This window comes from Miscanthus floridulus, chromosome 12 (assembly GCF_019320115.1).
Source record: "Miscanthus floridulus cultivar M001 chromosome 12, ASM1932011v1, whole genome shotgun sequence".
Taxonomy (NCBI): domain Eukaryota; kingdom Viridiplantae; phylum Streptophyta; class Magnoliopsida; order Poales; family Poaceae; genus Miscanthus; species Miscanthus floridulus.
The window spans coordinates 16,121,807-16,193,895 of NC_089591.1; the positions used below are offsets into that span (position 1 = coordinate 16,121,807).

The following is a 72,089-nucleotide window of genomic DNA, read 5'->3' on the forward strand; positions in this document are numbered from 1 at the left end:
AGCCCTGTGCCACAAAGGTTGGACAAGACAACACTACCCTGAGATGGTGACAACAGGCATGACAACCGCCAGCCAGATACGACCCCATAAGACACGTGTATGATCTCACCCACTATGGGATGGGATCCATGATAGGGGCTATGACTTAATGGCCACCCGAGCTAATGAGAGCCATGACCCCAATGATTGAGATCATGGCCCTTAGCTCCTCAGCGATGACCCGGTGATCAATGACTTAAGGGCAGCTACCAACTCTTGTACCGTGCCTCGAGAAACTAGGAGACAATGACGAGGACCACGACGGACACCATGTTGCATAGGATGGCTGACAAACCATCATTGAGACTATAGTGCCGCCATGGCTGGCATAGTAGCTCTAGGTAGGGGACAACCATGCACTATTGATCATAGAGAAGGAAGTGATGGCTCCCTGCACTTATGTCGGACTTGGTCTTGGCATGGCCCCTGGTGGCCGCATCTGCTTTAGAAGCCTCGAGTTCATCGACATCAATGGGCTAGCTTCTATGGATGGTCTTCTCCCTAGCCAAGCCTTGCGCTTCAGGGACTTGGACTTCATGGCCAACCGTCTAGGTTAGCTACGATTGAGTGAAGAGAATGGAGCTCCACCGCACATCTTGATGCCTGATCATGAATTGGCCTGAGCTGGTCCTGTGATCATCGACTCTAATGTGCTAGCATGCTAAGTCGACGCCTATCTCAGGGCAAACCCCAAGCCAGAGTTGAGCCGACTGCGTATTTTATGTGTTGGCAAACACTTTTGCCTAGCTCTCTAGAGGTGGGCCCCTACTGCTAGAGGCTAAATTCTAGGAATCCTAGCACTCCACAGCCCTCCAAAATGAGGGACGCAATCGAGCTTTTCAAGCAAGAGTTAGCAAGGCACAATGGCTGAATAATGATGCCAGATTCCCTTGGGTTTGTGGGGATGATGGAGAGGGATCTAGAGTCCCTCTATGACCTCCTACTGGCCACCTCTAAGAACATAGACTCTGAGTCTGATTCCAAGGGGAGTTGCTAATCATCGAGGGAGTGCAACATGTTGCATCTCTTGGAGGATGCCACAGCACTGGCAGAGGATGCAGAGGACAACACCTATCTGAGTCCATGCACCCCCAGAGAATAGGTGGAGTATGACCAAGAATTCTTGGAATGAGCTAGGTCCTAAGAAGCTAATCAGGCCAATGAATGCCATGATGATGGATGCCCTAGCCTGCAACACCTCGACGCCGAGGGCACGTGGGCATGTTGGCGATGCTTAACTTGTAATCCTAACGCCAATATTTAAATAAAAAATAAGCAAATTTAAAACACCAAAACTTAGAATTAGGGGTTTTTACTCACACTTTCCATGAGTTCTGGTACAAGCATGTTTTGTAGGTCACAAACATAAAATGCATAGAGAAATTCACCGAAAGGCATTTTTGACATTGAATTCCACAAAGGAATGACAAAGGCGCCTACCAACTCAACTCAAACTGGAGCAAAGCACCATCGGGAAGCAATCTAGGTCTAGCCCAAAGCCTACCACATGAAGGCAGTGGTCAATGGGTGGCCAACCCTAGGGGGCGAGCGACCCCTCTGGGCGCCTCCCTGCCTCTCCTCACTCTGGCAGTGGCATGGCACCATGCTAAGGCGGTGAAGCTCCTATTTTGCACCAAGAATAGCTTGAAGCATCACCATTCTCCTTGTATAAATAGAAGGGTAGGGCTCCCCTCTACAAGACAATAAACAGAGCAAGGAAGAGAGGGAGAGTTTCATTTTTGCTTAGCTTTAGCTAGAATAAGGGTGGAGTGGGTGAGGAAAGAGTTGGAGAAGTGCCGGGGCTATCGGTAACCTCCTTAGTGTACTCGCTACACTTAGCAGAAGCATGTTAGAGTTAGGTACTCCTCTACTTGTACCTCTATAAGCAACTTACTACTTGAAGTAAGAAGTTCGTGTTTAACTTTGGCATTGATATACTAAGAAAGCTACCTTTGTTCATTATAAACTTGTGGGTTCATTGTCCGTCCTTGTGGCGGATACTCTAGTAAAAGGGCCCTGATAGAGATGGATAACCCTTGCATGCACCCTAGAGTAATAGTCAATAGCGTAGACATGGTGTCTAAGCTAGAAGCTATCTTCGTTTATCTTGTTCCCCATGGTTGAGGGGTAGGCGGCAGGTGGTGATAGCCCTATCCGTCCCTCGTATTCCCCCATGTCTGGGTTCAACATAGGCTATAGGCTGACCTTGCCTGGTAGACCAGGTGTGATTTGGTGCCCAAAACAAGTCTATAGTGTTAGAATTATCTTTGCTTAGCATATCTATCCCTAGAAAAACCTCACTACCTAAGCTACATTTCTCTTGTTTTCTTTAGGTGAACTAGTTAAGAGACTCGCACATCCATTTCTTTGGGAAAATATGATATCCTAAATATCTCTAGGTGAAGTGCTACAACAGTGTATCCGTGCACTTGTGGATTTCTCTACTTACGCTAAGAAACACCAATAGGGCACGGGCAGGCTGTGTGTACGATCAAATCCAATAGGCAGGAGAGAGACACCTATCTTCCCTTCGAGCCAGCTAGAACATCGCAGTGGCCGCCATGATCATGCAGACGGCCCTTGAGCCCTCAACCGATGATGGAAAACGTGTCCATTAGGAACTACAAGACTTGCTAGAAATCGCAGCGATACAGTAGGCTCAAAGTTTTGTAGGGAGGCAACATCCCAAGGCTAGCCTCGTACACATCTCCTTAACACATGGCACCCCCAAAGGACACCATAGACCAAGCATGCTCTGACAAAACGATGGTGGCATGGCACACAACCTCATCTATCGAGCAGGCAGGTCTGACAATGACCTCTTCATCATCCAATACTTGTCGCTCTAGCTTGTGGAAAGTAGACGAGCATGGCTTGAGCATCTCCCCGCAAATAGCATCCACTAGTGGGTAGACTTAAAGTGGATTACGTGTGCCCTAGAAGTTCCTAGGACCTCAAAGCCAACAAACAAAAAGCGGGAGAGACTCTACGCGAGTACATCTGCCACTTTTCCAAGCAGTGGAACGAGCTTCCCAACAACATGGATGCGGATGTGATTGGAGCGTTCATCTCTGGTATGACCAACGAAGCACTTGTTCATGAGCTCGGACTCTACAAATCATGAACGATGCAGGAGTTGCTCAACCTCGCAACAAGGCATGCCTCTAGTGAGGCGGCCATCAGTGCAATCTTCTACAAACACAAGGGCAAGGCTCAAGAAGAACCCACAAATGAGGCTAGGGACCGCAATCGACGAATAAAGGGAAAGAAGGATAGCTGGAGGCAGTCACGATAGTGAGTTTATCATGGCCAATGATAGGGTCCACAAGCATAAAATGAGCAAGCTCAACTATGTCAGTTTCAATAAGATAGTCAATATGCCATGCCACAACCACGGCTATCCGGTTAAGCACACCCTCGAGGAGTGCAACCTTATCAAGCACTACTTCAGCGGTGACTACAAGATGACTAGCACTAGATACACTGTCTAGGGCCCACTAACAATGAAGAGAAGGGGGATGCATATCCTAACCCGAGAGGGTGCCTCAAGATTTTCAGCAGGGCCGATGGCATACGAGTCCAAACACCGATAGAAGCTCACGACTAGGAATGTAACACCCTAGTGTTAAGCATGCATTGGGAACTTGCATTCATGAGCATGAGCATCCATGAGCATAAGCATATGAAGTGTTATCTCAATCACCTTACTTTTGTTACATGTGATGATAGCTATATGCATGTATATGCTTGCCATTGTGTGTGACCAATGCATGAAATGCTTGTGGGGCCATAGAAACACCATAACATGTTTAGGATGGTACATGGAACAAGTTCAGGTATTCATGACATGGACCAAAACAGCCCCCAAGTCATAGTTATTCTAGAAACTCCAATTTTCAAGTTACTAGTTTGACCAAAGTTGAACTATACTTTAGAGTACTTGCATGGCAGTGCACCCATAAGCAAAGTTGTAGTACTTGACTAGAGTAACAACATTCATTTTTGGGCCAAGACCTAATTCAGTGCATAGCATGCTCAAAAATAGCTCACAAGTAGCAAGAAAATACTGTTTTGGACTTGAAAAAACTTTCCAAGTGTTGGAGCTGATTATAGTTTCAACGTACCTAACTTTGAGGTGATGTAACTTCCAAACCACTACGAATTAGAAGATGATTTCTAAAGCAATCTTGTAGCCCTTACATAGTTCTACAAGATTTGTTCACACACCTTGCACTGACTCACCATGGATTAGGAGTTACATGGTCACAAAGTTGCTCTGTCAGACATGCATGTCGGGCTCTGATGACCGCGAATGCATGGCATCACTGGCCGACCACACCAAGCCATGGCCACCACATGGTGGTTGTAAGCTAGTGATGGCTAGGCTGGTCGGGCTAGCGCGTGGACAAGAGGGTCGCGCCCCTACTGCTCCCTCCCACTCGCTCTCACTCGCTCTCTCTTTCTCGCCGCTCCTAGCTAGAGCGGAGCCAAGCTTGCTCACCGCCATTGAAGCTCCATCGATCGATTCCTCTTAGCCATAGCTGCTCCACCATCACCCCCACCACCTCTAGCCACCAGTGCCACCCTTCGAACTAAGGTAAAGCGGCTTTCTGCTTCATCATCACCACCATTGCCACCGGAGCACCGCCACACTCTCGGCTCCCTGTGGCCAAGCCGCTCCATTGCATCTCCTGCCTTCCTATCTTCCGGTCCATAGTTGCCATAGGTCACTGCTACTTAGGCTGAAGCTAGGGTAGATGCTATCATACCGTCACGTGGGAACACACCACCGCTCCCGCCGTGCCCGCCATGGTCGCGAGCTCAAGCTCGTCGTGGCCAAAAGCCCCTAGGTCTTGCCATATCCCGCTCGAAGATGTTTGTGCATGGCCACAAACCCTAGCTCCTACCGCGAAGATGGAGACCCACCTTTTGCCATTGGTTAGCTAGAATAGAGAGCCTTGCTGTGTGTGCTAGGCGTCGCCATGCCACCATGCACGCGGTCAGGCTCCCCCACTACTCCACTATGGCCAAATCTTATTCTAGAACTGTGCTAGGTCACCATAGAGGTAGGGCCATCCTCGCCGGAGCCTGCCATGGCTAGAGATGGCCGGCGCGCCACCACGCAACCATCGCCATCCACCATGCTCACCAGTGAGCTTTGCTCTAGTGAGTCGCCGACCCAACCTAGGGTACCCCTAGGTGTGGGTTGATGAGAGGAACACGATGGTGCCCAAGGTTTCGCTAGAGACCTCGCCATCGGTGAGTTCTCGCCGGTCAAATGCCGTGTCCTACGCTGGTCTCACTAACGAGCAGGGCCCCGTTGACCGCGGGCCTCATCTGTCAGTCTGTGTTTTTTTATTTTTCTTATTTATTTTATAGATTTGAATACATGTTTCAAAAAATCATATCTAGAGATAGGGTTATCCAATTTGAGTGATTACAATTTTGTTAGCTTCCTTAGGAAGTCTAGTATTTATTAAAAATATAAAATACATACTTTCTAGCATGTTTCTTGGGGAAATTAAATTGGGCAAATAAAGTGCTTTTCACTTAGTTTAAATCTTGTAAAATGCATATCTTGAGCTAGGGAAGTGATAAAAATATGATTCCAATTTTGTTGAGTTTGTATTAACATGCTCTAGCTATAAAAATGATAAACCCATAGTAAATCTATTTTGAATAGGGTCTTTCTATTTAACCCTAAATAAATGGTGATTTTTGGTGAAATTCATTAGAATAAAAATAGGTAACATATGGTCAAGCAAATTTTTTGTACAGTGTTATTGTACTAAGATGAGGTTAAGAAAAATATGAAATATGTTGTTTGACACTTCTCACTAGGATCAAACCATTTTCACTAAAATAAGCCTATGTACCTTGTAATTTTTATAGAGAATGATATACTTGTTCAGTGGGTAAGAAATTTATACAGTAGCTTATTGGGAGAATATATGAGCTACTATAATTTTCTCAGAATTTACTATACACTCTTGATATATGTTCTTTATTTCACCTTAGTGTCCAAATAAATTAATAAAGGCATTTAAATAATTTATTTGGGCATGACTATTATATTTTCTAAAGTGTATATGATGTCTATGAACTATTGGTACTATTAGTTGTGCCTAGATTTAATTGCTTGTATGCAGTGAAATATTAATTGCTCTATAATTCAATTATAGTGACTGTTTTGGACAGTTTCTGTTGTTAAGTAAATTGCATGGGGTAAAATTATGTTTGCTGTGAATCTTGTTAGCAACAAAGTTATAGATAACTTTCTTATCTTGCTTGTGTCAAATTTTTATGGCAATAGGCCAAATGGTTTGAGAGTTATGGCTGTTGGAAGTTGGTCTCTAGAAATGCTTATTCTCTGGAATTTCTGGATAGATCTAGGAAATGGCTTTGTTTGACCTTGATAGACATTGAATCATCTTGAGATGACTATAAGAAAGTTATAGGAAGTTTTATAATCTTTCCAGAAAGTCCAAGATCATAGTGTTTGGTTGAGTAGAACTCCAGATATGGCTAAAATAAGTAGCTGTTGTTTACAGTTTAGGAAATGACCAAGTCAAATTGTAATTGTTTGTCTTATGTGATGCTTGTGTAGATGCTTAGGCTAATTAAGATTAGTTGTTAGCTATAGGTTCTAAGCCTCTTACTGATGATGAACAACTTTACCTTAGGCTACTAGAACTTGGTAAGTGTATGTTTCTTGTACTATAGAAGAGATATGCACCTACTCAGTAAAGATCAACTAGAAGAAAGTTATTTACTTGGTCAATGAATATTAAACTTATCATACATCTTGTGGATAACCATTCTCATGCATATACACTTCATTAGGTCATCTCATCTTAATGAATTTATGATACTCATTTGTGCATATGCATGCAATAGGTTCCCCAGAAAGAGTGATGCTACTCGAGTTCGAAACCCGAGCGTCAGTAGGAGCAGCAGGCAATCCTAGGAGCAGGAGGTTCAGGCAGAAGGAGGAGTCAACATGGAGGATCTTCCTGAGTGTATTGATCACCAACCTTCATCATTTCTAAAAGGCAAGCCCTGGAGCTTTCTAAGCCTCCTATGTTTTCTAAATATCAACTCGAGTCCTTTTATGTTGATGCATTAAGTACTAAGGGTTGATTGGAACCACTTGCTGCATATACTTTCCTTGTCTAGACAAATATATCTTGCATCCTATGTAGGTCTAGGAATCGAATACATGCTTAGCCATGCTTAGTCTGGTAGAAGTCGGGTGATTTCCTGTCACCTGCAAGATATATGTAGATATCTAGTCAGGGTTGGCTATAATTGCTATGGTAGAAATAACTATGTGTTGATGAATAAAAGGAGATCGGGCAGAATTGTAATAGAGAAGCAACAAGGCGTGGAGGCCTTGGTGCCTATTTATCCTCGTCTATGTCGGTTAAGAAATGATTTGCTGTACATCCTCAAGTCATGTTGAACGCATGTCTAGCACTTAGTTAGCCAAATAAGCCGTTCCGACCACGAAGCCAAGTAGCTCAACTCCGGCTAGGGACCCAATAAGTGAAAGTGCACACACTAGAGGAAGTAAGGGTGTGCGAAGAGCCAGTGGTGTGAGTCCAAGGGTAGGTCAGGCCTGAACTTCCTGGCAGACTTGTAGTATCCCTGCGGGCGCGGTGCTGATCGAACCCGTGACTATACCTGAGTTGTACCAAAGGTGACCTGATGCGACCCTGACAGAGGAAGTATGGGTTTGTATTAGGAATAACTCCCTAGCTGGTTGGAATCGATTCGAGTCGCTATCTCTCCCGGATAGTGAGAACTTGACTGAGCAGTGGCAACATAGCATTAATTGATAGGAACTTGATGGTATGATGATGCTCAAATTAATACCATGGATATGGTTACTAATGCTTGTTAGCTTAATCACATGATTGCTCTAGTACAGGCGCTAATCTAGAGATGCTTAATTGAGTAGGTATTCAATTTGATGCTAAAGGTATTAAATCTCCAAGTTATGTTACTTAAGCTTTTATGCAAAATGTTGTCAAGCTAACTCCACCGATAAAGCCTTGCATACTCCTTGGTGTCCTATTATTTATAGTTTACAACGGGTAAGTCTAGCTGAGTATATTCTCATAGTTAGGGTTTATTCCCTCTTGTTGCAGATGATATGATGTATCATGGGTACTGTAAGAACTGCCTTCATCCTATTGTAGATGAGGATTAAACCATGGGGCATGGTACTTCTAAGTTATCCACTCTATTATGCTTTTGCTAGAATTGATTGTGGTACTGGCATGTATTTGAATGAAGTGTGATGTTGATGTCAAACTACTTTGCTTTTGTTGTTTTATCTTGGTTTGTAATAATTATGTGAACTCTGATGTATGTGAGATATTTGTGAACCATTTGTGAACTATGATGTAACATGTGACTTGTTATATTGAATCATGTACGATCTTAGCTTGTATGTTGGTAGGTTTGAGATCCTTCGTGATTTCATTGGACTACTGGGTTTATATGGGCTCAAGTATGATAGTTTGATTGCTTCGGTGATTGCTATTGTACTTGTGCTCTTATAAATTAGACGGTTTTGTTACAGCTAGTATCAGAGCAAGGTTCAACACTAAACATGTCATATAGGTATTTAAAACAAAGGTTTTGTTTTATAAAATCAGTTTGACAACTTATAGCTATATATATAGGTGTGTTAAAAATCTAAATTTTAAATTTAGAGTGTGCCAGTGGTCATATCCTTTATGTCCAGTTAAGGACTATCCCGCATAATCCAAGTCGGAGTACCCAACTAGCTCAAACTTTACTTCTTTGGGATACCATAAACCAATATTTTGTGTATGCTTCAAGTACCTTAATATTCTCTTTGTAGCCTTCAAATGACTTTCTCTTGGTGAGGCTTGAAATCTTGCACACATGCATACACTAAACATGACATCTGGCCTTGATGCTGTCACATAGAGTAGGCTTCCAATCATAGACTGATATAATTTTTGATCCACCATATTTCCACTTGCATCACTATCCAAGTTGTCATTTGTTCCCAATAGTGTGCTAATGGCTTTACTATCATTCATGCCAAACTTCTTGATCATGTCCTTGATATACTTGCCTTGACTCATAAATGTATCATTCTTCAATTGCTTAATTTGAAGACCAAGGAAGTAACTTAGCTCTCCAATCATGGATATCGCAAACTCATTAGCCATTATCTTTCCAAACTCATCACAAAAGTCTTGATTGGTTGATCCAAATATGATGTCATCAACATAGATTTGCAACACAAATTAATCTTTTCCAATCTTCTTAATGAAAAGAGTGGTGTCAACCTTGCCCTATCATGAACTCTTTAGAGAGTAGAAAGTCCCTCAATCTCTCATACCATGCTCTAGGTCCCTCAATCTCTCATACCATGCTCTAGGTGCTTGCTTCAAGCCATAAAATGCCTTCTTCAACTTATACACATGGTCGGGCTTCTTTTATCTTTAAAACTGGGAGGTTGCTCAACATATACTTCTTCATTGATGTAACCATTGAGAAATGCACTCTTAACATCCATTTGTTAGAGCTTGATGTTGTGGGCACAAGCATAGGCTAGCAAGATTCTAATTGCTTCTAATCTAGCAACTGGGGCATATGTTTCTCCAAGTCAAGACCTTCAACTTGTGTATAGCCTTGTGTTACCAATCTTGCTTTGTTCCTTACTACTATCCCATCTTGATCTTGCTTGTTTCTAAAGACCCATTTGGTTCCAATCACATTGTGTTCCTTTGGTCTTTCTACCAATTCTCATACTTGATTTCTTGTGAAGTTATTCAATTCTTCATGCATAGCATTCACCCAATCAATATCCTTCAATGCTTTATCAATCTTCTTTGGTTTAATGGATGACACAAATAAGAAGTGCTCACAAAATGAAGCCAATCTTGATCTTATTTGTACATCTCTAGAGATATCACCAATTATAGTGTCTAATGGATGATCCCTTGTAATATTGGTTGGTTGGAGCATTGGAGCTTGATTGCTTGCACTTGCTTGATCATTGGGTTGAGATGATGTACTAGCCACTTGATCTTGTTTATTATCATGAGAGCCATTTGTACTAGCTTGATTTGTATCATCTTGCATATTTGAGTTAGAGAGCACTTGCACTTGATCATCTTCATCATCATTCACTTGCCTAGGCCTCAATTCACCAACATCCATGTTCTTCACTGGCATTAGAAAGTTAAATGTCTTTAACATCTTCCAAGTTTTCATTTTCTTCTTGTGAACCCTTGTTTTCATCAAATTCAACATCATGAACTTCCTCAAGAGTACTACTATCTAAATTCCAAACTCTATATGCTTTGCCTGTAGTGGAGTAACCAAGTAGGAATCCTTCATTACATTTATTATCAAACTTATCCAATCTAGTGCCTTTCTTCAAGATATAGCATTTACAACCAAAGACCTGAAAATATGCAATGTTGGGCTTTCTACCATTCAAGAGCTCATATAGTGTCTTCTCTTTCAATGGGTGACAATAGAGACGGTTGCTACAATAGCAAGCCGTGTTGATAGCTTCGGCTCAAAAGGATTGACTCACATTGTACTCACTAAGCATAGACCTTGCCATATCAATAAGTGTCCTATTCTTCCTCTTAACAAGGCCATTTGATTAGTGGAGTGTACTTGGCCGAGAATTGATGTCTAATTCCAAATTCATCACAGAACTCATCAATTCTAGTGTTCTTGAACTCACTACTATTGTCACTTCTAACTCTCTTGATGGTTGTTTCAAACTCATTGTGAATGCCTTTGACAAATAATTTGAATAATGCAAACACATCATTTTTGTCCACTAGAAAGAATACCCATGTGTATCTAGTATAATTATCCACTATCACAAAGCCATATTTGTTTCCACCAATGCTAGTGTATCAAGTTGGCCCAAACAAATCCATGTGCAATAACTCAAATGCTTTACTAGTGCTCATCATGCTTTTCTTAGGATAGGGTGTTTCCAACTTGTTTGCCGGCTTGACAAGAGGCTACAAAGCTTATCCTTCTCAAACACAACATCTTTCAAGTCCTCTAATCAAGTCATGCTTAACCAATTTATTCAATTATTTCATTCCAACATGACTAAGCCTTCTATGCCATAACCAACTCATGCTAGACTTAGTGAACAAACATGTAGATAATTGAGCTTCACTAGTATTGAAATCAACCAAGTATAGATTCTCATATCTAAAGCCTTTGAAGATCAAATTAGAGCCATCTACACTTATGATCTCTACATCATCTACCTCAAATATAGCATTTAAATCCAAGATCACACAATTGAGCTATGGATAGCAAATTGAAGTTCAAGCTCTCTACTAGCAACACATTGGAAAATGCTTATGTCATTGGATATTGCAATCTTACCAAGCCCTTTGACCTTGCCTTTGCTATTGTCACCAAATATGATACTATCATAACCATTATTGCCATTGGTGTTGATTGAACTAAACATTCTTGCATCACCGGTCATGTGTTGAGTGCACCCACTATCAAGAACCCAATGCCTTCCTCCGGCTTTGTAATTAACCTACAAAAGAAGATAAATTCTTTTTAGGTACCCAAACTTGCTTGGGTCCTTAAAGATTAGTTACTAAGCTCTTTGGTACCCAAATGGATTTCTTCTTTAAGCCCATCCATGGTTTACCAATGAACTTAGCCTTTACACCAATTTGCACCCTTGGTAAGCATATAGAAAGAATCAAGCTTAATTGAGGATACATTAGTATTTTTACTCTTATTTTTGCATTCATGCTCTTTATGACCAACTTGCTTGCAACTAGTGCAAAACTGACCATTAGTTCTTCACAAAACTAGTCTTGTGAGGAGTAAAAGCCACCTTATCTTTCTTGAGGGTATAGTCCAATCTCTCTTTGTAGAGAGAAGCTCTTTGGCTACCCAAGCACATAAGCAAGCAGTCTTCACCACCATAGGCCTTAGCCAAGGTGTGAGTGAGCTTATTGACCTCCTTCTTGAGGTTCTCATTCTCAACCAGTAGTGAGGCATCACAAGTGAAACCATCACTACTAGATGAGGTGGAAGTAGAAGTACTACAAGAAGGGTTAGCGGGAGCAACAATGATAGGCATAGATAATGATTCATCAATTATATCACAAGTTAAGCCTACATCACAAGTCTCAACATGCTTCTTTTTATTTTATTCATTAAGCAAAGAGGAACAAGCCTTTTCAAGCTTTTTAGTGAGCCTTGCCAAGCTTCTCATGGGCTTCCTCTAGCCTCTAATGAGATGCATTGAGCTCATCAAAGGCTTGCTTATGGGCTTTTATTTCCTTATGTAAGTTTTTGCATTCACTTCTCTTAATACCAAAGTATTCTTTAGCATCTTCTAGCATGTCAAATAGTTCATCCTTAGTAGGTTCATCATTATCACTATCACTGTCATTTTCATTTTCATTATCATGTTTTTTATCACTTCCATCATTACAAATTTGTACCTTAGTGGCCTTATCCATGAAGCATGATGGAGTGTCGAAGAGAGAAGGCTTCTCATTGATAGCAATGCTTGCAAGTGCCTTCTTCTTGGTGGTCTTATCATCATCACCACTTGAGGAAGCATCACTCTCCCAAGTGACCACATATAAACCACCCTTCTTCTTTTTGAAGGTCATTTTATCCTTCTTCTCTTTCTTTTCCTTCTTGTTCTTCTTATCGTCATCTTTGTCACTATTGTATGGACATTGAGCAACAAGATGATCTTTGCTTCCACAATTGAAGCACCTTCTTGACTCTTCCTTGTTCTTGGATGAAGACTTCTTTCTTCTAGCACGGTATCCTTTATTCATCATGAACTTTCCAAATCTCTTGACAAAGAGAGCCATCTTCTCATCATCATCAGTATCCCATGAGCCATCATCTTCACTTGATGTATCTTGCTTTGCCTTGCCCTTAGATGATGTGGCCTTGAATGCCATGCTCTTCTTCTTCTTCTCATCCTTCTTCTCATCTTTCCTCCCCTTCTTTTCTTCCTTCACATCATCATCTCTATATGTATCATCGGCTAGTATATCCCCCAACACTTGGTTTGGTATCATGGTGTCCAAACCACTCATCACTAGAATAGTGACCAATGTGCTAAATCTTGAAGGCAAATATCTCAAGAACTTATGGGAGAAGTCCTTCTCCTTCACCTCTTCTCCAAGTGCTTTGAGATCATTGACAAGCACTTGAAGCCTATGGAACATCTCTGGCACACTCTCATCCTCCTTCATCTTGAAGCTTGCAAACTTCTCTTTGAGAATGTATGCCTTTGCACCCTTCATGGCTTGAGTGCCCTCAAATGATTCCTCCAATTTCTTTCATTCCTCATGAGCTCTCTCAATGTTTTTGATTTGCTCAAAAGTTTTCTCATTCAAAGCATCATGGATGGCACTAAGAGCAATGTCATTATTTTGGAGTAGCATTTCTTCAGCGGTGGTGGGAGCCTCTTTATCTTCAATCTCAATCTTTATCTCTACCACCTTCCAAACTTTCCTATTGATTGACTAGATATAAGTTGTCATCTTAGCTTTTCAATAGGGATAATTTGAGCCATCAAATTATGGTGGTTTCTTAGTGTTGCTGATTTGAGCCATTTTTACACCGAAGATTGTTAAGCCTCAAATCACGGTGACCTCAACTCTGATACCACTTGAAAGGTCCTAATGGCTAGAGGGGGGTGAATAGCCTATTAAAATTTCTATAACAACACTTAACAAACTGGTTAGACAATTATGAGACGAAACAAGTGTTGCGCTAGCCTACTAAAAATACAAGCCACCTACCATAATTCTAGTATATATAGTTTCTATCCACACAATAGCTATGTCACTACACTAAGTTAGTGTGCTCTCAAAGGCAAACTAAAGAGCCACACTAACCAAACTAACAAGCTCTCACAACTAGCTACACTAAAGAGCTTTACAACTAGTTTGTGGTAATGTAAAGAGAGTGAGCAATTTGTTTATACCGCCGTGTCGAGGAGTGAACCAATCAATTACAAGAATGAATACCAATGAAGACTAATCACCTCAGAATCAAATGATGAATACAATGATTTTTACCGAGGTTCACTTGCTTGCAGGTAAGCTAGTCCTCGTTGTGGCGATTCACTCACTTGGAGGTTCACGCGCCAATTGGCATCACACACCAAACCCTTAATAGGGTGCCGCACAACCAACATATGATGAGGATCACACAAGCCATGAGCAATTCACTAAAGTACCTTTTGGCTCTCCATTGGAGAAAGGTCAAGAACCCCTCACAATCATCACGATCGGAGCAGAAGACAATCACCAACCTCCACTCGACGATCCTCAGCTGCTCCAAGTCGTCTAGGTGGTGGCAACCACCAAGAGTAACAAGCGAATCCCGTAGCAAAACACAAACACCAAATGCCTCTAGATGCAAACACTCAAGCAATGCACTTGGATTCACTCCCAATCTCACAAAGATGATGAATCTATGATGGAGATGAGTGGAAGGGCTTTGGCTAAGCTCACAAGGTTGCTATGTCAATGCAAATGGCCAAGAGTATGAGCTTAAGTCAGCCATGGGGCTTAAATAGAGAGCCCCCATGAATAGAGACATTGGGATCCTCACTGCCCTGAGCACGGGGCGACCGGACACGCAGGTTAGATCGATCGAACGCTGAACCCCAGCGTCTGGTCACACGATGTGTCCTATGTGTCCCCTGCTTCAAATGCTGATCGTCCGATCTTAACGGTCACTAGTACATTTAAGTTGTGACCGGACGCGCTGCTTCGAAGTGACCAAACGCTAGACCTCAGCGTCCGATCGTTTCTAGTAAGCATCCAGAAGCGAGAAATCATGACCGAACGCATCCAAACATGCTCGACCAGACTCACCCAGCGTCTAGTCACTTGGTGTCTCCTTTGTACGCTGCCACGTTAGTAGGACTGGATGCAACCCTCCAGCGACTGGTCACTAAGTGACCTAGTGTCCGGTCAGAGACCAACGCCAGTGTCTTTGCTGCTTCTACAAACCGAACGTGCTGGTCCTTCCGAGACCAGCGTCCAGTCACTCACAGTGACCTTCATCTTTTCTGTATAGGGCGTCGGTGGCACCATCGGACTGTCCGCACTCTACGGGCAGACACTCCACCGGTGAAGTTCCTAACCCTTGCTCAAATGTGCCAACCACCAAGTGTATCACCTTGTGCACATCTGTTAGCATATTTTCACAAACATTTTCAAGGGTGTTAGCACTCCACTAGATCCTAAATGCATATGCAATGAGTTAGAGCATCTAGTAGCACTTTGATAACTGCATTTCGATATGAGTTTCACCCCTCTTAATAGTACGGCTATCAAACCAAAATATGATCACACTCTCTAAGTGTCTTGATCACCAAAACAAAATAGCTCATATCATTTATACCTTTGCCTTGAGCCTTTTGTTTTTCTCTTTCTTCTTTTCAAGTTCAAGCACTTGATCATCACTATAGCATCACCATCATCATGATCTTCACAATTGCTTCATCACTTGGAGTAGTGCCACCTATCTCATAATCACTTTGATAAACTAGGTTAGCACTTAGGATTTCATCAATTCACTAAAACCAAACTAGAGCTTTCAATGACATGAACCAATTTTGCTTCTAAGTGTTGGTTTACATTGAAATGCCATTTTTATGATGCTAGTTTGACCAAAGTGGAACAATAGCTTAGAGTGTTTGCATGGCTGTGTGACCTAAATAAAAGTTGTAGTTCACATCATGGGTAACAAACTTTATTTGAGGGTCATGAGCTAATTCAGTGTCTAACATGGTCAAATAGAGCTCACAAGTTCCAACAAAAATGTTGTTTTGTGACTTCAAATTTTTCTGTGTAGAATGTTGATTTCAGTTTCAAAGTAGCTCACTTTAGAGCTCTGTAGTTTGAAAACCATTGTGAATTAGACAAAACTCTTTTAATCAATCTTGTAGCTTTCACATAGCTCTATAATGTTTATTAAGGAAATTTTTGCTAAAGCGCCATGGATTAGGAGTAGTAATCGCTTAAAGATGCTCCGTCAGTTGGCCTGATGGCCAATTCAGAGTAGCGCCGCATCGACCGTCGTGGCCGATCGGTGCCAGGCCACGTCCGCCATGTGGAGGCTATCTGCTGACTGATGGTCTCACCAGTTAGGCCGACACGAGCAGTAAAATGGCAGCGACGCGCCCTCCCTCCTCACTCTCTCTTACTCGCCTTGCTCTGCCTCTCTCTCGCCCTCACTACGCCCGAGCAAAGCCGCAATGCGCCATGCCATCGCCTGTCGACCTCCGTCGCACTCGCTTGCTGCCACCGTAGCGCCATTGTCCGATTGCTCGTGCACATTGCTCTGCCACCACCGCTAGGCGTACCAATCATGCTTAGGTAAAGCCACTGTTTGAGTTCCCTACCGCACCGCCGAGCTCACATTCACTGTGGTCGTGCTCCATCATGCCATCTCACTCGCTTGTTTCTCTCGTTAGGGTTAGCCTAGGGTTAGGTCAAGGTCACACCACTAGCCATTGAGCCAACGCCGGCACACCAGCGCTGGAACATGGCTATGCACCACTATGCTTTCACCATGCCATGCACGCGGGCAAGCCTCACCACCGCTTCACAGTGTCTTGATCCACGCCTTAGAGCTTCGCTAGGGTTCATGGATGTTGTAGCCGCGCTCGCCTAGCCATGCCATCACCGGAGATGGCCGAAGCACCATCGCGTACCACCGCCGAGCCGCCATGCTCGTCGGTGAGGTAGCTCCGGTGATCCTTCGAGCAAACCTAGGTTACCAGTAGATGCGCGTGATGATGGGGAATACAACAACGGTGACCTCGTCGCCGATGACCTCACCGTTGACGAGTTCTCGCCTATCAGAGCGCCGCTACTGCTCTGTGTGTCTGTCATGTGGGGTTGGTTTGACTATGGGCCCCTGCTGTCAGTCGCAGCAGGTGTATAGACCGGGTGCACCTAACTGTAGCGCCCGAGTAAATTTGATTTTCTTTATTTATTTCACAGATTTTGTTGCTAACTTGCAAAAATTATATCTGGAGCTAGGAGTATCCAAATGAGGTGAACCAAATTTTGTTGGATTCATCATGAAGAGTACTATTTGATAAAAATATGAAATATACTTCTTAGGGTATTTTTCTAGGAGAATTAAATTGAGCAAGATAAGTGATTTTAAAGAAGTTTATATCTTGTAAAATGCATAACTTGAGCTAGGAAAGTGATAAATTAAGATTCTAATTTTGCTGGTCTTGTGTTGACATGCTATAGCTAGAAAAAATACTAAACCTATAGTAGACATACTTGTAATATGGTCTTTCTATTTAATCTTAATTAATTGCTAGATTCTAGTGAAATTTATTGGGGTAAAAATACATAACATATGATCATACAAATTTTTACACAGTATTCTCATGCTAGGAGGAAGGTTAGAAAAATATTAAATCTATTGCTTGACCCTTTTTACTATGTTAAACTATTTTTGCTTAAAATAAGCATATATAACTTGTCATTTTTGTAGAGGTAGGTATACTTATCCAAATGACTATGAAGTTTGTAAAGTAGACTATTAGGGTCATGTGTAGCCTACTATAATTTTCTCAGAATTTATTGAGCACTAGAAATATTTACTCTATAAATCACCTTATTATATAAGGAAATTAATAAATGAATATAAATAAATTAGTTAGGCTTAACCATGATGTTTTATGTGGTGTGTATGATGCATATAATCTATTTATACTGTTAGTGAGGCTTAGAAGTATTTGTTTATAGGCAACTAGTTAATTATTACTTTATAATTCAACTAGATGACTGCATTTGTAGTTTCTGTTGTGGTGATGATTTCATGATGATAATGATCTTTTCTGTAAAGATGGTTAATAACAAAGTTGTGGATAACTTACTTATCTACCTTGTGTTAAAGTTTTATAGTCATAGGCCTTATAGTTTGAGAATTATAGCTATTAGAAGTTTGCCGTCAGAAATAATTAGTTCTCTAGATAGATCTGAAAGATGGAATTATTTGGCCTAGATAACTACTGAATCACCTTAAGATGATTAAAAGAAAGTTGTAGGAAAATTTATAAGCTTTCTAAAAAGTCCACAACTATTATTTAGATGTGCATAACTCTAGTTATGGTAAAAAATAAGTGGCTGCTGTCTTGCAGTACAGATAATGATCTATATAAGTGTTTGTTTAGTTACTAGAGAAGAGATATGCACCTACTCAGTAAAAGAAAATATAACCTTGTTATCACTTTAAGGCAATGCTGTTAAGAACACTTAGGAGGATGCATTTCATCACACTATATCCTATGCTACTTGTCATTATATATGCATCCATGATATCTTATTCCGTGCTCATGCATATAGGATCAGTCCGAAGGGATAACTCTATTGGAGTGTGAAGAAGAGCTAAAGGAACAACAGGAGGCACCTCAGGCCATAGCTCTAGAAGGCAAGGAGCAAGCTCTTGAGGACCTACCTAAGTGCCTAGATCATAGGCCAACTTCCTTTATCAAAGGTAAGCCCTCGGAGTATTCTAAGTCTCCCATATTTTATAAAATATCACTTGAGTCTTTTATGTTTGATGCATTAGGTTATAAGAGTTGGTTGGAAACACTTGATGCATAGAACTACCTTGTCCAGATATATACATTTAACCCTGTGTAGGTCTAGGATTGAATATATGCTTAGCTATGCTTAGACAGGTAGAAGTCGGGTGATTTTCTATCACCTGTGAGATATAGGTGGGCACTGAACCACGGTTGGTTATATTTGCTATCATGTAAAAGAACCATGGATGTTGTAAATCGAGGCTGGATGGAGTCTATGTTGTAGGTTGACTCATGCGATTCCGTCTACGCCGATTAAGAACCGTACCATTGTTGGTTCCTCGGTCATTTTGAACACATGCCTCTCACTTAGTTGGCCAAATAACTCGTTCCAACCGCGAAGCCGAGTAGCTCAACTCAGGCTGGGCCCCAGTTCTATAAGAATGTACACTCTAGATGGTAGTAAGGATGTGCGGGGAGCCAGACATGAGCCCAAGGGTAGGACGGGCCTGAACGTCCTGGCAGCTGGTCGCCCCTGATTGTGCAGCGCTGATCAAACCCACGAAATATGGACCATGAGTTGTATCAAATGTGACCTAAAGTGATTGTTGATCTAGTCTGCCTAGATTTGTGTTAGGAATAAATTTTTAGCTAGTTGAAATCGATTCGAATCGTCGTCTCTCCCGGATAGTGAGAAACTTGATTGAGCTTCCTTCTATCGTAGTGTTAATGGCAAGTAGAATGGTTCTGAGAATGAAATATTAAATGGCTATAGTTATAATTGTGTTGTCATTAACAATATACTACATGTTTGACACAGGTTAGTCGCTAATCTAGAGATGAAAAGATATAATTAACTTGATGACCGAATTATAAAAGGTATAGTTGAATTAGTGGCTTTTTATACAAAATGTTGTCAAGCTAGCTCCACTTATAAAGCCTTGCATGATCCTTAGAGTCACTTTATTTTTGATTTATGACAGGGTAAGTCTAGTTGAGTACCTTCTTGTACTCATAGTTTATTTCCTATTGTTGCAGATAATACGATGTATCATGGTTACTGTAAGAACTGCTTCTGTCCCACCGTGGACGAGGAGTAGGGCCCTAGGAAAGGCATCTCTTGTTAATCCCTCTCTTATGCTTTTGTGGGATTATGATCATGAGCTGGCACAGTATTTGAACAACGATGGAGATGTTGGTTTCAAACTCTATTTGCTTCTGCTACTATTTTACCTGAACTTTGTTGGTAATAACTTTTAATCGTACTCTGATATATGGAACTGTATTTGTGAACTTTATGTAACGTGTGACATGTATGTTGAATCATGTACGATCTTGGTTGTATGTTGGTTGAATCGAGACCCTTCGTGGTACTCGATGGACTACCGGGTTCATATAGGCTCAAGTATGACAATGCGACCACTTGCGGGTTGCTATTATACTTGTGCTCTTATAAATTGGACGGTTCTGCTACATCGTGTATGTCGTTAGAATTTTAAATTTTCCCTAAGATTCGTGAGGACGTACAGAATGTGTGTGCATCATGTTCACTCATGCATTTACATTTTTGCATTCTTCCCTCCCTTATAATTGCTTACCCCATTCATTAAATTTTTTCTCACGTATGATATCCTCTCACAAGAGTTGCACACTTTGCTACAGATGATAGCAACATGAGCCCCGTCTCGTAGTGACACGTTCCTGGCTATGTTTGGCACTCCTACCTTGCTGTAGAGGGTGCTAAACTCAGTTGGGTACGCTGAGCCACCCCTATACTTCTGGAGGGAAGTGGCAGCTGAGGGGCAGCCGTGGTATGATGTGCGGGTGACCATTAAGAGGCCTCGCTATCGGTCCAACGGACGGTGGAAGCATAACATAGTCGCTTCTATTGCTACGACAGTGAAAATGACGATAGTAATAAGTCAATCTATAGTAGTGTATGCACCAGGCCGGGCCGCCCTGGGCCCGTGGAACACCGGGATGTTCCATGTTCGAGCCAGGCCAAAAAATCATGCTTCGTGCTAGGCCACTGGGCTGCGGGTTGCATGGTCATCGTTAGTTATAAGCTTACAACCGGTTTAGATACAAGAACTAAGAAACTTTGTGAGAGAAACAAGTTGGTTATATATTAATAGTGAAGAACTAACTATTATATGGGTGGGCTGAGAAATAGGCTGCAATGATCCTTACAGCCAGCAACTGACTGTATTATTAGCCTTGCTCTTAGGCCTTAGGTAAGTCGTATTATTAGCCTTGCTTTTAGGCCTTAGGTCAGTCTCAGTGGAGGAGTTTTATCACACAGTTATCAAGACTGCTATGTCATCTTTTATGTTGATAACTGTGACAACGAGTTTCATCTTACTATCTCTCTTCATAATTAACATGTCGACTCAATAAATTTGTTGACGTGTCACAGTATTAAATGAGAATGAAAATCTTTTAAAACTCTATTGGAATGGGCCAATTCAAATGGTTGCACTCACTTATTTGGAGATATAAATATAGTTAATATTATTTATAAATTTAGTCAAACTTAAGAAAATTTTATTAACACGACCGGTTAAAAATTGGATAGAGGTAGTAGATTTGATTGAACTTAAAAACGATTTAAGGTTTTGATAAGCAAGATATGTACAGTATTTATTTTGCTACGAGACAGAGCAGTGTGGAACCAAAGAAAGGAAGCGCCAACAGTTCTCCTGAACATACCAGAAGCTGCAGGTGGCAGTGCTACGATTACGACCAAACGTGGCAGGTGCCAGGTTGCCGGCCGGCGGACGGAGGCGTACCGAGTCAAGGCCACACGCCCACCATGTCAGAACCTTGGGTTTCAGTACGGCCATTTGGTCCACTTAGGGCAGTCCCAATGCAGACTCCACTCATAGAGTCTAAACTTCAAAGACTCCATCACTAGACTCTATGCTCCCCAATGCAAAGTTCATAATAGTAGTTTCTATAGACAAAAACATTTATTAGGCAGCACAAACCAAGATGATTAGCTATGGCATACTACATGTGATCCACCCTGTGGCATACAGCAGCCATGCTACATCCATATATCATATAACGATCACAGCAGCAATTGCCTTTCAAAAAAAAAAAAGGCCGGCAACTGAAGCTCCCAATTCAAGCACCGGCAAATGAACACAACACATATAGATATAGTACTGTATATTCGATCAACCAGCAACCATGAAGTTTAGATAATAGCTAGGATCGGTCCATTACTGCAAGAATATAAATATAGATAGTAACACTAAAATATATAGATAATCTTGAGTTGTTGCTTCAGACGTCTTCCATCCTTCAGAAAACAGTCCAGCATCCTCCATTTTTAGTGTTAATGGAGATAGCTTCCTCCATCCTTCAGAAAAAAGGCAACTGTTAGTCTTCTAGTGTGAATGGAGATAGCTTGGTTTCAACCTACCAATCTTATGTCATCAGGGACCTTCCAATTCAGACGCTTCTCGGTTCTAGAATCATCATCGACGTTAATTGTTTCATCTTCTTGCACATCTAAATCATCACCTTGTTCATGAGTTTGCTCTGCTGGAGAGGGAGTTCTTGTACTACCTAGGTCAATTGGTGAAGACTGACTCATTCCAGCACCAACAAAGTGAAAATTTTTATTTCCATTTGGATGGTTAGCAAATGTGTTGGACTGCAGAAAATTTGAGAACCCTCCTAGTGGGTATAACCTGCAACAGTATGCCATGATCAGCTTAATTAACCCTCCTATGTACTCTCGAGGGAAATTTTTGCTTTACCATTCAGTATCCACCGCAGCACCCGCTCTTGCAACGCCGCCAGTGGCATGGCTCCGAGTTGCAGAACCACCTGCAACCGGAACAGAGGGAGATCGGGTTCCACGGACACCACTACCTCGCCGGGAATTGGACTTCGTTAGTTTGTTCATCCTGAATCGAGATTTGGGTATGGATTTGGGATTTCGCTGTTGGGAGGAGAGGGATGCTAGGTCATGGGCAACTGGGCGAGGGATGCCTACCGGTGTGGTGTGGAGTTTGGGGGCGCTCGATTTGTCTTCCCTTGAGCTCGCGGGATGGAGATTTGGCGCGGAAGATGGTGGGCGGCGATGGCGATTTGGCGCGCTGCGATGTTGGCGCGCACGAGAAAACTTGAGGAGCTCGCGGGCGGGAGAGGGCTGGCGCGCGGGAGAGGCCTTGGCACGCGCGGGAGAGGCCTTGCGCGCGGGATGACTGCGTTGGCGGCGGCATGCGCGTACGGGATCTGTGGACTCGATCCTCCTCCACCCATCGCGAGGTCGAAGCGGAGTCCACCGCCTCGATGCGGACGACGACTCGAAGTCGAAATTAGACTTCGTTTCTTGTTTTTTTACTCTCTTTCTTCATTAAATTACTTGTCATGTCAGCAAAATGCTTACGTGGCACTGCAATTAATTGAGATAGACTCCATGGTGAAGTCTGCATTGGGACTGCCCTTAGCAGTATGGCACTTTTACCGTGTGCAACTGCATTAATGTCCACTCTGAGGGCAGCCATTTGGTTTATCATTGATCCATTTTGTAAGTCAAAACAAAGAAGAAAGAGAACGAAGGCGATCACAAGGCACAACAAGTAGAGGGGGAATATTGACGATGAACAAATTGATTGACGGATGTTCTTCTTACGAACCAACATCTCTTCTTACATATATTTAATAATTATACTCATTTCGTCCACAAATGAAGCATTTTTCACATTTAAAATTTACTACCCATCCCCTCACTCCAAGTAATAATTAAGCCGCTAGTGGTTTTTTTTATTATTTTGGCGGCAAGCATATTTTGCATCAATATAATCCTTGTGTTTAAGAATTCAATTAGCACATGCCATTTTACAACATTGGTGAAAAAGGAGTAAGTGCTAATTATCTTTCTGTAACCTTGGTTATTAATTGGTGCCATCGTTATCATTTTTCTTTCTCTTATACTAAAAACATAAAATTGATTGAGTCAGAGAACCTAACAACATGGATACGTGACTAGAATATTGAACGTGCTCTTATGTTTTATAGTTACGTGGAGGAGTATCTTTTATTTTTGTTGGATGAAGTGACTCATTTATCTATACATAAATAAATACATTGAGGAACAGGATTTAGACCATAGCAAGTGAAGAAACCATGTCACCAAGTCATAGCATTCATGTTGATAACAAAGTCCTAGCATTCATGTTTCCAGTTACATTGGCAACCACAACTAGCCCACTCATCCACCTTCGCTTATGGTAGTGTGACCATCCTTCCATTCCTTTGAACTTAAGTTCGGGTGAACCCTAGATCATAAATAGCATACTAAGTCGGTGCTAGAACTAGTACGAACATGGCAAGGGCCAAGCCTCTTGTCTTTCCAATTTATTTGATGAGTCAAATGAAGCTACAACAAAACTCATTGCAACTTATACGAGTTCAATGTAAAGAAAAGGAATATATGGACATAGCCCTCGGTAGTACCATCCTAGTTATATCCTAACACCGATAGTTGATACATTGTACTCTTAGAAACAATAGACACATATTTAGAGGTAGAAGTCTCAACAAGACCCCCTAAATATATACTTTTAATCAAATTTTGGTAGTTCAATGAAGAATACAAAAAGCGACATATAGTTTGCTAGGTCTGAATTGTAGTGTACCTAAAGGTTACTACTAATACATCTCTTTGTATTCATCAAGACCCAAGACCTGAGCACACAAGGTCTAATCATATTATTCCCGACACAAAGTGTTCGTAGGAAAGATGACATCTTGTAATCAGTACGAACATTTATTGAGTGGGCAAGACTAGGCAACCTGGCATGGACTTCATTGGTCTTTACCCCAAATAGTAAAAAAAGAACATGTTTTTTTTTCTATTTTCGCAACAATAGGTAAGCACACTTTTCATTAAAAAGGAAAGGCGATTTACAGCACATAATCCTACTTATCAGAACCAACACGATCTTTGCAAGACAAGCCTTAGAAGAATAACCAATAAAGTTCACAAAGAGTTAATTACATAGGAAATAATTTGCGACCCGACAAAACTCAACACTAAGAGAAGCAACAAAGACAATAACACGACTTTACATACGAGAGGTAACACTGCTAAGCAGTGAAGACCTTAGTAAAAAAACAACATGTTTATTTGAACAGGAGCATAAATGTTAGCAACGGTTGAATTGAAATTCTAGTCATCAACTAAGGCGACAACATGCCACACCGTCACTTACCATTTACACGCTCATAGATTCTTCAGCAGTGCATAATTGACTTTGTCATTCATTATTCGATGACCAACGTACCACCATATGTGTCTATATCAAAACCAGCCTCTGCTAGGGCCTAAGGGGCCACAATCTGTACAAGGGGCAGTTTGATGCTGATGCACTATTTTTTTTGGTGGATTTCGGTTTGTCACATAAACTGCTAATTTTAGTAGGGCTATTGTTGCTAGTTAAATTAGTTTATCTATTCTAACAGAGTTAATAGTAAGTTGCTTCATACATTATAATAAATAAACAAGTGCATTGAAGGATCCGTATAATGTCAGTCGAGGTCAAAGTACCCATTGTACATCGACGCTGTTGCTACATAACTTTGTTTCATTTTTTTTTCCTGATTTGACAACTTTGTATTATTGCCAACTTGTGAAGCGGTAAGAGCTAAAAGCTCCTGAAATTATTTTTACCACATGGCCTCTTCCAAAACCGACCATCAATCTGTTCGCTTGATCGTATTCGGCTTATAAGTCATGGCTTATCAGTCAATAAACAATATTTTCTCTCACACCAAATCAACCAATAGTACTTTTAGTCATGACTTATAAGCCAAACAAACTCAAACGAACATGGCACATATTAATCGCCACCTGCATAGATTGGTTGCATATATAATAACAGGTCCAGGTCAGAATGACTAGCCCAATAATCTCAGAAAGGGAGAGGCCAAAAACCGGGTCACGATCAGGGCAAGTGCGGTCAGCTCAACCACACAGCTTAGGTCTTGTTTAGTTCATCCCCTAAAGTTTACTCCCTATCTCATCGAATGTTTAGACACATGCATGGAGTATTAAATATAGACTAAAAAAACTAATTGCACAGTTTGTGACTAATTTACGAGACAAATTTTTAAGCCTAATTAGTCCACGATTTGACAACGTGGTGCTATAGTAACACATGTGCTAATGATGGATTAATTAGGCTTAATAAATTAGTTTCGCGGATTACTGACGGATTCCTGTAATTTGTTTTTTATTAGTATCCGAACACTCATGCCACCTTCATTAGACACCCGATGTGACACTCTAAAACTTTATCCCGGAATTTAGACAGGCCTTAATACAAAATGGGTTGGCAACTTAAGGGGTGTTTGGTTCTTTAGTCACTCCTAAAATTTATGTCACATCAAATATTTAGATATTAATAAAGATCATTAAATATAGATTAATTACAAAACCAATTACATAGATGGAGGCTATGGCCTTGTTTAGTTCCAAAAAGTTTTTTCAAAAAGTGCTACAGTAGTCATCACATCGAATCTTGTGATATATGCATGGAGCATTAAATGTAGACGAAAAAAACTAATTGCACAGTTTGGTTAGAAATCGCGAGACGAACGTTTTGAGCCTAATTAGTCCATGATTGAATACTAATTACCAAATAAAACGCAAAAGTGCTACAGTAGCAAAAATCCCAAACTTCACCCAACTAAATAAGGCCTAATTTACGAGACGATTTTTTAAAGCCTAATTAATATGTCATTAACACATGTTTACTGTAGCACCACGTTGTCAAATCATAGGCTAATTAGACTTAAAAGATTCGTCTCGTAAATTAATCACTAAGTTATATAATTAATTTCATAATTAGTCTATATTTAATACTCCATATATATATATATGACAGAAATTTTAGACGTCCGTGCAGAAACCAAACACCCCTTAAATTCGCGTTACCCCGATGCAGCCGTCAAAGTGTCAAACCGTCCAAACAGCAGAGCACAGAAACCAAACACAGCAGAGCACAGAAACCAAACACCCCCTTAGGGCCTGTTTAGATTCCAAAAAATTTTGCGCAGTACCCGTCACATCGAATCTTGCGGCACATGCATGGAGTACTAAATGTAGACGAAAAAAAAACTAATTACACAGTTGGTCGAGAAATCGCGAGACGAAACTTTGAACCTAATTAGTCCATAATTAGATACTAATTACCAAATACAAACAAAATGCTACAGTGAGCCAAAATCCAAATTTTTTTTTTTTGATCTAAACGGGGTCGCGTTACCCCGGGTGCAGCCGTCAAAGTGTCAAACCGTCCAAACAGCAGAGCAGAAGAGCCCTCCAGCAACCTATCGGAGAAATGGAAAGGGACAGGGGAGAAAATCCCCTCCCCACCCAGGCGGCCAAGCCAGGCCCCGTCATCACATCACGGACAGACAGAAACCACGCGCGTCCCGTCCGATCTCCCCCACCCTATCCACCCAGCGGCATCCGGGCCCTCCACTTGTCCCCACCGTTATCTCCATCACCCCTCCCTCTCCCTCTGTCACGTGCCGCTGCTGCGCAGCTCCACCGCGGCGGAGTACCCAATGCCGATGCGGGCCGCGAAATTATTTATCATAGGCCGCACACCCCATCTCTCCGCCCTCCTGCCTGGCTCGCCCAGTCGCCCTCAGCACCCCACCCCTCGGGATATCCGCCCTCCGCCTCTGCTCCGCCCGGCGCCTCCCTCGGCCTCCTCCTCTGCTCCCTCCGCCGCAAGGATCCAACTCCCGCGCGTCGCCTTCTCCGCCCCGCCGCCTTTCTTCCCGAGGTACCAGCTCGCCCCCTGCTATTTATTCCGCCGGCTCTTCGCCAGCGCCGCTCGCTCCCTCTGTCGCGGCCCAGCGGAGCTCGTCAGATCCGCGCGCGGCACTCCGATCCGCGCCACCGCCGGTGAGACTGCGCGCCGCCATTGCTCTCTCTCCTGGTTGCTGCCGGGTTCCCGGGGACCTATGTACATACATACAGGGTTTAAGCTTGGGATGGGTTCGCCAGCGCCAGCCGCGGGGGTTTTTTCATGCGCTGCCTGACCGGAAGAGCGGAATTCTGTGAGCCCTGTGCGGCAATGGCAATGGCAATGGCAATGGCAGGGTTACTGGGGTGGGTGAATGGTTTCAGGTTACACGAATTGTTGTTTGTGCCAGCTGCGCGGGGGAAATGTAGGTTGTCTCTTGTTGCATTGCAGGATGGATGGGAGAGCCTCTGGGTGTCTCTGCTAGTGTCTAGCGTTGCTGGCTATGGTCTATTCAGGGATGCCCATGCCCATGCTGGATTGCTAGGTGGTGTAGTTCTGTCGGTACATGGTAGGTGGCGGGTCTGCGTCTTTGCTGTCACTGGGTTTAAGGTTTATTAAGGTGTATTATCATTGGGTACCCTCATGAATTAAGGTTTAAGCCCACTGTTCCTTTGTGGATACGTAAGGAATGCACTTGGCTTTGTGCCCTGTTAGTTTTTGCTTATGTGTCATTCTACCAAGTGGGTTACTGTAACATATGGTTGGTGGTTCTGCATCTTTTCACTTCCCCTGGTTATCTAATACCTGCATGTAGCTGACGACCTACTTTTGTGTATCATATAGTTTACATCTTTTTGTGGTACATATCAAATCTGAAAAATAGTGTTTTGCATTCTTAGTATGTTGTGCACAAAAAAGGTGGTTTTTCCTTGCAACTTTTGAGGAAAAAAAAACGTTTCTGAAAGGGAATGATCATTTAGTATGAAGAAAATTTGATTTACTTTCTTCAGAGCGAATATTTCAAACCAACAGTTATCTTACTGTCCGAGCCACTGAAATTTTATCCTGATCTTACTTGCACAAGTGACAAGCCACATGAAACCTTATCACCCCCCTTATAAAAAAGAAAATACCAATTTGGTGATTCATAGAATGGGGAAAAACAACCTGTTGCCATTTGGGGAGCTTGTTGTATACTCGTTATTCCCCCCTGCTCAGGTTGAGGCCCTTGTCCCTGCCCCCCTCCTATACAACCATCTCCATTGAAAAGATTTTGCACTACATTTGGGCTTCGTATGATAAAAAAGTAAACAAAACTATACAGCAGAAACATAGTAGAACTGCAGAAAAAAAGGTGCTGGCAAGTTTTAGTGGCAGAGATATTTGTACATTTGGACATAGTTTACTAGTAAATAGTAATCTTCATGAAAGGTGGCCAATAAACTTGCTAAGATCTCAACATGGTAGTTCCTTCAAAATGAGAGGAAAACTGGAAATATCACAAATATTTTTCTAGCGAGTGGCCTATAAACCATAATGTTGCTTTTCATTTCTTTGATATTCAAAACTTCCTAAGAGTATTCTGCTAGAGCCCTGATGGTGTTATTCTGCTCTAGCCTACTCCAACTTGCTTGGGACTGAAAGGCTATGTTGTTGTTGTTGTTGTCAGATTTTTCAGGAGTTTTCCTCTCTTTTTATGGCACTGTGCTTTTGAGAAGGTCTTTAATTGTGCTGCCTGGGCCACGGAACGACAATGTCACATCTTGGATTAGCTGCAGCTGCCTCAAAGGCCCTGCCACTACTCCCTAATCGCCAGAGAAGTCCAGCTGGGACTACATTCCCATCATCTGCATTGTCGAGGCCCTCAAACCGAAGGAAAAGCCGTACTCGTTCACTCCGTGATGGTGGAGATGGGGTATCAGATGCCAAAAAGCACAGCCAGTCTGTTCGTCAAGGTATTGTGAATATCTTTGGATACAAGCTAAAATTTTTCTTCAAAATATATATGAAGGAATTCTTTCTTGTCTGGTATTGTTTATTTGTTTTAACATCGTAATGTTTGATGCCTCATTCTAGGTATCAATGTAGATGTGCTCACTGCTCAGTTTCAAATGTTTGTCTGCATGTAGGTCTTGCTGGCATTATCGACCTGCCAAGTGAGGCAGCTTTGGAAGTGGATATTTCACAGTAAGCACTATAGTATTTTGCGTATTATATGTTTGTTTTGGAAAAAGAAAATATTCTGCAGCTTATTTATACTAGTTTCCCTAATACTGAAATGCTGTCTTAATGTCCTAGTGCTATATACTCAATATTTCATAGTAAATGCTGCAAAATATGTGATGTAACTGTTGCAACACGGCCAGGGACCTGCTTCTGTACCTGCTATTTAGATCATAATTAATACTTTGCTCACTTATATGATGTGGTTATAGCTCATGTGGAAGAATTAGTTGCAGTATTGCTGGACAATGGTCACTTATTATGAAATCATGTCTGCATACATATTTTCTGATTTCTATTGCTGTAAATGCCTGCCTTTTTTTTTTGGAAAAATTTAAATGTTTGACCTAAATTGGACATATATGATAGTCGCAAAGCTCATTTGAACTTTGTTGATTTATGACAACCATGCATATTGTTAGTGTTGTGAACACAGTGGTAATCCTTTCCTTTTGTATTTTTCCAGTGGATCTGAGGATCCTAGGGGTCCAACAGATTCCTATCAGATGAATGGGATTATCAATGAAAAACATAATGGAAGACATGCCTCAGTGTCCAAGGTTGTTGAATTTTGTGCGGCACTAGGTGGCAAAACACCAATTCACAGTATATTAGTGGCCAACAATGGAATGGCAGCAGCAAAGTTCATTAGGAGTGTCCGGACATGGGCTAATGATACTTTTGGATCTGAGAAGGCAATTCAGCTCATAGCTATGGCAACTCCAGAAGACATGAGGATAAATGCAGAACACATTAGAATTGCTGATCAATTCGTAGAGGTGCCTGGTGGAACAAACAATAATAACTACGCCAACGTTCAACTCATAGTGGAGGTTAGCACTGCTAATCTGTTAGTTTACTACTGATCGGCTGTTTCCTTTGTTTCTTCTATAATCAGTGTCATATTTAAAAATCAGTGTCATATTTAAGTAGAGAAGTTTATATTTCTCCTCAGCTGTTGTGGAAGTCTAACTGTCACCATTAACTATGAAATATTGCAGATAGCAGAAAGAGTAGGTGTTTCTGCTGTTTGGCCTGGTTGGGGTCATGCTTCTGAGAATCCTGAACTGCCGGATGCATTGACCGCAAAAGGAATCATTTTTCTTGGGCCACCTGCATCATCAATGAATGCATTGGGAGATAAGGTCGGCTCAGCTCTCATTGCTCAAGCAGCCGGGGTCCCAACTCTTGCTTGGAGTGGATCACATGTGAGTCTCGCTCTCTCTTTGATTACTATCTGCCGGTCTCATTGCTCTATCTTTCATATTATAATGACACTACATTTAGGTTGAAGTTCCATTAGAGTGCTGCTTAGACGCTATACCTGAGGAGATGTATAGAAAAGCTTGTGTTACTACCACAGAGGAAGCAGTTGCAAGTTGTCAAGTGGTTGGTTATCCTGCCATGATTAAGGCATCCTGGGGAGGTGGTGGTAAAGGAATAAGAAAGGTGTGTTTTATTTATGTGACTAAACTATCTGTGAAGAACTGTGCACATTGTGGAGTTTGGTGTAGGGAGCTACCCCCCCTGCCCCCCTCTGATATGATTAAATCAATTTCCCTGGCAGGTTCATAATGATGATGAGGTTAGAGCTCTGTTTAAGCAAGTACAAGGTGAAGTCCCTGGCTCCCCAATATTTATCATGAGGCTTGCAGCCCAGGTTAGTTTTTTTCTTTCTGAAATTTATATTCCATCCCTTTTTGTTCTTTTAAAGTTATCCTTGTATTTTCTGGAAGCTTCATCTGATGCATTATTGACAAATGCACTAATGATCATCATATTTGGAGATTAACATATTTATGAAAGGTTAATTGATGGGAACTCTTGAAAGAGATAATGGTTGAGCAGATACCATTCTATTTTTAGAATCTAGAAATCGCTGTTTTTGTATAAAAAATTGCATTTCCAGGAACTGGACTAAGCTTTTCTTAGTATTGAGTGGCACGTTATACATGGACCATTTTTGTCAACTTACAGTCGGTATCATGGAAAGATTGTCATAATGGCTGGAGAGAAACAACACATCTTGTTTCTCAACACTTATGTGGAGAAGATGTTTTACCCTTTTTCTAAAATTACTTTTTGGACTAAATTGTATAAGTTTTCAATATTCTCACTATTATTGAACTGTGCTGTGTCGAACAACCAAAACATGTTTCATTCTTTACACCTTTATTTTCAAGATGGAAGCCTGGAATTGTGCTCTGTTATCTGTAGTCATACATTATATTTGATTTTGTTAGACTGCTATATTATGGGATGTAGCTTGGGCTATTAGCATTACTGTATGGGCTGTTACGCCCTGGGCTTGGGGCTGTAGGCGCCCCTTGGGGTTTTATGGTAGATGATCTTGTTTAGGCAAGGATCACCGTTGATTGGGTGTTTCTATAAACCCTTAATCCTTGCCTATATATTGTACTCATTTGGTACCTCCATAATCAATCTACTAAGTTTTTCTTGAGCCATCTCTTCTTTCATGGTATCAGAGCAAATTTATTGGACGCTCGAGAAGTTGACAAATGAAATGGAAGACGCACATGACGACCTAATTGACATGCATGACAGACAGTAGTAGTATCATGACAACAAGTAGGAAGACTCGACGCAAGCTTGGAGAGGGCCTCGTGTCCAGGATGACCGAGGCGGCGATGCCAAAGTGAAGACTCGGAGGCGGCGACCAAGGATTGAGCAGCTGGCAGCCGGAGAGGGTACAACGGTCCAGAGCTATTGCACCTGACGATCACGTTCCGAGACAGAAGATCCTTCACAGAACACCCAGTCGGATCAAACTCAACAGAACAATTGTTATCAATAGTGAACTGGCGAACATAAATTAGGTTCTTAATAAGTTGTGGGGAAACCAGCACATTATTAAGACGTAAAAGATGGTGGAATAACTGTAGAGCCAGTGGATGTAACGGGGAGTAAGGATCCTGTTACCGACAATAATGGACGATGGAGTAGGATACCGCGAGGAAGTAGTATGTGAAAGCGAATTGGAATGTGATGACATGTGAGAGGTTGCACCTGAATCGAAGTACCAGTCATTGTTGTTTTGTGGTTGCTGCAGCGTCATGGTGCTGAATGTCGATGCCTAGAGATTGCTGATCCCATGTAGGAAGTCCAGCGTGTGGCTGGTAGTAGCCGGGGGGTGGTGTAGTCCAAGACCTGGCATTCTCCAGGACCGGGGGAGGCACAGCATGCTGTTGAAGAGGCTGCTAGGCCAGCAGAGCGTGCTGAGGGGTGCCAGGCAGTGGCTCAAGTGGAGGCCGCTGCCCAGGCTGTGGTCCAGGCCACATTTGGATGGCCCCGGCCCACGGGCGGTAGAAGGAGGGCCATGGCGCGCCCTGTCCACAAAAGGGCGCGCTGGACTGGGCACCTGGCTGCGTGCCAGTGGGTGTCGGTTTGCCACCAGCACCGTCGCGCCGGTCGCCGCGTTTTCCGCGGCGGTTCTTGGAGGGAGCAGGGCCACCCCTGGAGCCTGCGCTGGAGGCTGCAGGCTGCTTAACAACAGGAGGACGCGACGGGGCTGACGTAGTGGTGGAGGCGGTGAGTGCTGTCGATTGAGACGACGACGTGTTCTTCATCGTCAGCTCCTCCAGGAGGAGGTCAGCCTTCGCGTCCATGAACGTGGGGAAGGGGCGCCCTCGCCGGAGATGCATGCCGACGGTCTTGAAGCGCTCATTCAGACCGCGAATGAGGTTGAGGACGAGGGTGCGGTCGGTGACGACTTCACCTAAGTCACCAAGCGTGTCCGCCATGCGCTTGAGCTCCTTGCAGTAATTGGTGATGGACATATCACCTTGAACGAAGTTGCGGAGCTTGGCGTCGAGGAGGAGGGCGCGTGTCTTGCGGTTATTGAAGAACTGGGACTCCACGGCGCACCAAGTGTCGCGGGCAGTGGAGTTGCACGCTGAGATCGTCGCAGCGAGGTCGTCGGAGATGGTGCAGAGGATCCATGACTTGACAACGCAATCCATGCGTTGCCAGTCAGGGAAACCAGGCGCCGGTAAGTCCTGTAGGACATGGTGTTGAAGGGAATACTTCCCAACGATGAGGAGGAACTGATCGCGCCACCGATTGAAATTGCCGGCATTGAGGTCGAGAACAACCGTGACAAGATTGCGGATGTTCTGGACCGCAACAGCCCGGGAGTGGATTTCTCAGACTTTCAGTCCAGTTGTGAAGCCTGCAACAGTTCGCACCGTGCTTTCTCTGGCTCTGTCTCACCAGTGGCCCGTGCACCAGCTCGATGTGAAGAATGCCTTCCTACATGGCAATTTGTCAGAGACAGTGTATTGTGTACAGCCGTCTGGTTTTGAGGATCCTACCCACCCGGATTTCGTGTGTCAGCTCAACAAGTTCTTGTATGGGTTGAAGCAGGCTCCTCGCGCTTGGTACAGTCGGTTCGCCACTTTTCTGTTGTCTCTCGGGTTTGTCGAAGCCAAGTCAGACACCTTGCTCTTCATCTACAGGCGCGGCTCAGATATTGCTTATCTCCTCTTGTATGTGGATGACATCGTCCTCACAGCCTCCTCCTCGGGTCTCCTTCGACGGATCATTTCGGCCCTCCAATAGGAGTTCTCAATGAAGGATCTTGGCAAACTGCATCACTTTCTCGGTATGCATGTTCAGCAGTGTGGTGACGGTCTCTTCCTTTCGCAGCGGCAGTATATCTTGGACCGTGCCGGGATGGCTGAGTGTAAGCCGTGTTCTACTCTAGTCGACACAAACCCCAAGGTTGCAGCTGCTGATGGCCCTCCTGTGGCTGATGCAACAGATTATAGAAGTCTTGCTGGCGCATTACAGTATCTGACCTTCACACGGCCTGACATCGCCTATGCTGTCCAGCAAGTCTGCCTTCACATGCATGACCCACGGGAACCACACTTGGCAGCACTCAAGCGCATCCTTCACTATGTTCGGGGCACTCTCCACTTGGGTCTACTGTTGCGGCCATCTCCTGCCACTGATCTTGTGGTCTACACTGACGCTGATTGGGCTGGTTGCCCTGACATGCGCAAGTCCACCTCGGGCTACGCTGTGTTTCTCGGTGATAATCTCGTCTCCTAGGTCATCCAAGCGTTAGAATACAGTCTCCAGATCCAGTGCTAAAGCTGAGTACCGCGCGGTGGCCAACGGTGTTGCTGAGGCCTCTTGGCTGCGTCAGCTCTTGCTCGAGCTCCATGCCCCCCCTTCGGCGTGCTACTTTGGTCTATTGTGACAACATTAGCGCCGTCTACATGTCCTCCAACCCGGTTTAGCATCAGCGCACCAAGCACATCGAGATTGACCTCCATTTCGTTCGGGAGAAGGTTGCTGCTGGTAATGTTCATGTCCTGCATGTGCCAACCTCATCCCAATATGCGGACATCTTCACCAAAGGTCTTCCATCTTCGGTCTTAGAGTTCAGGTCCAGCCTGAACGTGCGCGGTGGCGACGATCAGACTGCGGGGGCGTGTTAGACTGCTATATTATGGGCTGTAGCTTGGGCTATTAGCATTACTGTATGGGCTGTTACGCCCTGGGCTTGGGGCTGTAGGCGCCCCTTGGGGTTTTATGGTAGATGATCTTGGTTTAGGCAAGGATCACCGTTGATTGGGTGTTTCTATAAACCCTTGACAATCCTTGCCTATATATTGTACTCATTTGGTACCTCCATAATCAATCTACTAAGTTTTTCCCGAGCCATCTCTTCTTTCAGATTTTAAATCTTTTTCTCTATTGTAGAGTCGGCATCTTGAAGTTCAGTTGCTTTGTGATCAATATGGCAATGTAGCAGCACTTCACAGTCGTGATTGCAGTGTGCAACGGCGACACCAGAAGGTCTGCCCTCCACCCACTCAGCCATAAACACCAAATTATAGAACCATGCATTTTGTTATGCGATCTATTTCTCAATTGTAGTTCCATTCACATTTTTCTACAACAGATTATTGAAGAAGGCCCAGTTACTGTTGCGCCTCGTGAGACAGTTAAAGCACTTGAGCAGGCAGCAAGGAGGCTTGCTAAGGCTGTGGGTTATGTTGGTGCTGCTACTGTTGAGTATCTTTACAGCATGGAAACTGGAGAATACTATTTTCTGGAGCTTAATCCCCGACTACAGGTTTGCTACTTGAACATCATTTGACTAATTAACCTGTCGGGGAATCCTTTACAATTTTAAATTATCTCCATGCAGGTCGAGCATCCAGTCACCGAGTGGATAGCTGAAGTAAATCTGCCTGCAGCTCAAGTTGCTGTTGGAATGGGCATACCTCTTTGGCAGATTCCAGGTAATTACCAATTCACCAACTTATTTAGTTCCTTATTAGTTTATTCTCTAATCTGTCTACTTATGTAGAAATCAGACGTTTCTATGGAATGGACTATGGAGGAGGGTATGATATTTGGAGGAAAACAGCAGCTCTTGCTACACCATTTAATTTTGATGAAGTAGATTCTCAATGGCCAAAGGGCCATTGTGTAGCAGTTAGAATTACTAGTGAGGACCCAGATGACGGTTTCAAACCTACTGGCGGGAAAGTGAAGGTAAGATTTCGAGATGACAGATGTATTATATATAGTTCAAACAGATTCAGTTTGGTTAAGTGACCAGGTCTTGATATTTTGTCTTTCAGGAGATAAGTTTTAAAGCGAAGCCTAATGTTTGGGCCTACTTCTCAGTAAAGGTAACTTGTTAACTTTGTTACACTGTCACATTATTCTTCATTGTGCTGATAGTTTGGATGGGACTCTTCGTACTTTAACCATTCATCGTCTCATTTAGCTGAGCAAATATTTGCACTGACTCCCCTTTTTATCTGCTTTCAGTCTGGTGGAGGCATTCATGAATTTGCTGATTCTCAGTTTGGTATGTGTAAATCAAGAATATTCTTCTTTGTAATCTGTATTGGTCCTCATTTTTTAAATATTGCTCTTTCCGTTACAGGACATGTTTTTGCATATGGACTCTCTAGATCAGCAGCAATAACAAACATGGCTCTTGCATTAAAAGAGATTCAAATTCGTGGAGAAATTCATTCAAATGTTGATTACACTGTTGACCTCTTAAATGTAAGAAATATTAACCACCTTCTGAATCCCCGTTTTCATTATGCTGATTCGTATCACTATGTTTGATTTTCCATTATGGCTAAACCTGTGGTGCTATTTCCCTATTATTCCAGGCTTCAGACTTCAGAGAAAACAAGATTCACACTGGTTGGCTGGATACCAGAATAGCTATGCGTGTTCAAGCTGAGAGGCCCCCATGGTATATTTCAGTGGTTGGAGGTGCTTTATATGTAAGATAAAGAAATTATGCTAACATATTTTGTCAGGCTACTGTGAAAAACATACCAATGTAAGGTCTAATTTAAATAATTGTCGCATGCTACAGAAAACAGTAACCACCAATGCAGCCACTGTTTCTGAATATGTTAGTTATCTCACCAAGGGCCAGATTCCACCAAAGGTATGTTTTGTAGGATTAACTCTGGATATTTTTTAAGGTGGAAAATGGTTGACGAATAATATTTATATGCAGCATATATCCCTTGTCAATTCTACAGTTAGTTTGAATATAGAAGGGAGCAAATACACAGTAAGTTTGACATTCCATAATGGAACTTATTTTAGTTGTAACATAATTTAGACATCATTCTGAGTTTCGTCTGCATTGTGTTGTAGATTGAAACTGTAAGGACTGGACATGGTAGCTACAGGTTGCGAATGAATGATTCAACAGTTGAAGCGAATGTACAATCTTTATGTGATGGTGGCCTCTTAATGCAGGTAACCTGTTCTATCTTTTATGCTTTATTATTAATTAGTTGGATAAATGGTTTCAATTTCATGGCGATTCTGATTGTTGAACTGCAATGGCTCCAGTTGGATGGAAACAGCCATGTAATTTATGCAGAAGAAGAAGCTGGTGGTACAAGGCTTCAGATTGATGGAAAGACATGCTTGTTGCAGGTAAATACTCCCTTCCTCCTTTATATTCTTGGTGTCTGATTGGGCAACTTCTGCTAGATTTATCTGTATCATATCATTTATTATTGCATTTCACTCCACTACCTTATCTTTAAAAGATGGGTTCTGTTGTTTGCTTCTGCAGGAGACATCACATAAGAAAATTGTGACTAATCCTTGTTTTCTTGCAGAATGACCATGATCCATCAAAGTTATTAGCTGAGACACCCTGCAAACTTCTTCGTTTCTTGGTTGCTGATGGTGCTCATGTTGATGCGGATGTACCATATGCCGAAGTTGAGGTTATGAAGATGTGCATGCCTCTCCTGTCACCTGCTTCTGGTGTCGTTCATTGTATGATGTCTGAGGGCCAGGCGTTGCAGGTTATATTCTTACATGTCCATTCCTTGCATTGTGCTTTCATCACATAATATTTCATGTAACATTTGTCAAATTACATTTGTTTTAGGCTGGTGATCTTATAGCAAGGCTGGATCTTGATGACCCTTCTGCTGTGAAAAGGGCTGAACCATTTGATGGAGTATTTCCACAAATGGCGTTCCCTGTTGCTGCCTCTAGTCAAGTACACAAAAGATATGCTGCAAGTTTGAATGCTGCTCGAATGGTCCTTGCAGGATATGAGCACAATATCAATGAAGTAAACATTCCATCTTATTGTCACCACATTCCGTTTATTTTCTTTGTTTTTCTTGTGTTTCCTTTACTTATAATTAAAATATGTTTTGTGTATGTTTATATGAGTTATGGGTTAGATTGGGTGCCTTTTTTTTCCCTGTACTGATAACTTTTGGTTCCAAATGTTCTACCATAGTGTATGCTTTATCTTCTAGTTTCACAATTTCCAATGTACTTCTTTGATTTGAAGTTATTGCACTTTGGTGTCTATCTCATTAACTCCTTAGCACTTAGTTATCCATTATCAACTGATTCTTGTTAAGCTTTTATTCTTTTCAGGTCGTTCAAGATTTGGTATGCTGCCTGGACAACCCTGAGCTTCCTTTCCTACAGTGGGATGAACTTATGTCTGTTCTAGCAACGAGGCTTCCAAGAAATCTCAAGAGTGAGGTATGAGACAGTTGGCAAGATATAGCCAATCTGAATTGAAGGAAAGATGATTCATTTTAGTAGATATATTATCTTAATTTTACATGTTGGCTTACGTTGATGGCAGAAAAAGCCATCAGAGAAACTGTGATATTTTATAACATTAGTTTGCACCGTGTTATGCTCATAAATGAACCTGACAATGGTTTGGGCCGGAACCAGTTTCCATGGTTTGGTTTCCTTGTTGGTCCAATTCGATTGGGGTGAAAACGGGCTGAGCAAGCTGGTGGGCTGGTTCGGTCTGAGTTATTACTTAGAGTAGTTCGCGTGCCCTTGAACCCGGCTTGATCCGCTTGTTTTTTCATCCGGAACAGTGTTTTCTCTCACAACATTTCATCCTAGAACAGTGTTTTTCATCCACTTTCCTCCAAAAACCCTCCAGCCGAACGGGGCCGAAGGGCTTTTGGAGGAAAGTGGATGAAAATCACTGTTCTGGATGAAATGTTGTGAGAGAAAAGTTTGGTTTTGGACTGAGTGTTTTGGCTTGCTAACGGGCTGAAGCCATGGTTCCAACCAAGCATCACACCACGGTCCAGCTGCAGCCCCATCTGTGTCCACTAGCATTCCTATTGTATTACTAGATTTGTTTTTGTATAGGAAAACGGCCATAAAGCGTAGCATGACGTCATGCTGATGTCGACAAGCTAGGAACGAAGCAGAGCACACAGCACTCAGCCGGCTGCTTGCTCCGCACCGTGCAGCAGCGCATGTCGCACGCGCGCACATGTGGGAGAACGCGCACGGATGTCCGCGCTCGGCTCGGCCACGCCCGGGGCCCCGCGGTCGCCGGAGCTGCTGGCAGCGGCGTAAATGGCGGCGCATGGCCGGACAGAGGAGAGGCTCGTGCTGCACTGCTTGGGCTTCGCTAGCCTCAAGACCTCCGGGGCCGTCAAGCTCGAGGACGCCGCGGCGCTTGCGTGCTCTCTGCCCAGGCTCCGCTCTCTCCTACCTGCTCGCCATCCTCTCTGCCTTCAGTGACCTGCGGGAGTTCATCAGTTCAGCGCCCGGAGCTGCGTCGGCTTTGATGACAAGGACGAGGAGTGCTCAGGCAAGGGGCCAGGATCCAGCGGTTCGACGTCGGAGAGTCCAAGTTGTGGACGAGCTAGAGAACGAGTTCGCTGGCGGTGGTGGTTTCTGTGACTCGACCTACGTTGACGTGATGTGATCTCTGTCTGAACCATTCCACGATGACAGTTTGAAGTCGGTTTCGAATCCCGGTTTTAAGCTGTGGATTGGCCTTGTTTGGATTTAAGAACACTATAGTTCGGCGTGGACTGGTTTTGGAGGGGGAACGAGTGGGGTGGGGTGGATTGGGGATTTGAAGGCAGATGTGAACGTGATTAGTTTGGTTTGGTTATGGTCTGAATCACGGTAGCAGGTTTACTCATAAACCCTGTAGTTTGCTGCAGTTTGTTTTGTAAAATTTGAAATTGTATTGATTGTTAAATTGAAAACTGAGAATTTTTCACTCTACCATTTTACCAGAAGGTGAATCTTTCACTAAGTTTGTTTTGATTCTGTGATTGTAGTTCTTCTGGTATGTTGCATAATCCTTTTTTATTCTAGTTCTGATGTTTTTATCTTTTATGCATGCAGTTAGAGGATAAATACAAGGAATACAAGTTGAATTTTTACCGTGGGAAAAACGTGGACTTCCCATCCAAGTTGCTAAGAGACATCATTGAGGTCGGTTATGTTTCTTTTGTGGTATCTCTTAAACTGTTTGCTATTGTCTTAACTAGTGTTTTCTCTGTAGGAAAATCTTGCATATGGTTCAGAGAAGGAAAAGGCTACAAATGAGAGGCTTGTTGAGCCTCTTACGAACCTACTGAAGTCATATGAGGGTGGGAGAGAAAGTCATGCACATTTTATTGCCAAGTCCCTTTTCGAGGAGTATCTTACGGTGGAAGAACTTTTCAGTGATGGCATTCAGGTTATTGTACACGACAAGACTGAACAGATCAGTATTATTAGAAAAAGCACAAAAAATGTTCACTCCTTTCCATTCTCTTAGTTAGGAGAAACTTTTTGCATGACTAGCTGGAATTTACTCGAACAATCTGACTTGTTTTTTTTTCTCTAATTTTGTCATGGCAGTCTGATGTGATTGAAACCTTGCGTCATCAGCACAGTAAAGACCTGCAGAAGGTTGTAGACATTGTGTTGTCTCACCAGGTAAATTTCTTTATGGCTGATGACTTTTATGCAAATGATTAGTGAAACAATCTTTGTTATTGATAGTGTGATTTTATTCACAGGGTGTGAGAAACAAAGCTAAGCTTGTAACAGCACTTATGGAAAAGCTGGTTTATCCAAATCCTGTTGCTTACAGGGATCTGTTGGTTCGCTTTTCTTCCCTCAATCATAAAAGATATTATAAGGTGCAGTGATTAGAAATAACCTAGACATTCCCCTTATAATTTATTTTGATGTTTTATCTAATGAATTCCATGCATCTTAATAAACACAGTTGGCCCTTAAAGCAAGTGAACTTCTTGAACAAACCAAACTAAGTGAACTCCGTGCAAGCATTGCAAGAAGCCTTTCAGATCTGGGGATGCATAAGGGAGACATGACTATTAAGGATAGCATGGAAGATTTAGTCTCTGCCCCATTGCCTGTTGAAGATGCTCTTATTTCTTTGTTTGATTACAGTGATCCAACTGTTCAGCAGAAAGTGATTGAGACATACATATCACGATTGTACCAGGTATTATATCAACTAACTTGATGTTTTTCATAGTCCCACTAAGCATATCTGATATGTTAGATGCCCTAATGACATGGAATGCTCATCTCTTCATTTCACATGAAGTAATATTGAGAAATGAGATGCTGATGATTGACTGAATTAACTGGGTGTGAAAAATTGTGATCTCCCAACTTGTTAATGCACAATGTTCTGGCTAACTTGCCAATATATATTTTTTTTCAGCCTCATCTTGTGAAGGATAGTATCCAAATGAAATTCAAGGAATCTGGTGCTATTGCTTTTTGGGAATTTTCTGAAGGGCATGTTGATACTAGAAATGGACATGGGGCTATTCTTGGTGGGAAGAGATGGGGTGCCATGGTCGTCCTCAAATCACTTGAATCTGCATCAACAGCCATTGTGGCTGCATTGAAGGATTCAGCACAGTACAACAGCTCTGAGGGCAACACGATGCACATTGCATTATTGAGTGCTGAAAATGAAAGTAATATGAGTGGAATAAGGTTTGTTCATGTGCAATATTAGGTCGAAAGGAGTTTTTGTTTAAGTTGTGTAACTCTTTTTTAATTGAGTCCATTTGTTTCAGCAGTGATGATCAAGCTCAACATAGGATGGAAAAGCTTACCAAGATACTGAAGGATACTAGTGTTGCAAGTGATCTCCGAGCTGCTGGTTTGAAGGTTATAAGTTGCATTGTTCAAAGAGATGAAGCTCGCATGCCAATGCGCCACACATTCCTCTGGTTGGATGAAAAGAGTTGTTATGAAGAAGAGCAAATTCTCCGGCATGTGGAGCCTCCCCTCTCTGCACTGCTTGAATTGGTCTGTTTATCAAAATAACTGCATGCTTGTTTGCTACATTCTGTTATTATGCTTTGCTTATTTTCTTCACTATACTTATTTTGCCTATTATGAATACAGGATAAGTTGAAAGTGAAAGGATACAATGAAATGAAGTATACTCCGTCACGTGATCGTCAATGGCATATCTACACACTAAGAAATACTGAAAACCCCAAAATGATTGCATAGGGTATTTTTCCGAACTATTGTCAGGCAACCCAATGCAGGCAACAAGTTTACATCGGCTCAGGTCAGCGATACTGAAGTAGGAGGTCCCAAAGATTCTCTGTCATTCACATCGAATAGCATCTTAAGATCATTGATGACTGCTATAGAAGAATTAGAGCTTCATGCGATTAGGACAGGTCATTCTCACATGTATTTGTGCATACTGAAAGAGCAAAAGCTTCTTGATCTCATTCCATTTTCAGGGTAAGTGTGCACATAATCCTATTCAGGAAATGTTTATGCGTTGACTATTATATCGGTCTCCTTAACAAGCTTTTCATATTACTCAGGAGTACAATTGTTGATGTTGGCCAAGATGAAGCTACTGCTTGTTCACTTTTAAAATCAATGGCTTTGAAGACTACATGACCTTGTTGGTGCAAGGATGCATCATCTGTCCTGTATGCCAGTGGGAGGTGAAACTCAAGTTGGATTGTGATGGGCCTGCAAGTGGTACCTGGAGAGTTGTAACTACAAATGTTACTAGTCGCACCTGCACCATTGATGTAAGTTGTCCCTACTGTTTTAGTATTCTGTATATCACACACATGAAAATATAAGTCAATGTGTGGTTCTTATATTCCGAACTGCCATCCATGTCATTATGTTCTGAAGCACATAGTACTTCTAATGGTTTTAGATCTACCGAGAAGTGGAAGATACAGAATCGCAGAAGTTAGTATACCATTCAACCACTTCGGCAGCTGGTCCTGGTCCGTTGCATGGTGTTGCACTGAATAATCCATATCAACCTTTAAGTGTGATTGATCTAAAGCGCTGCTCTGCTAGGAACAACAGAACAACATATTGCTACGATTTTCCGCTGGTGAGTTGACCGCCCACCCCTTCAGTGAATACACATCTGTAGTTATTTTGAACCTAAGCTGATAATGACGGAAAAAAATGTAGGCATTTGAAACTGCACTGCAGAAGTCATGGCAGTCCAACGGCTCTAGTGTTTCTGAAGGCAGTGAAAATAGTAAATCCTACGTGAAGGCAACTGAGCTGGTGTTTGCTGAAAAACATGGGTCCTGGGGCACTCCTATAATTCCCATGGAACGTCCTGCTGGGCTCAATGACATTGGTATGGTCGCTTGGATCTTGGAGATGTCAACACCTGAATTTCCCAATGGCAGGCAGATTATTGTTGTAGCAAATGATATTACTTTCAGAGCTGGATCATTCGGCCCAAGGGAAGATGCATTTTTTGAAGCTGTCACCAACCTGTCTTGCGAAAGGAAACTTCCCCTTATATACTTGGCAGCAAACTCTGGTGCTAGGATTGGCATAGCTGATGAAGTAAAATCTTGCTTCCGTGTTGGGTGGTCTGACGAAGGCAGCCCTGAACGAGGGTTTCAGTACATCTATCTGACTGAAGAAGACTATGCTCGTATTAGCTCTTCTGTTATAGCACATAAGCTGCAGCTAGATAGCGGTGAAATTAGGTGGATTATTGACTCTGTTGTGGGCAAGGAGGATGGGCTTGGTGTTGAGAACATACATGGAAGTGCTGCTATCGCCAGTGCTTATTCTAGGGCATATGAGGAGACATTTACACTTACATTTGTGACTGGACGGACTGTAGGAATAGGAGCTTATCTTGCTCGACTTGGTATACGGTGCATACAGCGTCTTGACCAGCCTATTATTTTAACAGGGTTTTCTGCCCTGAACAAGCTCCTTGGGCGGGAAGTGTACAGCTCCCACATGCAGCTTGGTGGTCCTAAGATCATGGCGACCAATGGTGTTGTCCACCTGACTGTTCCAGATGACCTTGAAGGTGTTTCCAATATATTGAGGTGGCTCAGCTATGTTCCTGCAAACATTGGTGGACCTCTTCCTATTACCAAACCTTTGGACCCTCCAGACAGACCTGTTGCATACATCCCTGAGAACACATGCGATCCACGTGCAGCCATCCGTGGTGTAGATGACAGCCAAGGGAAATGGTTGGGTGGTATGTTTGACAAAGACAGCTTTGTGGAGACATTTGAAGGATGGGCAAAAACAGTGGTTACTGGCAGAGCAAAGCTTGGAGGAATTCCTGTGGGTGTCATTAGCTGTGGAGACACAGACCATGATGCAGCTCGTCCCTGCTGATCCAGGTCAGCTTGATTCCCATGAGCGATCCTGTTCCTCGGGCTGGACAAGTGTGGTTCCCAGATTCTGCAACCAAGACAGCTCAGGCATTATTAGACTTCAACCGTGAAGGATTGCCTCTGTTTATCCTGGCTAACTGGAGAGGCTTCTCTGGTGGACAGAGAGATCTCTTTGAAGGAATTCTTCAGGCTGGGTCAACAATTGTCGAGAACCTTAGGACATATAATCAGCCTGCGTTTGTCTACATTCCTATGGCTGGAGAGCTTCGTGGAGGAGCTTGGGTTGTGGTCGATAGCAAAATAAATCCAGACCGCATCGAGTGTTATGCTGAGAGGACTGCCAAAGGTAATGTTCTCGAACCTCAAGGGTTAATTGAAATCAAGTTCAGGTCAGAGGAACTCCAAGACTGTATGGGTAGGCTTGACCCGGAGTTGATAAATCTGAAAGCAAAACTCCAAGATGTAAAGCATGGAAATGGAAGTCTACCAGACATAGAATCCCTTCAGAATAGTATAGAAGCACGTACCAAACAGTTGCTGCCTTTATATACCCAGATTGCAATACGGTTTGCTGAATTGCATGATACTTCCCTAAGAATGGCAGCTAAAGGCGTGATTAAGAAAGTTGTAGACTGGGAAGAATCACGCTCTTTCTTCTATAAAAGGCTACGGAGGAGGATCTCCGAAGATGTTCTTGCAAAAGAAATAAGACAAATAGTTGGTGACAACTTTACTCACCAATCAGCAATGGAGCTCATCAAGGAATGGTACCTGGCTTCTCCTGGCCACAACAGGAAGCACTGGATGGGATGACGATGATGCTTTTGTTGCCTGGAAGGACAGTCCTGAAAACTACAAGGGATATATCCAAGAGCTAAGGGCTCAAAAGGTGTCTGAGTCGCTCTCTGATCTTGCTTACTCCAGTTCTGATCTACAAGCATTCTCACAGGGTCTTTCTACACTATTAGATAAGGTAAATTTGCTTACAGTTTCACCTTATTTTTTATTTGCAATTAACCTGTGGACTGATTGTATCTGTTGCATCTCACTTTTTAAGAGCTCCTATTTCAATTGCATGCTGCTGGACACCTAATTGCATATATACATGGCATCTTATCAATTCATGATTCTAATACATACCCATTGCCTTCTCACGTATTCCTGTCTTTGGATGCTGATTCAGATGGATCCCTCTCAGAGAGCGAAGTTTGTTCAGGAAGTCAAGAAGGTCCTTGGTTGATGATATGATACCAACACATCCAACACAATATGTGCATGCTACATGTTTTTGTTCAAGTACATACATAGAAGGATATTGCTTGGCCTTGTTTGATCATGTCTGATCTAGTCGACCATTATTTCTTGAAACTTCCTTTTGGACCTGGTGCTATGGTTGATGAATGTATATTGGATGTGTGCGACTCTGCGTTCTGCCAGGTGTAAGCCCAAATGTTTAGACAGACCGAGTTATGGATTAGGAAGAGCACGAGTGAACTTGTTCTGGTTTTGCAGTGGTTCAGGAAGGCAGAAAGTTGTTTCACTGTAGTTCTGAGATGTATTACCAGTGGCCCCTGCTGTAATTTTAGGGTGTATAATGCGGATACTAGTAAACAATTGAGTGGTTCATTAAATTTTGAACTTGAATAATGTCTTTGTAGGCATATGTACCTTACCCCTACGTGAAATAAATGTTGAATTAGCATTCGACATCAGAGTTTGTTAGGACTAAGGTTTTGTTTGGTTTTGGGACAAGTTGTAAGAGCATCTCTAGCAGTCCCCTCATATGTCCCGCATTAAAGTTCTAATGGGGCTGCTCCAATACTCCTAATATACAGCTTAACTTATGGACCCAATATGTCAGTAGTTAATTATTTTCTTCAACTATCCTCCGTCGGACCTCCGTCACTTCGCCAATCTCTCTTTCTTCCTTCTCCGTTGTGTGCCAGCCATACCTATTACTACTACACGCATGCCACTTCATAAGTGAGCTAAAATGTTTTTAAGTTTAATTAACTTCGTGTGTCTGCCATACCTACTGCCCGCCATACCATTTCTTCATCGTGTGCCAGCCATACCTACTACTACCACTACCCGTCGTGCCATTTCATATTGAAAGCATAACTTGGGTTTAGGTAATTAATGACAATATAAGATTACTATAACTAACGTGTGTTTTGCAGAGGCAATTAAGTTAGGTCATGATAATGGAGATCGATTGTGCAATCAAGATGGTCATGCCCCTATGATAGAAATCGTTTTGGTTTTCAAAGGATGGACGACAAGGTTAAGGATGACTAGTTCTAAGTGTCGATTGGAGTTGGAGAGACACTTAGAGTAGTTTAGGACTTTGTTTTTTCTTTGACCATACTATTAAGGGGGTATGGCCGGGTAGTTTGACCTAGATGAGTCTAGTGAGTTAGGTGTGGTGCACACTTATTAAAACTAGCACTAGGTAGCTCCACAACAGCCCTATGATCCTATGGAGCAAACTTTATTCACATATGTTCGAAAATTGGAAGTGAATGGAGGGTCAAATGCTGAACGGACGCTGGCTCCGGTGCGATCGGACGCTGACCGCAGGGTCCGGTCAGTTCATTTGACTAAGGTGATTGCGTTCGGTGCGATCGGACGCTGAGTGGTCGAGTGACCAGACGCTGAGGATCAGTGTCCGGTCGACTCCAGTAAGGTTCCAGAAGAGTGAATCTGCGACCGGACGTGTCCGGTCAATACTGACCGGACCCTGAGGATCCAGCGTCCGGTCGAGTATAGTAAAGTTCCAGTGAGGGTTTAATGCGACCAGACGCGTCCGGTCAGTGGTGATCGGATCCTGCCAGCGTCCGGTCAACACTTAAACACTGGTGTGCGGGTTGAACTGACCGGAGCGTCCGGTCACCCCGCAGAGGCACATAACGGTTCGTTTTTCAGGCTACCTTATAAATAGAAGCTACACTCGTGTGTGGAGTCACTTTTGCTCATTCCAACAATTGAGAAACACGTTTATGAGTGCCAAGAAGAGCAAGGTCCTAGTGAGATGATTGAGATTTGAGAATCAAAGAGCGTAGCCTCATTAGTGAATCAAGAGTAGCAAAGTGTGCATCCACCATTCTCATTAGGCTTCGCGTGGTCAAGTGAGAGTTCGTGCTTGTTACTCTTGGTGATCGCCATCACCTATACGGCTTGGTGGTGATTGGGAGCTTGGTGATCACCCGGCGGAGCTTGTGGGTGACCCAACTCAAGTTGTGAGCGGTTTTGGGTGATTCACCGCGACGAAGTGTCGAAGAATCAACCCGTAGAGAGCACTTGATCCTTGCGCGGATCAAGGGGGAGCTACATCCTTGCGCGGGTGCTCCAACGAGGACTAGTGGAGAGTGGCGACTCTCCGATACCTCCGCAAAACATCGCCGCGTTCCTCTCTACCTATTTACTTTGAGCATTTACTTTAAGCAATTTAATACTTATTTTTACATTCATAGAATTGCCATGCTAGAGTAAGTTTGGAACATAGGTTGTAAGTCCTTTGTGCGTTAGATTGATAGAAACACTTTTCTAGGCACAAGGGGTTAATTGGGCTAACCGAATGATTTACTTATTGCAAGAAAATTTAGAATTAGCCCAATTCACCCCCCCTTCTTGGGCATCTTGATCCTTTCAATTGGTATCAGAGCCTCGTGCTCACGTTTTTTAAGCTTAATCGCTTAGAGCAAGATGTCTTACGGGGATGGACCTCCTCCTATCTTTGAGGGAGATGACTTTCCATATTGGAAAATCCGCATGGAGGTGTACTTAGAAGCTCTAGACGTTGGTATACTTAGAGCCGCCACACAAGGCTTCCCAAAACCTCGGGATGCTACACACTTACAAGGCAATGAGGTTAATTATGAAAAGTGGAATGCAAAGGCTCGAAACACCATCTTTAGAGGCCTTTGCAAAGATGTGTTCAACCGCGTAAGGAACCACAAAGACGCCCATGCACTATGGTCAGACGTTTGTGCGCTCCATGAGGGAACCAAGAGTGAGCGTGAGGAACGCTATCATCTTGTGATTAAAAAGCTAAATTCATTTGAGATGCTTCCCAAAGAATGTGCTAATGAGATGTATTCATGTTTGAATGTTCTTGTAGAGGAAGTCAATGGGCTTGGACTTACTCAAATATCACCATCCGACGTTGTGAGAAAGATATTGAGTGTCCTCCCCATTGACAAATATGAGCATATTGTGACCGTGCTACACCAAGGTGATCTTTCCACCGCTACACCGACACAAATCTTGGGAAAGATCAATGCTCATGAGATGTACATACACATCACACCACAAGATAGGCTCATCCTCTACCAAGAAGAAAGAGAAGGACATAGCATTCAAAGCTAGCCAAGATAAGGGCAAAGCAAGACTTGAGTATGAGAGCTTAAGTGATGAAGAAGATGAAGATGAAGACCTTGCTCTCATGGTGAAGAAAGCCACCAAAATGCTAAAGAAGCTAAACAAGAGTGGCATCAAGTTCGATGGCAAGAAGAAGTTCTTCACAAGCTCTAGAAGAAAGCCAATCTCCGAAATGGATTGCTTTAATTGTGGTGAACTTGGTCATCTAGCACATCAATGCACCAAGCCCAAGAAAGACAAGTTCAAGAACAAGAACAAGGGCAAGAAAGATGACTCAAGTAACGAAGATGAAGATGAGAAGAAGAAGAACAAGCCATACAAGAAGAGAGATGGCAAAAAGAGGGACTTCCACAAGAAGAAGAAGAGTGGAAAGGCCTACATCATCGGTGATTGGCTTATGGACATTGATTCATCTAGTGGATCATCCGATGATGATAGTGAAAATGAGAAGGTGGCCGCCATTGCTATTGATCTTTCATCTTCACCACCACCATCGCCATCATCCTCTACACACCTATGCCTTATGGCCAAGGGTGAACGCAAGGTAACTAATAATGATGATAGTAGTGATGATGAGCAAGCTAGTGATGATGATAGCGATAGGGATGATGATGATTCACCTTTATATGATGATCTTGTCAAAATACTAAGACAATACACTAAGATCATTAGAAAGAGTAGAGCCAAAAATGAAAAGCTTGATACTAAAAATGATTCACTCTTAGCAAAATGCGATACATTGGAAAAGGCTAATGTTGATCTTAAAGAGACAAATGATGCTATATCATCCAAACTCAAGGAGCTCAAATCTTCTAAGAAAGAGCTTAAAGATAAACATGATAAACTTGAGTGGGTGCACAATGAGATCATCACTAGCCACAACAAGCTAAAAGATGAACATACAACTCTAAAGATCAATTATGATACTCTTGTTATTGCTCAAGAATTTTTACCAAATGAGCCACATGATGCTACTAACCATGTTGTCAAGATTGATATAGCTACATCATGTGATGATTTGATTGATGAGAGCATTGAGCAAGGATCTAGTGGCAAAGGCAAGAAAGTGGTTGAGTGCAATGACTATGATGAATATGTCAAGCTCAAGAATACAAATGAAAAGCTCATGAAAGATCTTGAAAAGATGAAAAGCCACAACACTATTGTGCTAGAAACTCTTGATCATGATGAAGAGTTGATCCTTGAAAATGAGAAGCTCAAAGAAGAGAACAAGAAGCTTAAGGAAGAGAAGAACAATGATATTCTCAAGGAAGAGAACAAGAAGCTTAAGATGGAGAAAGAGCATCTCAAGATGGGATTGAGCAAGTTTGCAAGAGGCAAGCATCTCCAAAGTGTGCTACTCATGAACACCATCATGAAGATGGATAGAAGTGGCATTGGATATGTGGCAAGTGTAGAGAAGAAGAAGGCTCAAGTTCAACAACAACAATCAAAGCCAAAGCCAAAGAGATGTTTTGAGTGTGGACAAGAAGGCCACTTTGCTCATGAGTGCCAAACTCCACCGCCACAACCCTTGCCCAAGCATGCTAGACCCTTTGCCTTCAATGCTCACTACATGCTTAGAAAGGATTCTAGTGGAAAGATGAAAGTCATGTTCTCAGGACCCCCTAACAAGAATAGGCCTAAGAAGATTTGGGTGGCTAAGTCACTTGTTGAGAAGGTAAAGGGCCCTCAACAAGTTTGGGTTTCTAAAGCTTGAATCTCTTGTGTGTAGGTGAACTACAAGACCGGTGGAAGTCATTGGGTTATTGATAGTGGTTGCACTCAACATATGACCGGTGATCCTCGTATGTTCACCTCACTAGATGAAGAGGTAGATGGACAAGAGAGAATAACATTTGGAGATAACTCAAAGGGCAAGGATAAAGGATTGGGCAAAGTGGCAATATCAAATAATCATTCCATCTCCAATGTGCTTTATGTTGCTTCATTGAGCTTCAACTTGTTATCCGTTGGACAATTGTGTGATCTTGGCTTCCAATGCTTGTTTACCGAGAAGGAGGTTGTTGTATCCAAGGTAGATGATAATCAAGTGATATTCAATGGATTTAGATACAACAACTTATATCTGGTGGACTTCACCTCCGAAGATGTAAATTTGAAGACTTGCCTATTCACCAAAACAACACTTGGGTGGCTATGGCATAGAAGACTTGCTTATGTTGGGATGAGCTCACTCAAGAAGCTTATGAAGAATGATTTGGTGAGAGGGTTGAAGGATATGAAGTTTGAAAAGGACAAGCTTTGTAGTGCATGTCAAGCCGGCAAGCAAATTGCAAATACTCATCCAACCAAAGCTTTCATGTCAACCACAAGAGTGCTAGAACTCCTACACATGGATTTATTTGGACCAACAACATACAAGAGTTTGGGAGGGAATCTCTATTGTCTTGTGATTGTTGATGACTATTCAAGGTATACATGGGTATTCTTTCTTCATGACAAATCTGAAGTTGCATCTTGCTTCAAGAAGTTTGCCAAGAGAGCTCAAAATGAATTTGAAGTGAAGCTCAAGAAGATAAGAAGTGACAATGAAAAAGAATTTGACAACACAAACATTGAAGCTTATTGTGATGAAGTTGGAATCAAACATGAAGTCTCCACAACTTATACTCAACAAAATGGTGTAGTTAAGAGGAAGAACCGGATATTGATCACTCTTGCAAAACAATGCTTGATGAGTACAACACCCCGAAGCTCTATGGGCAAAAGCAATCAACACTGCATGCTATGCATCCAACCACCTATTCCTTCAAAAGTTTCTTGGCAAGACACCTTATGATTTGCTTAATGGGAAGAAGCCAGACGTCTCCTTTTTTAGGGTGTTTGGTTGCAAATGCTACATCTACAAGAAGCGGCAACACCTAGGGAAGTTCTAAAGACGTTGTGATATTGGTTTTCTTGTTGATTACTCATCAAAGTCCAAAGCATATAGAGTATTTAATCATGCCACCGGCTTGGTTGAAGAAACATATGATGTGGAATTTGATGAATCTAACGGCTCCCAAGGAGCACATGAGAATCTTGATGATGTAGGCGATGAACCATTGAGGGAGACTATGAAGAATATTTCGGTAGGAGACATTAAGCCAAAAGATGGTGAAGATGATGTACAAGTCATTAATCAACCTTCTTCATCAAGTGTGCCACAAGATGGTGAAAAAGATGGAAGAGTAGAAAATGAAGATACTCATATCTCCCATGAGCAAATGGTGGTACAAGCACAAGATGTTGATGCTCCACAACCTCCTTCTCAAGTGGTCAATAGAAGAAATACACCTCTCCTACAAGATCATCCACAAGATCTCATCATAGGGAGTCCATCAAAGGGTGTAATGACTCGATCTAAAAAACTTGCTTCATTTATTACTCATCACTCTTTTGTCTCTTGCTATGAGCCTAGCAAGATAGAAGAAGCTCTTAAAAATCCGAATTGGATCAATGCCATGCATGAAGAGTTGAACAACTTCACTCACAATGAAGTTTGGACTCTTGAAGAGCGACCAAAAGGTGCAAGAGTCATTGGAACAAAGTGGGTGTTCTGCAACAAGCAAGATGATCAAGGTGTTGTTGTGAGGAACAAGGCAAGACTAGTTGCAAAGGGGTTCTCCCAAGTTGAAGGTTTGGATTTTGGAGAGACCTTTAGACCGGTTGCAAGATTAGAAACCATCCGTATCCTACTTGCATATACATCACATCATGAAATGAAACTATATCAAATGGATGTGAAAAGTGCATTTTAAATGGCTTTATTAATGATATCCTAATCATGTTTATAGGTTGTCCAAGGCACTATATGGGCTTAAGCAAGCCCCAAGAGCTTGGTATGAGCGCCTTCGGGACTTCCTCATTGAGAAGGGCTTCACCATTAGGAAGGTTGACACCACACTATTCACCAAGAAGCTTGATGGGCATATCTTCATTTGTCAAGTATATGTTGATGATATCATCTTTGGATCATCAAATGAAGACTCATGCAAAGAATTTGGTGAATTGATGTCAAAGGAGTTCGAGATGTCAATGATTGGTGAACTTACATTCTTTCTTGGTTTTCAAGTCAAGCAAATGAAAGAAGGCATCTTCATCTCTCAAGAGAAATACACAAAAGATCTTCTCAAGAGATTCAAGATGGATGAATGTAAGCCAATCAAGACACCAATGCCTACCAATGGACATCTCGACCTAGATGAGGGAGGTAACCCGGTTGATCAAACTCTCTACCGTTCCATGATTGGTAGCTTGTTATATTTAACCACATCTAGACCCGACATCATGTTTAGTGTATGTATGTGTGCTAGATTTCAAGCTAATCCTAAGGAAACACATTTAATTGCTGTAAAAAGAATCCTTAGGTATCTTAAGCACACACCAAGCATTGGTCTTTGGTATCCCAAAGGAGCTATATTTGAATTAGCTGGCTATTCCGATTCGGATTATGCTGGTTCTAAAGTTGATAGAAAAAGCACATCCGGAGGGTGCCATTTGCTTAGTAGATCACTTGTGTCTTGGTCCTCCAAGAAACAAAATAGTGTGGCTTTGTCCACTGCCGAAGCGGAATATATTGCCGTGGGTGCTTGTTGTGCACAAATATTATACATGAAACAAACTTTGCTAGACTATGGTGTAGTTCTAGAAAAGGTACCTCTTTTGTGCGATAATGAAAGTGCGGTAAAACTTGCAAATAATTTGGTTCAACACTCTCGCACCAAGCACATAGATATCCGCCATCACTTTCTAAGAGATCATGTTGCTAAAAATGATATATCACTAGAAGGTGTAAGAACCGAAGATCAATTAGCGGATATCTTCACTAAACCGCTAGATGAGGCTACATTTTATAGATTGCGGAATGAGCTCAATGTGCTTGATTTTAGCAACTTCACTAAAAATTGAGCTTGTGTTGTCCCTTGCATTGCATTATAATATACAACATGTTTAATGCTTTATAATGCATATAGGGCTTGTCTAACATGGTTAAGATAACCGCCGAAAAGCGTGTGAAGAAGCTTAATCTTGGATCAAACTTGACAAGCAACTAGATTTACTTACAAGTATTGCATATGCATGAATGTTGTTTTGTCGTTTTGTTCCATTTGCCCCCTTATTGCCTATTTTCGTAAAAAGAGCTATAGCCTAAGGCAAAATATTTTGAAAAATATGAGGGTTTGAGAGAGGTCACTCACATCAGTCCCAATTAGTGTTTATTTGAATCTTATTTGAGTTGGGACTCGATTGAGAACAGGCAGCGCGAAGGAACTTTGAAGATCTGCTGAAAAAGGGTGACCGGACGTTGCATCGGACTCTGCAGTCCAGCATCCGGTCAGTTCATAGGAGGTGAACAGAAGCTAAAGGAGTGACCGGACTCTGCGTTTGAGCGTCTGGTCAGGAAGGGTTCCAGCGTCCGGTCGATCTACATGGTGTTAAAGGCAACTAACCAAACTCTGGCTGCATCCGGTCATGGACCATCGGATGCGTCTGGTCGCAATTCCAGAGGAATTGAACCTCTCTGAAATCGACTAGACGCTGGGTGGTAGCGTCCGGTTGCTACCACCAGAGCGTCTGGTCAGTAGATATCGTGCGGCATCAGGTCTCTGTGGTAGAACCTCCTAAATTATAGGACCCACATGCACTTGTCACTGTCCAACGACCTTTGACAACTATGCATATGTTCCTGGTAACTTAAGAAGTCTGTCGGGTGTCCTCGGGAAACCCCGAATCATCCATGATTTCCGAGCAGGATCACATTACAGAGTCATTGCAGTATTACAACATTTATTCAAATATATACATCAAAGTAAAATAGCGAAAGTCTTACGATAACATAGTTTACAAACCAATTGTTTCAAACCTTACAAACTAAGTTTGATAATTATTACAAACCATAGTAGTAGTGGAGTGGCATAATTAACATAAACATAACACACAAAATAAGCATCCTGCCTAAGGATCACACATTCATTTATCGTCATCGACCTGAACAACAGTCATGCAGCAAGGTCCAAAATAGACCTGCTCATGAGGCTCACCTGCAACAAGGGTCAACGAACCCTGAGTACAAAAGTACTCAACATGACTTAACCGAAATAAAAACTAAGAAGACTCAGGGATGCAGGCTCAGGGATTCAAGGTATGGCTTTTAGCAATAATCAAAGTTCTTTTGCGTAAAAGCTCTTTAACAAAATTCTTAGTATTTCAATGTTTAAACTTCATAAGAACAATATATGAATCTACCATGATCCGTAATGAGATCATGAACTTCATATCAAACTCCTTCTCAAATCCAGCTCAAGTACGTTTCAGTTATTAAACTACGATGATGAACAGTGAGTTGAGTCTCCATAACAGAGGAGTAACGACGATTCGAACCGATTCAAACCCAGTTGGGGATTTTAGACCACACGACATATGTAGGTCCCTGACTTACATATATCAACCTACCCTCGGATCTTCTAAAACCAGAATAGGTCCGCGTCACCCGAGAATACAGTACTCCACCAATCTGGCCCATTGCCACATGGGTACATGCTATTTCCGCCATCTCTCCACTCCCAGTGCGCGATTAGCCATTCTTGTAATAGAATCGCCAAGTTAAGGCTTACCGGAGTATGTGGTTAGTACTACAAAGTCTCATCTCATGCAATTCAACAACGGACGGACCTTAATCGACATAGGCGGAAAGAAGCCGCTCACAAGACCTCCATGTCTTGTGGCTCTCACACACCGAGTCTATCCGGTCTAGATTTATTACTTCCATGCTCATATCTCATGATAACATAAGTAACCAAAGATCCATTTAAAATTCTCAGGTGACAGGTAATCACCTGACTAAGCATGACTAAGCATAACTAGTCATTTACGAATTAAAACTGGTAACAAGGTAGACTTGGAAAAACAAGGTTGGTAATGCACCAATTAGGTTTCCACTTGACTTCTAATCACTTAATGCAGTATAGAAAAGCAAAAGCGATAAAATTTGTAAAACACAAGGTAGGGTTAAATGCATCCGGGGCTTGCCTTCGTTGATGGAAAAATTAGGTTCCTGCGACGTTCCACAAGTATCAGATCCGACCTCAACAGGCGGATTAACCTCCTCCGCAACTTGATTAACTACCATGTGTTCACCTTCGTTCACTACACGTAGTAACAATGCCATGTTTAACATGATGTGGGATATGAAACATGATGCTCGATGATGGATGCAAAAATTAACAATTCGGATACAACTTTCCTTCGCGGTACAGTTACAAGTCAAACTAACTAAATCTTTTTCATAACACATACATCAATTGCCAAGGATCATTATCAACTAATGACCCAAGGTCATCACTCAATCCAAAATTTCAAACAAAACCTAAATTATTAAAGGTTACTATTTGCTTTTATGAATTAATTATTTAATTCAAAATTATGAAATAAATCAACTTATTCTAATTAAGCTCAAAATTTTAGTAAATATTCATCACATGATAAGTAAGTGGCAAAACAAATTTCATAATTTTTGGATAATTAATTGAGCCTAGAAAAATCATGGAAATCCATTTATTAATTAATTGAGCAATTTTCATCACATTCAAAAAGTACTGTAATTCAATATTTCATATTTTTCCTAAATAATATTCATCACAGAGAGGTCACACAAAAATTTTCATAATTTTTGGAGCTCTACATAAATCTACAAAAAAATAACAAAAACAGACACTATTCATTCAATTCTGAAAAAGGAAAAATAATTTTCAAACTGCACAGTCGCTGACAAGGTGACCCCACCTGTCATCCCTAACCTCTAGCTTTGACCATGACGGCGACGGCGCTGACCGACGCTAACTCGCCGACGGTGAGTCCAACGGCGATGGCCAAAGTACCAAAACACTCACAACAACATGGCGCATCGATTAGAGACACTAGCTAACTCAATCACGGCACGATTCGAGGCTGACACCGGCCATGGCGGACGCGGCGGCTCGGTGACACTATGCCGGCGACAGGAGACTGGTGGCAATCAAATAAATAGCCCAGGAAGCATCAGTAGCATACCTCGAACGCATTGAAGCAAAGAGCGAGACCGGAGGAGCTACGACGACATGGGTCGACGTTCACGGTGATCGCGGCGGAGCAAAGCTCATCGGTGATGGTGTTCCGGCGACTGCAGTGGGCAAAATGACCAAGAAATAATGGATTAAGCACCACGACATCGAGACAGAGCTGTAGGTACACTAATCAATGGCAACGGCTCACCGGAGAACGCTGGCCACAGAGAGGCGCCTGCGACGGAGAGGTTACTGGCCGCGAGGAAGAAGAGTTCGCACCGTGGGTTCCCGGCGAAATCAGATGACCCAAGCTAGCTGGATGGATGTGCAAGGAGTAGGCGAAACTACTAGGTGCTTTGCTACGATGGCGGAGGCACTAGTTCAACGGCAAGGGCTCGATGGAGATGACCGGTGACGACGGGAAAAACAGAGCAGAGAAAGGAAAGCCGACGACGGCGTTGGAGCTTTATAGAATGGCCAAGAGATCAAGGAGACGACACGCGGTGCCCTTCTCCATGCTAGCACGATGCCAAGAGCGGCCACAGGCGCGTCTGGAAGACCGAAGAAGCAACGCCAGCGGTGGGGCGGTGGTCGTGGTACTGTTCCTTATATTTACAGAATTGCCATCTATTTTAAAATTCAAATTACTCCCAAATTTGTATAACAACTCAAAATTCTCCAAAAATAAAAGTTGTTTAAAATCCAAAGTTCTACAACTTTGCTTTTATAACCACCCCCTAATTCGGTCTACATTTTGAAATGAACTTTTGAATTCAAATAAGTGACATTTAACGAATTACGCCTTTTCAAATTACTTCAAATTTTTCATAACAACTTTGAAAACTCCAAAAACAAACTTTGTATAACTTGACAAGCTCTACACTTTTACTTTAAGGCTCAACCCCAAAATGTGCTTAGATTTTGAAATAAGTTTTTAGGGTAGGATTGAAATATTGAAAATCAGGGTTTCTTGAAAATTCAAATTCAAACCAAATTTTTAACTTGATTCAAACAATACAATTCAACACATACCACATAAAGGTAAACTTGTTTTAGTGTATGCATATCAAAGTTTTCACCAAATGCCAAATGCTTTGCAATGCATATGATGACATGTCAGGTTTTAATACTTAAACACCCGAGGTGTTACAGTCTCTTTCCTATTTCCTTCTCTGTCACATCGGGGTGACCCTTATTTACCTAATCCTGTCGTGTGTTTTCCCTAATCGCTGCGCCTTCATCATTCTGAGCCACCACAAGCCCTAGCCGCTATGCTGCCTAGCTCCACCACTGCCTCTCACGCAGCGCCTCCCGGCCAAGCCGCAGCCGCCATGCCATCACCAGCCCGTGCGCACGCCACCACCGTAGCTCCCCACGCCACAATCGTCGCCGGTGCTCGTAGCATCGTCGCAGTCGATGCTCCCTGCGCCTCCCCGTGCTAGTGCATCCACTGCCTGAGCCCTTGTGCTCTGCTCATACTCTAGTAGCCTAGCACCACCGTGACCTTGCACTGCAATCCTTGTCGTCGATTTCACCGATTCATGCCATGCTTCGTGAACCTTGACCCTAGCCGGTTCCGTGGTTCCCTGCGTGACGTCTCTTCTTTTCTTCGGATCATTGGTTCATCAGGTAGCAAGCCAGTCGATTCAATTTCGTACCTACATTGCTTGCTCTCATAGGGTTTCGCATCTATTAGATATATCATATTTACTTGTATATCCTTCTATTCTATCGTGTAGCGAGTTGATGTCGTTGAGGTGACAGGTGCTGTTGTCAGTTAACTCAGAGCCAAGCTCATAAGTACGGATCGAGGCCAAGCCTCAAAAGTGTCAGTGGATAGTTGATCTTGTTAGCGGCAGTGGTTCTAGTCAGATCAGATGGCTTGCACCAAGAACGTTGGTGGTGGTCCAAGAGATGATGATCGGAGGCCTCCGCCTCACTTGCCCATAGGAACTAAAGGCAAGGCGACAAAGCAGGTTACATCAAAGAAGCGCAAGTACCCTGATGTAGAGACAGCGAAAGCAGTAGCAGTAGCTAAGGCCACAAAGCATGCCGAGAGAGGAGGTGCCCACAGTGGAGTTGTCATTGCAGATCATCTGGCACCAGACGCGTAGGGCAGACTTGAGCGCATTGAGCGTCTTCATGGCAGTCCACCTAGGACTATCATGATGGCAGGACGATGTCTTCCCATTATGGATCCTCAGCCTTAGGGGAAGTCACAGCAGGAGTCACAGCAACAGCCTCCACCAGCAGAGCCTTAGGCAGCTTAGGAGACACAGAAGGGACAGCAGTCACATCAGCCTTAGGAGGGTGAGGAGGGCCAGCAGGCTGAGGAGACCGAGCAGGCACCCTAGCCACAGCTACACTGCTCTGGTCATACCCAGGTTCTAGTGTCACTGAGGCCGCTGGCACAGCGGAGCGGATCACGTCCACCACCTCGTCCACAAGGTCCGCCTCCAGTGACCCACCTTGACTTGAGGGCCACCACGGCCAAGCAGGTTCAGCAGCTTTGCTTTGTGGAGTTTGATGTGTGGTTTCCACCTAGGAGGGATGAGAGAGCTTCAGAGGGATTCTATACACCGCTCCAAGAAGACTTCTATAATGCATATCTGAATAGTGGAGCAGTTTTCAGATCTCAGCGGGTTTGCAGCATTGAGGCTATAGTCACAGTAGCTAGAGAGCATATTCACCCCTATCTTGCATATCTACCAGGGCTAACAGATCTGATTGTCTGGATCGGATTGTATGTACCATCTTAGGTTCGATAGTTCTATGCTTCACTCTACATTGACCCACACCATAGATATATTCACTTTGCATTCAGAGGCAGAGACTACAGGATGATGAATCAGAGGGCTAGGGAGATACTGAGGCTACAGGAGCAGCCTGTCAGGTTACATGAGGTATGTTATGGACAGCAAGAGCCTCCTAGGCGTCCTCATGGTGGTTTGGTGCCCCCTACAGATCTTGTGCGCCATTGCTTCAAGGAGCCCTTTGGTGAGGGGTCGAGGAGGAACCCCAGTGATCTTACTTCCATAGCTCGAGTGCTAGAGGCTATCATTAGGAGGAGACTACTCCCCAGGATGGGATACAGAGAGGGCCTAATCTGCCTCCAGCTTTGGCTCCTCAATGCCCTGATGCCATAGACAGTGTTCGATATTTGGAATCTTCTTCTGTCTGAGATGGAGGACACGATAGCTGAGGGCTTCAAGGGTCGCAGGCAACTTCCATATGGACATTGGATCACATTTCTTATGCTCAAGGTTGTACAAGTTAGGACTCAGCTTATAACATGGCATAGAGGATCAGGCATAGCACACCACAGGCATCCACTCAGCCTTGCCGTCGTCCAGATGTACCAGAGTCCGTAGCTCAGCAGGATGAGATTATTAGAGGCATAGCTGCTACTGAGGAGGAGCAGCTTGAGGCTCAGGAGGAGAGGAGCGAGTCTAGTGACAGCTCAGATGATGACCACCTGCCTATTCCTTAGATGCCTCCATGCAGACATGATGTAGAGGCCAACAGTTCTAGCTCAGCTCCACCTACACCGCAGACGGACCCCGCTTTGATTGCTATTCTTAAGCGAATGTAGTAGGATCAGGCACGATAGGCTCAGGAGACCACTGCCAACTTTGCACAGTTTCAGGCTCATCAGGACGAGTTCCAGCGATAGTAGCAGGTCCTCCAGCAGCAGCAGTAGTAGATGCATCAGCAGCAGTTACTCATGCAGCAGCAGCTTATGGGATTTATGCAGCATGTAGTAATAGCACTTGGGGCTCCATAGTCATAGCCCTCACCCTAGCTTGCTTAGCCTGCCACCACTACAACGACTCCAGCAGTACAGCCCAGTGGGCTTTAGAGTCAGGGACAACCTCCAGCTCTGTTTGCTTCTCCCACAGTACAGGTGTCCCAGTTGTTATCCTCGCCAGTGGTAGCCCCATAGTTCACACCATATCACACGGGCTTCACACCGGATCAGTCACCCTCGCTATTTGTGCCTGACATGTCAGTCTCCAGGAGTCTTGGAGCATCTTTTAGCGAGTTGGCAGGGATGCCTACACCGCCACATATGTATGCCCTAGGTCCCTCTACAGTAGCTCTATCACCGTGACTACTTAGAGGCTCCCTTCTTCTATCGCATCTTTAGATCCTACGACAGATATACCAGCAGCATCATAGGCAGCACCTACCCTAGCTTAGACCTAGACTGCTTTAGAGACACTTTTAGCCACAGAGGGTCAGTCAGTACAGAGCTCAGGGTCAGATGATGATGGCGCCTAGTTTTAGCTTGCTCCTCGTACCTCAGAGCCCGACTTGTCCGCTGTAGCCCCGCCGACCGACCCTTAGGTTTTGATGTTTGACGCCAAAGGGGGAGAGGGTTCAAGCATGTAGACTCAGGGGAGCGTCTTTTAGGGGGAGTCTAGTTAGCTATTAGTCTATTATATACATTTGGAGTTTTATTTGTGTGATACACTATTACTTTTATGCATTCGTGTGTTTACTTTCATGCATACTATTATATCTATGTGATAGTGATATCTATGTGATTGTGATATATGACATGTGTGCTCTCTACTTTGAATTCCTTTATATGTCATATCACTTGTGTTATGCTCATTTGCTTTTGCTTCCGCGCTTTACTCTGATGCAAATGAGCTTTACTACTTGTACTCATGCTTATTTCATATCTTTTAAGTACATCATGTTGGCTTGGGTCATATAAGCTTGCCTAACGCTCTTGTTCTTATTGACAAAAGCTTATATGAACCAAGCATGTCAAAAACCTCACTCTTTCACATACTCGAGGTGGTATTGTCATCAATCACCAAAAAGGGGGAGATTGAAAGCATCTAGGCCCCTTGTTGTGTTTCGATGATTAATGACAATACAAGATTACTATGACTAACATGTGTTTTGCAGAGGCAATTAAGTTAGGTCATGGTAATGGAGATCAATTGGGCAATCAAGGTGGTCATGCCCCTACGATGGAAATCATTTCTGTTTTCAAAGGATGGACGACAAGGTTAAGGATGACTTGTTCTAAGTGTCGATTGGAGTTGGAGAGACACTTAGAGTAGTTTAGGACTTTGTTTTTCCTTTGGTCATACTATTAAGAGGGGTATGGACGGGTAGCTTGACCTAGATGAGTCTAGTGAGTTAGGTGTGGTGCACACTTGTTAAAACTAGCACTAGGTAGCTCCACAATAGCCCTATGATCCTATGGAGCAAACTTTATTCACATATGTTCAAAAGTTGGAAGTGAATGGAGGGTCAAATGCTGACCGGACACTGGCTCCGGTGTGATCGGACGCTGGCCACAGGGTCCGGTCAGTTCATTTGACTAAGGTGATTGCATTTGGTATGACCGAACGCTGAGTGGTCGAGTGACCAGACGCCGAGGACCAGTGTCCGGTCAACTCCAGTAAGGTTCCAAAAGAGTGAATCTGTGACCGGACGCGTCCGGTCAATACTGACCGGACCCTAAGGATCCAATGTCCGGTCGAGTACAGTAAGGTTCTAGTGAGGGGTTAATGTGACTAAACACGTCCGGTCAGTGGTGATCGGACCCTGCTAGCGTCCGGTCAACACTTAAACACTGGTGTGTGGGTTGAACTGACCGGAGCGTCTGGTCAACATGACCGAAGCGTCCGGTCACCCCGCAGAGGCGCATAACGGTTCGTTTTTCAGGCTGCCTTATAAATAGAAGCTCCACTCATGTGTGGAGTCACTTTTGCTCATTTCAATAGCTGAGAAACATGTTTGTGAGTGCCAAGAAGAGCAAGGTCCTAGTGAGGTGATTGAGATTTGAGAATCCAAGAGAGTAGCCTCATTAGTGAATCAAGAGTAGCAAAGTGTGCATCCACCATTCTCATTAGGCTTCGCGTGGTCAAGTGAGAGTTTGTGCTTGTTACTCTTGGTGATCGCCATCACCTAGATGGCTTGGTGGTGATTGGGAGCTTGGTGATCACCCGGTGGAGCTTGTGGGTGACCCAACTCAAGTTGTGAGCGGTTTTGGGTGATTCACCACGACGAAGTGTCGAAGAATCAATCCGTAGAGAGCACTTGATCCTTGCATGGATCAAGGGGGAGCTACACCCTTGTGCGGGTGCTCCAACGAGGACTAGTGGTGTCGGGGACCTAATACCGGGGTACCCTAGAGGGTGGAACCAATAACCACCGAACGTGAAAAACTTCTAGACGCATAAGGGCACTGTTTCGTCCCTCGTTTAGGTAAACAGGAGTTTGGTTCCGCCTCACCCGACTGCCTTTGGGAGATAACTCTGTCTCACCTGAGGGCTCAAGGTTAATCTCCGTCTTGCCCGATGCCATTGGGACAGGCTCGGTCTCGCCCGAGGGCCAAGGGATAAACTCCGTCTCACCCGACGCCTTGAAGGTGGGCTCGGTCTCGCCTGAGGGCTGAGGGATAGGTTTCCGCCTCGCCCGACCCCGAAGGGGCGAGGTCGGTCTCACCCGAGAGATAGGAATTGGTCTCTGTTTTGCCCGATGGCGAGGAACGAGTCTTACCCTGCTCCATATCTAAAGATTGGATTCATCCTCCCTAACAACTTGTCCCCATTCCCTCGAGATGATAAGTACAGGGCAAGACAAGACATTCGGGTCAACCGTGGCTCCAAGGACCATACCCTGCGCCCTGGTAGGAAAAGTACTACCAGGGGATGACAGGACAGGTGCTTTAGACCCTTCTGGGTGTCGCAGAGCCCAAAAGGTTGTACAGGTGCATGCTCCTCGCCCTATAGAGTTGTAGGCGCCGCCTTTAGCTCGGGGACACGCAACCTGACGAAGATATACGACAATCGCTATGCTCCAGAAAAGGACTTAATACCTCCACGCACGACGGACATTCCATCATCATACTATGGACCCAAGGGAGCGACACCCACTTCTTGACCCCTTAGGTCCACCAAGTCAGAGGGCCTTGACCACATCATCGCTCCGAACCCTGACCCCTCATCCCTCCGGTGAAGACTCACAGGAACCAGAAGGCGTGCAGAGCAAGGATGGGAGAGGCCAATAAGTCAGAACCACAGTACTACAGCCCACACCCTACACAAGGCAGCATTTTTGCAATCAACCTGACATTCTACAGAGACATCAATAGTATTGTAGGCGCCTATCTCCCTTTGCACTCACCAGAATGAAGGAGGAGGATTGGGTAGATGTGAGCCACAAGACTAAGTAGAATATACATCCTAAACCCTGGCCCTTGTAAAAGCCACCCCCTTCCTCTATAAAAGGGGATGCGCTTCCTCCATCAAGGGGAGGGACCAAAAAAGACCAAACAATACGACGCACTCATACACATAGTCAAGCGGCTACAAAGCTCTTGACCACCTTTCGACCCTTCCATCAGAGACTTGGGACCAGTTCCTCTCTCGATCGTTTGTACCCCTTACTACAGACCGTTCATAGTGCTAATAACACGAGCAGCAGCAAACTGGACATAGGGACATTTGGCCTGAACCAGTATAAATCTTGTGTCCTTTAGCGCACCATCCGAGCCTAACGTGCATTACTATAAATTTACTTGCCGGTGCTTGTACGAAACACCGACAAGTGGGGAGTGGCGACTCTCCGATACCTCGGCAAAACATCGCCGTGTTCCTCTCTACCTATTTACTTTGAGCATTTACTTTAAGCAATTTAATACTTATTTTTACATTCATAGAATTGCCATGGTAGAAGTAAGTTTGGAACTTAGGTTGCAAGTCCTTTGTGTGTCTTGGGCATCTTGATCCTTTCACATATTTTCATAATATACTTGGTGCAAGCTAGAGATGACCTTGATTCCCTCTCAAGGCCTTTCTCCACTTTAGACATTGATGAAGTCATCAAACACATGCCCTCAGGTAAAGCCCCTAGCCCTGAATGGTTTTAAAAGTATCTTTCTGGAATCTAAGTTTCCAAGGCTTTTTTCCTTTGCTAGAAATAGGAATATTTCTGTAGCAAGTTTTCTGTCAAACAACACACTTGAAGCCTAATTCATTTGCCACTATCAGAAAAAGCCTTTCAAGAATTTCAAAGTTTACAAGACCTCATTCAAGCCTTACAAGTGATTCAAATACAAAGTCAAGCTCAAAAGACTCATGGGAATACATCTGGGGAAGCAAGAACTATTCCTCCTCTAAATGCTATAACCTACCTTATAAGAACATACAACCCCCATCACCCTTTCTCTGGATTTAGAACTCTAAATGCTGTAACAAACTTCGGGTCTTCACTTGGCTTCTCCTTATGGATAGATTCAACACGAGGAATATCCTAACGAAGAAACAAAAGTTCCAAGGAAATAATTACAACTGTGTTCTCTGTAACAACATCATTGAGGGGTGTGCGCTTCATCTGTTCTTCAGCTACCCTTTTAGTCAAGCATGTTGGCAATACCTTGGAATTAGTTGGGATCTAACAAAAGAGTTCTTCCAAATGATGCATCATGCTAAGCTCCAATACCAAAGCCCCTTCTTTATGGAGATATTCATCATAGCTGCTTGGTAAATTTGGAAGCAAAGAAATAATTTCATCTTTGACAGAGGTCGTCCGTCTTTTGATTCCTAAAAAAGTTCCTTCTTTGAAGAAGCTAGTCTTCAAGCACACAGATTTAGTGAGCAAAAGCGCCCAGAATACCTGTTGTGTATAGATGCCTTAGTATAGTTTTTGGGCTTGTTTTTTGGTGTTTTTTTTGTTTTTGCCTCTCTTCTAAGGCTTCTTTTGTACCATCCTTGTATTTGTTTAATATAATCCTTACAGTGGGGGCCTCCCTGCTGTATTTTTGCTAAAAAGTATCTTAGGCATAGTTTGATTCAGAACATTTCTAGAGTGTAGAAGTTAGATTTATTTTGAAATAGATAAAGAACATGGTAAGCTGATGGGCAAGCATTAACTTTGTATCAATGCAATGAACAAAAATTGCTAGAATTATTGGTGTCTCGAGTGGACTGTTTCTTGATCCCTATTTGTTGGCTCATTGCTAGAATTTTATAACTAAGTGTCGGTAATTTCTTAACGTATATAGAAATAATCCGCAAGCACACGTAATTACCGTTGTAGCATTTCACCCAGAAGTATTCAGGGTATCGTATTTCTTTAGGGAACGGATGTGTAAGAGTCTGTTAACTAGTTAACCTAAGATAACAAGAAGAAAGCTATGCTTGTTGGTATTTCTTAACGCATATAGAAATAATCCATAGGCGCATGGTATTACCATTGTAACATTTCACCCGGAAGTATTTAGGGTATCGTATTTCCTTACAGAATGGATGTGTAAGAGTCTCTTAACTAGTCCACCTAAGATAACAAGAAGAAAGATAGCTTAGGTAGCGAGGTTTTCTAGGGATAGGGATCCTAGGCTAAGATAGCTTTGCCACTATATACTTACTTCGGGCACCGGATCACACCTGGTCTGTCAGGCGAGGCTGGCCTATAGCCTACGTGGAACTTGGACATGGGGGAATACGAGGGATGAATAGGGCTGTCATCACTTACCGCCTACCCCTCAACCATGGGGAACAAGGTAAATGAAGGTAGCCTCAAGCCTAGACACCACGTCTACGCTATCGATTACTACTCTAGCGCCACACAGGGTTATCAGTCTTTATCAAGAGCCCTCTATGAGAGTATCCACTATGAGAATGGATGACGAACCTGCAAGTAAATAGTAAACAAGACTAGCTTAAAGTAGAACTCACCACCGTAGATAAACACGAACCTTTGCACTCCAAATAGTACTAGATTCACCGAGGTACAAGTGAAGAGGGAGCCGACATTCCCCGCATTCCTTCCGCTATGTGTACAAGGGGCCCCAAGTACACAAATGAAGGTGGCCAACAATTCTGGTACTTTTCCATCTCTTTTCCTTCCTCACTCACTCCCTAAACTAAGCCAAAGAGCTAAGATATGAAAGTGGAGCTCCTCCTCTTCTTGCTACATTGTGTATCTTGTGTTGTGTGCTTCCCAAGTGTGTTGTAGAGGGGTGCAGTTGCCCCTCTATTTATACACTAAGGAGAGGCGGTGATGTGGCTGTTTTTGGCGTGAAGCCCATGCATCACCACCTTCTGCATGGAGGCATGCAACCTCTACATGAAGGAAAGGATGAGCGGCGCCAGGTGGGGGTCGACCGACCCCAGGGGGTGGTCGGCCCTTGACTGGCTCCTATCACCACTGTCTTCGCATGGTGGGTCAGTGAGTGCTCCTAGGCCGCTCCTTAGGTGGTATTCTGCACAGATATCTTAAATTGATGGACCTTTCTATTTATTCTTTGTGCAATTCAACATTGGAAAGCGCCTTTTGGTGTATTCTCCTATGTATTTGTGTATATGTCCTGCAAAAACAATAATCTTCTAAATACACGTGGAACTAGGTCAGTGGTAATACATATGTGTTTAAGTTTGTTAATTTCTCCCTTTTTATGTCTTAATTCATGGTCGGATTTGATCATTAAGGACCACCAACAAGCTCCCCCACACTTAGTATTTTGCTCGTCCTCGAGCAAAGTTTAGAGATAAAAGTAATCAAGAGCATAACATCCTAAGATATATGCCTTACATAACAGTTATTCCAACACATTCTTTATACCAGTGGGATATGTGGCGTTAGCTAACATGTTTCCTTTGGTTGTTGAAAAGTGGTAATAGTCCCTAAACAAAGTCATCTCCCCAATTTCACATCTTAGCAACTTGGAGTTTTGGAGTTTTTTTCTCAAGAAAAAGCATAGTTCACTTTATACTCCTCAAATGGCACTCTCAAATCACTCAATGGTGTATAAATCCTTACCAAGGCATAGCAATATTTTGCCTTCTCCTACTTCTAAAAAGGTTTATGTGGAGCTTTAGGTAGGGATAAACAATATAGCATACTTGTATTGCATGTTGTAAAGTCAAATCGAGGATCCAAGGTGAGAGATGTCATATTCTTAGACCAAGATGTGCATGTGTGTGGAAAAATGGTAAACTAAAACTACACTCCTTTTGTACTCCCTCCGTCCCAGGATATAAGGCGTAACTATTTTTTTTCTTAGTCCCATGATACAAAGCGCCTGCACTTTAGCTCCCGCATACAACAACTAATGCAGGACCAAATCTGACACCTGGGCTTCCTCGGGAATGCATTTGTGCAGCATGCATGTATGAATGCAGGAAGCTAATTGGCTAGACTGTTTCTACATGAATGCATGCGGCATCACAGTAAATTGGATGGAGAACCAAAACACCTTTAATGTGTAGGAGTTAATTTACTTATTGGTCTTGGTGCCAAAGGGAGTTGCGCCTTCTATCCTAAGACAGAGGGAGTAGATATGATCTCTCTCTATAACTTATTATTTTGAAACATGGCTATCTTTCTTCCTTCTCCCTTTTTCTTCAATACATGAGCCTTCAAGTGCTCATCATTTTTTTTCTTTTTGAATGTTGGACCTTCATGTGTCTATTTTTTAATTGGACCTTCATGTGTCCACATATTTTTTTATCATAAACTTTTTGCATAGCCCATGTCTCTTTTTCTAAACCATATATTTAGAGAGAGATCACTATCTTTTAGAATATGGAGTATTTACCTAACAAGTGTTTTTTTATCTACTCCCAGTGTTGGAGCAGAGTTTTTGGTGGGTCCAAATGGAAGCATGTTTTTGCGCACTCCCAGTGTAAGAGTAGCATATATATGTGGGTGTACGTGATCTTGATCTTGGGAGCATGATAAATATCTCAACAAGGATCAACAAGACTCGACCAAACTCAATACAATAACAAGTAGCGTCCGTGGAAGGCTTGAAACTTGCAAGATGTTATATTTGGCTTTGGTAGGAATTGGTCACCAATTGAGGAGTATGTGATACTATGGTTTTATAATAATTTTTTATCAAAATAAATTCTCCAAGTACCTTGAATAGAAATGGTAGGATTTCTAAGTTAGAACTATATCACACATCACAACAACTTAGTCAACATGATTGTCCTATTAGAATATTTTCCCACAAGCATAAGTGTATGTATATGGAACAAACTATATGCAAGCTTCTGTCTTAAACATGTCATTTTTCAAAAATTTAAGTGTGGTGAATAGGGGCATTGTTCATCAGGAGAAGATATTAGGGATAAATTGAGTTTAATTTTAGTGATCAAGATTTATGTTTATTTAAACTCAAAGTTAGAGGGAGTTGAGGGTTGTGTTGCACAAACTATCATTGAAGACGAAGGAGCTATGAGAAGTCAGAGATGGGTTAGCTAAACTAGAGGTCTAGCCAATCCTCTCTGGGGCCATCTATTACATCCTTCATCACGTTGGATCATTTGATGTTGTGCAACGTGTTGGGGGGATCTCGAATGTGTGTTAGTTATGCTTGAGAGAATCTCCCCCACACTTATATATTGTACATGCTTTTTATTTAACAAAGAAAAACAAAAAGAATCAGACAAGAGCTCTACCAGTTGAAACACTGGAGAGCCTTAATTTTATTATTATTATTATTACTTTTATTTTTGTTATTTATTATTACTACTATTATTAAATTTTTATTTCATTTTATGGGTTCACCCAACTTTCTATCATTTAGCATAAACAAGGCTAAGGTAAAGTTTGAAAAATAAATATAGCCTTGATTCATCTCCATAATCGATTACTTCATTGTTTATGAAAGTAATACTCAATGTTCATTAATCAAATTTCAACACCATGTCAAATTTTGATTAAGGAAGGCTATTTTAACCTAAGCACCATGCTTAACTAAAAAGCCTATAGATGTACCTTAAGAATACACCCAAACCAAAGCATATATCATGAACAAAGGAAGCATGAACTGGTATAAGCAAGTTTATATTTCCATGGAGACAAACATGAGTAAAATGTGTTGGTGAACATTTTATTTACCTTAGCATACCTGAGTTCTTACCAACAACATTTATAGATGGAAGCTTTGAAGCTGCTGCAGGGGCGGTTGTATATGGTCCATCTCAGGTTATCATCAATGTTAGGTCACACACACAACTAGTGTGTATGGACCATGGGCTTTAGTGATAGCAAAGGTCTAGAAGAGGAGAATGCTCCTTCTTTCTCTTCTTCTCTTTTCTCTATCTATTTTTTTATCATTCATTTTCTTTATAATAGATTTTTTTTCTTCTAAGAGTTTTATTTTGAAGTAAGAATTCAAAATTTTAATCTAGAAATATTTATTTTGAATTTTAAAGACAGCTACCGATTTACCTTCGGCAAGGGCTCACCGTTTTAAGTCCATTGAGTAGGACTTCTCCATTGCATTTTAGCTTGAATGGGCATCATCTTATCCTGGAGATGGATAAGGATGATTGCTCTTTTTGTTTCCGCCATAACATCATGATCTTCTCGTGGTTTGGCTTGGCGGGTGTGTGATCCATGTTTCTTTTGATCAAGGTTTCATCCCAGCACAAGGTTAGTGGACAATACATACCCGAGGGATTTTACGAATGTTTTGAAACAATAGTGGTTGATGTTATGAGCTAAAGGTTTTCCTCTATGCTAAAGAAAAGTGGTGTTCATATACGTTCAATTAGCAAAGAGAGGCCTTTCTTTTTTTAGATTCAAAACCTTTGTTTATTCAAAGTTCACCAAATGAATTTTGATTTATTTCTGTTATGAATTCATCTCAAGGACTTACCCACATGAATTTGATAATATCCTGCATGGGTGAGTCCATGCATGCAACCAGAGTCTATATTTGGCAGTTTTAGTTCAAAAATCAAACTAGACTCCATGTCCAATATGATTAAGGTAGGCTAATTAATCTAAGCACCATGCTTAATTTAAATAGCTTATGGAAGCATGATCATTACATCCAATCTAAGCACCATGCCTAATTTAAAAGGTGTACGACCAACATCCAAACCAAAGCATACTAGAATTGAAAAAAAGATGCATGAAAGTAACATGAGATTCACTTAAACGGAGGTGAGAACTTTGAATGGTGAACTAGAGAACCATTGTTGTTTTTTATATGCAGGCAATGCAAATAGGGTGGATGAGTTGAATTTAAACAAGCATGCCATGGTTTTTGAAAAGGAAATTAAATGAGTGACATGCATGCAAACATGCAGTGGTAGAAAGTAACTAAAAATAGGAAAGATATGTTTGGGTTGGTTCTCTCATATCTTGATTAATTGTACCATGTCCCACAATTTGTGATTGAATTGTGAGTGATGTAATGTAGTTGTTCCGTCACATATGATGCTTTTGTTTTTCACTTGATGGCGACCTTCTCTCTTTCTGCATATGGTTAGTATATATATACCTTTCTATGAAATGGCAGGGTGGAGGTGTTGATTGTTCATGAATGATCGAGCACCCTAGGCTCTTGATGATTCTCTTTTTTTATTATTAATACTTTTTTAGCGAGGCAGGGCTAACATCATTTTTTCTTTTTAACCAAGATGACCTTTTGGTGAAACTCTCACCATTCTCCCCCACACTTGGACTTTTGTGAAAATCAAGTGTGTAGTGTTAGGGGTCTCCTTTTGAGTGTCACATCACCAAAGGTCATCACAGTATGTAGTCGATGCAAGCTCCCATGATTTCAAGCATCGTATGTCCCCTATTCTTCTTGATCTTAACCTGTCATGGTTAGCAAACAAGAATACCCGAAAGTGCATACTAACTTGAAAACATGATCTTGCTGTTATTGATAAGAAAAAGTTGTGTGTGTGTTTGTGTTTATGATAATCTAGGGCATCTCCCGACAGTGCTTAGTTTATGGTCATAAGCTTGATCGCCAAAGCCAGGACAAAGTTTATAGCCAGAAGTTGTGATTGACTTCGAAGGTGGTGGCTCTAAGAACTCCTCCTAAGGAGCAGAAAGATATATAAGGGCTACATGGTGAAAAAGAATAGAAGGAATAACATTTTTTGAAAAGAAAGATAAAACACAAGGATACATGAGTGAACTAGGTTCAGAGATAATTACGACAACTGTTCCCCGAAAATAGTGCTAGAAATGCTTCTTGGTATTTCTCAACGCATACAGAAATAATCCACAAGCGCACGAAATTACCGTTGTAGCATTTCACCTGGAAGTATTTATGGTATCGTAT

At 42.6% G+C, this 72,089-nt stretch overlaps 1 protein-coding gene across 1 annotated transcript; it reads left to right on the forward strand.

Annotated features, from left to right (window-relative positions):
- The first annotated feature begins 27,256 nt into the window (after positions 1 to 27,256).
- LOC136495338 (acetyl-CoA carboxylase 2-like) lies at positions 27,257 to 45,938 on the forward strand. The gene is given in 40 exon segments (XM_066491293.1): positions 27,257 to 27,447; positions 29,081 to 29,366; positions 29,541 to 29,598; positions 30,101 to 30,467; positions 30,636 to 30,842; positions 30,922 to 31,083; positions 31,202 to 31,294; positions 35,365 to 35,460; positions 35,567 to 35,740; positions 35,816 to 35,909; positions 35,978 to 36,165; positions 36,255 to 36,305; positions 36,448 to 36,487; positions 36,566 to 36,690; positions 36,804 to 36,920; positions 37,016 to 37,090; positions 37,163 to 37,219; positions 37,306 to 37,410; positions 37,507 to 37,593; positions 37,782 to 37,973; positions 38,060 to 38,248; positions 38,566 to 38,676; positions 40,312 to 40,401; positions 40,472 to 40,648; positions 40,813 to 40,890; positions 40,974 to 41,096; positions 41,186 to 41,425; positions 41,651 to 41,931; positions 42,015 to 42,249; positions 42,349 to 42,450; positions 42,452 to 42,702; positions 42,789 to 42,858; positions 42,860 to 42,898; positions 42,900 to 43,004; positions 43,139 to 43,324; positions 43,408 to 44,556; positions 44,558 to 44,626; positions 44,628 to 45,383; positions 45,385 to 45,570; positions 45,781 to 45,938. Coding segments are annotated over 39 exon segments (6,984 nt in total). The 5' UTR covers positions 27,257 to 27,447; positions 29,081 to 29,164; the 3' UTR covers positions 45,838 to 45,938.
- The last annotated feature ends 26,151 nt before the right edge of the window (positions 45,939 to 72,089 follow it).